The 60,537-nt window shown below is 47.1% G+C and overlaps 1 protein-coding gene and 1 pseudogene across 7 annotated transcripts; one reads left to right on the forward strand and one right to left on the reverse strand.

Moving 5' to 3' along the window:
• Positions 1–9,414: 9,414 nt before the first annotated feature.
• LOC138651124 (uncharacterized) lies at positions 9,415–14,564 on the forward strand. 7 transcript variants are annotated; one of them, XM_069741127.1, is made up of 4 exons: positions 9,415–10,947; positions 11,135–11,200; positions 11,641–11,779; positions 13,391–14,564. In XM_069741127.1, the coding sequence occupies exons 2-4, from the start codon at positions 11,183–11,185 to the stop codon at positions 13,486–13,488; spliced, it is 255 nt and encodes an 84-aa protein (XP_069597228.1). In that variant the 5' UTR covers positions 9,415–10,947; positions 11,135–11,182; the 3' UTR covers positions 13,489–14,564. The 7 variants fall into 7 exon arrangements, 4 of the variants coding, with proteins under 4 accessions (XP_069597228.1, XP_069597226.1, XP_069597224.1 ...); XR_011315438.1 differs by having other exon boundaries at positions 9,415–11,200; XR_011315439.1 differs by lacking the exon at positions 11,641–11,779 and having other exon boundaries at positions 9,416–10,947.
• Positions 14,565–34,771: 20,207 nt separating this feature from the next.
• LOC138651266 (histone H2B 1.1-like) lies at positions 34,772–35,152 on the reverse strand (annotated as a pseudogene).
• Positions 35,153–60,537: the final 25,385 nt, after the last annotated feature.

A 60,537-nucleotide genomic window follows, 5' to 3' on the forward strand; every position in this document is an offset into this window, starting at 1 on the left:
CTCTGTAATAGTCTGAATGCATTCAGTATATTTCAAAATGGACTCAAAATAGTCATTTTTATATTCACATTACAATTGCCCAGCCACGTAGTATATTGCCCAGCCACGTAGCATATTGCCCAGTCACGTAGTATATTGCCCAGTCACGTAGTATATTGCCCAGTTACGTAGTATATTGCCCAGTCACATAGTATATTGCCCAGTCACGTATAATATTGCCCAGTCACGTAGTATGTTGCCCAGTCACGTAGTATATTGTCCAGTGACGTACTATATTGCCCAGTCACGTAGTATATTGCCCAGTCACGTAGTATATTGCCCAGTCACGTAGTATATTGCCCAGTCACATAGTATATTGCCCAGTCACGTAGTATATTGCCCAGTTACGTAGTATGTTGCCCAGTCACGTAGTATATTGTCCAGTGACGTACTATATTGCCCAGTCACGTAGTATATTGCCCAGTCACGTAGTATATTGCCCAGTTACATAGTATATTGCCCAGTCACGTAGTATATTGTCCAGTCACGTAGTATATTGCCCAGTCACGTAGTATATTGCCCAGTCACGTAATATATTGCCCAGTTACGTAGTATATTGCCCAGTCACATAGTATATTGCCCAGTCACGTAGTATATTGCCCAGTTACGTAGTATGTTGCCCAGTCACGTAGTATATTGTCCAGTGACGTACTATATTGCCCAGTCACGTAGTATATTGCCCAGTCACGTAGTATATTGCCCAGTTACATAGTATATTGCCCAGTCACGTAGTATATTGTCCAGTCACGTAGTATATTGCCCAGCGACGTAGTATATTGCCCATCGACTTAGTATATTGCCCAGCGACTTAGTATATTGCCCAGCCACATATTATATTGCCCAGTCACGTAGTATATTGCCAATCGATGTAGTATATTGCCCATCGACGTAGTATATTGCTCAGTCACGTAGTATATTGCCCAGTCACGTAGTATATTGCTCAGCCACGTAGGTATATAACACAGCCCACGCAGTATTTAGCAGTGTGTGCACCATATCTGTTATGAAAGGCAATTCAGTACTATAATGGACATAGCGGTCAGAGCACATACAATGATCTGACAATAACCCAAAATCATAGAACGAGCTCTGAGACGTGGGAACTCTGCAGACCGCAATCCCTAATCCTCTCCAAACAACACTAGAGGCAGCCGTGGATTGCGCCTAACTCTGCCTATGCAACTCGGCACAGCCTGAGAAACTAACTAGCCTGAAGATAGAAAATAAGCCTACCTTGCCTCAGAGAAATACCCCAAAGGAAAAGGCAGCCCCCCACATATAATGACTGAGTTAAGATGAAAAGACAAACGTAGAGATGAAATAGATTCAGCAAAGTGAGGCCCGACTTTCTTAACAGAGCGAGGATAGAAAAGGCAACTTTGCGGTCTACACAAAACCCTAAAGAAAACCACGTAAAAGGGGGCAAAAAGACCCTCCGTACCGAACTAACGGCACGGAGGTACACCATTTGCGTCCCAGAGCTTCCAGCAAAAAATTAGACAAGCTAAACAGGAAAAATAGCAAACAAATAGCAAAGAAGAACTTAGCTATGCAGAGCAGCAGGCCACAGGAATGATCCAGGGAAAAGCAAGTCCAACACTGGAACATTGACAGGAAGCCAGGATCAAAGCATTAGGTGGAGTTAAGTAGAAAAGCACCTAACGACCTCACCAGATCACCTGAGGGAGGAAACTCAGAAACCGCAGTACCACTTCCCTCCACCAACAGAAGCGCACAGAGAGAATCAGCCGAAGTACCACTTGTGACCACAGGAGGGAGCTCTGCCACAGAATTCACAACAGTACCCCCCCTTGAGGAGGGGTCACCGAACCCTCACCAGAGCCCCCAGGCCGACCAGGATGAGCCACATGAAAGGCACGAACAAGATCGGGAGCATGGACATCAGAGGCAAAAACCCAGGAATTATCTTCCTGAGCATAACCCTTCCATTTAACCAGATACTGGAGTTTCCGTCTAGAAACACGAGAATCCAAAATCTTCTCCACAATATACTCCAATTCCCCCTCCACCAAAACCGGGGCAGGAGGATCAACAGATGGAACCATAGGTGCCACGTATCTCCGCAACAATGACCTATGGAATACGTTATGTATGGAAAAAGAATCTGGAAGGGTCAGACGAAAAGACACAGGATTAAGAACCTCAGAAATCCTATACGGACCAATGAAACGAGGTTTAAACTTAGGAGAGGAAACCTTCATAGGAATATGACGAGAAGATAACCAAACCAGATCCCCAACACGAAGTCGGGGACCCACACGGCGTCTGCGATTAGCGAAACATTGAGCCTTCTCCTGGGACAAGGTCAAATTGTCCACTACATGAGTCTAAATCTGCTGCAACCTGTCCACCACAGCATCCACACCAGGACAGTCCGAAGACTCAACCTGTCCTGAAGAGAAACGAGGATGGAACCCAGAATTGCAGAAAAATGGCGAAACCAAGGTAGCCGAGCTGGCCCGATTATTAAGGGCGAACTCAGCCAAAGGCAAAAAGGACACCCAGTCATCCTGATCGGCAGAAACAAAGCATCTCAGATATGTTTCCAAGGTCTGATTGGTTCGCTCGGTCTGGCCATTAGTCTGAGGATGGAAAGCCGAGGAAAAAGACAAGTCAATGCCCATCCTACCACAAAAGGCTCGCCAAAACCTTGAAACAAACTGGGAACCTCTGTCAGAAACGATATTCTCTGGAATGCCATGTAAACGAACCACATGCTGGAAGAACAATGGCACCAAATCAGAGGAGGAAGGCAATTTAGACAAGGGTACCAAATGGACCATCTTAGAAAAGCGATCACAGACCACCCAAATGACTGACATCTTTTGAGAAACGGGAAGATCAGAAATAAAATCCATAGAGATATGTGTCCAAGGCCTCTTCGGGACCGGCAAGGGCAAAAGCAACCCACTGGCACGAGAACAGCAGGGCTTAGCCCGAGCACAAATCCCACAGGACTGCACAAAAGTACGCACATCCCGCGACAGAGACGGCCACCAAAAGGATCTAGCCACTAACTCTCTGGTACCAAAGATTCCAGGATGACCAGCCAACACCGAACAATGAACCTCAGAGATAACTTTATTGGTCCACTTATCAGGGACAAACAGTCTCTCCGCTGGACAACGATCAGGTTTATTAGCCTGAAATTTTTGCAGCACCCGCCGCAAATCAGGGGAGATGGCAGACACAATTACTCCTTCCTTGAGGATACCCGCCGGCTCAGACAAACCCGGAGAGTCGGGCACAAAACTCCTAGACAGAGCATCCGCCTTCACATTTTTAGAGTCCGGAACGTACGAAATCACAAAGTCAAAACGGGCAAAAAACAGCGACCAACGAGCCTGTCTAGGATTCAACCGCTTAGCAGACTCAAGATAAGTCAAGTTCTTATGATCAGTCAATACCACCACGTGATGCTTAGCTCCTTCAAGCCAATGACGACACTCCTCGAATGCCCACTTCATGGCCAGCAACTCTCGGTTGCCCACATCATAATTTCGCTCAGCAGGCGAAAACTTCCTGGAAAAAAAAGCGCATGGTTTCATCACTGAGCAATCAGAACCTCTCTGCGACAAAACAGCCCCTGCTCCAATCTCAGAAGCATCAACCTCGACCTGGAACGGAAGAGAAACATCTTGTTGACACAACACAGGGGCAGAAGAAAAACGACGCTTCAACTCTTGAAAGGCTTCCACAGCAGCAGAAGACCAATTGACCAAATCAGCACCCTTCTTGGTCAAATCGGTCAATGGTTTGGCAATACTAGAAAAATTGCAGATGAAGCGACGATAAAAATTAGCAAAGCCCAGGAACTTTTGCAGACTTTTCAGAGATGTCGGCTGAGTCCAATCATGGATGGCTTGGACCTTAACAGGATCCATCTCGATAGTAGAAGGGGAAAAGATGAACCCCAAAAATGAAACCTTCTGCACACCAAAGAGACACTTTGATCCCTTCACAAACAAAGAATTAGCACGCAGGACCTGAAAAACTGTTCTGAGCTGCTTCACATGAGACTCCCAATCATCCGAGAAGATCAAAATGTCATCCAAGTACACAATCAGGAATTTATCCAGGTACTCTCGGAAGATGTCATGCATAAAGGACTGAAACACTGATGGAGCATTGGCAAGTCCGAATGGCATCACTAGATACTCAAAATGACCCTCGGGCGTATTAAATGCAGTTTTCCATTCATCTCCTCGCCTGATTCCCACCAGATTATACGCACCACGAAGATCTATCTTGGTGAACCAACTAGCCCCCTTAATCCGAGCAAACAAATCAGATAACAATGGCAAGGGGTACTGAAATTTAACCGTGATCTTATTTAGAAGGCGGTAATCTATACAAGGTCTCAGCGAACCATCCTTCTTGGCTACAAAAAAGAACCCTGCTCCTAATGGTGACGATGACGGGCGAATATGCCCCTTCTCCAGGGATTCCTTCACATAACTGCGCATAGCGGCGTGCTCAGGCACGGATAAACAGTCGACCTTTAGGGAATTTACTACCAGGAATCAAATTGATAGCACAATCACAATCCCTATGCGGAGGTAGGGCATCGGACTTGGGCTCAAATACATCCCGGTAATCAGACAAGAACTCTGGAACCTCAGAAGGGGTGGATGACGAAATTGACAGAAATGGAACATCACCATGTACCCCCTGACAACCCCAGTTGGACACCGACATGGATTTCCAATCTAATACTGGATTATGGGCTTGTAGCCATGGCAACCCCAACACGACCACATCATGCAGATTATGCAACACCAGAAAGCGAATAACCTCCTGATGTGCAGGAGCCATGCACATGGTCAGCTGGGTCCAGTATTGAGACTTATTCTTGGCCAAAGGCGTGGCATCAATTCCTCTCAATGGAATAGGACACTGCAAGGGCTCTAAGAGAAACCCACAACGCTTAGCATACTCCAAGCCCATCAAATTCAGGGCAGCGCCTGAATCCAAAAAATGCCATGACAGAATACGATGACAAAGAGCAGATCAAGGTAACAGACAGAAGAAATTTTGACTGTACCGTACCAATGGTGGCAGACCTAGCGAACCGCTTAGTGCGCTTAGGACAATCAGAGATAGCATGAGTGGAATCACCACAGTAGAAACACAGCCAATTCAGACGTCTGTGTTCTTGCCGTTCAACTCTGGTCAAAGTCCTATCGCACTGCATAGGCTCAGGTTTAAGCTCAGGTAATACCGCCAAATGGTGCACAGATTTACGCTCACGCAAGCGTCGACCGATCTGAATGGCCAAAGACATAGACTCATTCAAACCAGCAGGCATAGGAAATCCCACCATGACATCCTTAAGGGCTTCAGAGAGACCCTTTCTGAACATAGCTGCCAGCGCAGATTCATTCCATTGAGTGAGCACGGACCACTTTCTAAATTTCTGACAATATACCTCTATCTCATCCTGACCCTGACAAAGAGCCAGCAAATTTTTCTCTGCCTGATCCACTGAATTAGGTTCATCGTACAGCAATCCGAGCGCCATCGATATTACTCAATGCAGGATCTCCTGGCGCAAGAGAAAATGCCCAGTCCTGAGGGTCGCCGCGCAAAAAAGAAATAACAATCAAAACCTGTTGAACTGGATCACCAGAGGAGCGAGGTTTCAAGGCCAGAAACAATTTACAATTATTTTTGAAACTCAGAAACTTAGTTCTATCTCCAAAAAACAAATCAGGAATAGGAATTCTTGGTTCTAACATAGATTTCTGATCAATAGTGTCTTGAATCTTTTGTACTCTTGCCGAGAGCTGATCTACAGATGAAGACAGACTTCTAATGTCCATCGCTACACCTGTGTACTGAACCACCCAAATGTCTAGGGGAAAAAAAAAGGCAAAACACAGTGCAAAGAAAAAAAACTGGTCTCAGAACTTTTTTTTTCCCTCTATTGAGAATCATTAGTACTTTTGGCTTCCTGTACTGTTATGAAAGGCAATTCAGTACTATAATGGACATAGCGGTCAGAGCACATACAGTGATCTGACAATAACCCAAAATCATAGAACGAGCTCTGAGACGTGGGAACTCTGCAGACCGCAATCCCTAATCCTCTCCAAACAACACTAGAGGCAGCCGTGGATTGCGCCTAACTCTGCCTATGCAACTCGGCACAGCCTGAGAAACTAACTAGCCTGAAGATAGAAAATAAGCCTACCTTGCCTCAGAGAAATACCCCAAAGGAAAAGGCAGCCCCCCACATATAATGACTGTGAGTTAAGATGAAAAGACAAACGTAGAGATGAAATAGATTCAGCAAAGTGAGGCCCGACTTTCTTAACAGAGCGAGGATAGAAAAGGCAACTTTGTGGTCTACACAAAACCCTAAAGAAAACCACGCAAAGGGGGCAAAAAGACCCTCCGTACCGAACTAACGGCACGGAGGTACACCCTTTGCGTCCCAGAGCTTCCAGCAAAAAATTAGACAAGCTGGACAGAAAAAATAGCAAACAAATAGCAAAGAAGAACTTAGCTATGCAGAGCAGCAGGCCACAGGAATGATCCAGGGAAAAGCAAGTCCAACACTGGAACATTGACAGGAAGCCAGGATCAAAGCATTAGGTGGAGTTAAGTAGAAAAGCACCTAACGACCTCACCAGATCACCTGAGGGAGGAAACTCAGAAACTGCAGTACCACTTCCCTCCACCAACAGAAGCTCACAGAGAGAATCAGCCGAAGTACCACTTGTGACCACAGGAGGGTGCTCTGCCACAGAATTCACAACACATATCCTTGTTAAAAGATCCTTATTAAAATAAAAAATAGTTATATACTCACCCCTGGGATCCAGCGAAGCTGTGCGATGCGGCCGCCATCTTCCATTCCCAGGATGCATTGCGAAATTACCCAGATGATTTAGCAGTCTCGCGAGACCGCTAAGTCTTCTGGGTAAGTTCGCAATGCATCTCTGGGAACGGAAGATGGCGGCTGGCGTGAGCGCATCGTCCGACGACGGAAGGTGAGAATAGCATAGGCAGCATCAATACTAAAAACTTGGTCACACAGGGTTAATAGCAGCGGTTATGGAGTTCGTTACCCGCGGCATAATGCGGTCCGTTACCGCTGGCATTAACCCTGTGTGAGCGGTGACCGGAGTTCAGTATGGAGCGGGCGCTGACTGCGGGGAGTATGGAGCGGGGAGTATGGAGCGGCACCGGGACACTGACTGCGCCGCAGGGGGTATGGAGCGGGGAGTATGGAGCGGCGCCGGGGACACTGACTGTGCTGCGGGGAGTATGGAGCAGGGAGTATGGAGGGGGCGCCGGGGACACTGACTGCGCCGCAGGGGGTATGGAGCGGGGAGTATGGAGCGGCGCTGGGACACTGACTGCGCCGCAGGGGGTATGGAGCGGGGAGTATGGAGCGGCGCCGGTGACACTAACTGCGCTGCGGGGAGTATGGAGCAGGGAGTATGGAGGGGGCGCCGGGGACACTGACTGCGCCGCGGGGAGTATGGAGCGGCGCCGGGGACACTGACTGCGCCACGGGGAGTATGGAGCGGGGAGTATGGAGGGGGCGCCGGGGACACTGACTGCGCCGCGGGGAGTATGGAGCGGGGAGTATGGAGTGGCGCCGGGGACACTGACTGCGGGGAGTATAGAGCGGCCATTTTCTTCCGATCTGTGCCCATCGCTGATTGGTCGTGGCTGTTTTGCCGCGACCAATCAGCAACTTGGATTTCCAGGACAGACAGAGGCCACGACCAATGAATATCCGTGACAGACAGACAGACAGAAGCGACCCTTAGACAATTATATAGTAGATTAGCTCCAATATTCTGTCATCCAATAGCATTGGCGCAATTATGCATTATGAAGGTACAAATTTGACACTGTTTCATCCACTTGTCTACTATATTTTATGTTTCTCCAACTATTGCATATTTGTCTGATACTGCCCCCTGAGCTGTGTATCTAATCCTCACCTATGTGATGCTGCCTGCTGAGCCCTGTATCTAATAATTTCCCATGTGGTATGCTATGCTGAGCTGTGTATCTCATCCCCTCTGATGTGGTACTGCCTGCCGAGTCATGTATCTAAGTATCATGTATCTAAATATCTAAGGAAAAGCAAAACTGCACTCTAGAATGTTAGGAATGGTGAATCTAGAAAATTGGAGCTGCATTACAGCCATAGAAAATAGGTAAGTGCTACATTATTTACATATGAACCAAGCAAAAGAAAAAAGATGATTCACGGCCAGAATATTAGCAAAAAATGTATAAACTTTATTTATATAAAAAATACACAAGTGCATGGAAAGTGATATAAAAACATGGCGCCACAAAGCTGGGCGCTGCAAAAAAAGCAACCGGAGGCACGTACACAGAGAAGACCATCCACATAATATACTACTCATATACTGCTTATCATAATAGAAGCCAAAATTCACTAAATCAGGAGAAACTTAATCCATAACAATAATATATACGGCTATACGTGGCAAAAAAAGCCATTGAAGTGGGAGAACAGATTACCAATGGTGATACCTACAGGCTACAGTCACAGAGATACTAATGAAAAGTGCAGAGTAAGAATATAAATATAATGAGACCTAGCACTGCCTATCGGTACAATAATAGTTAAATCAATGATACCACCGATAGCAAGTATCACCGAATAATACCCACCGCAATGTGGACTGGAGTTCCTGGGGACGTGCCTCCGCCCCAACGCGCGTTTCGGTGCTCACACCTTCGTCAGGGGGCAGACAATGGACGTGAACAAATAATTATTATTATTCCCGTGATTAGGATGCCTTCAACATGAGGATCTGCATGGACTTCTGCCATATATGTATCGCATTGGTGGATATACTATGCTTGGGTGGTGTTCCATTGATATGCGGGGGAGGGAATGGTCTGGGGCATATAAACGTATAATATTTATATATGGTCTACCGGGTTTGTTGGCAGCTTTTGATTATTTGTGATCTTCCCTAATATGGTTGGTGTTGAGTTTACAACTCTTTGGGTGACTGTATATTTCTTCCATTTACTTAGTCTCTATGCTTGGGTACGCGATCTTGGTGGTGCTATTCGTATTTGCTATTTAAATGACTTCTGTGTATTTTATGTATGTAGGGGTCCGGGCTATAGCATTGTTATTTGTTACTTTGCATTATTCATGTGTGCCCCGATATATATTGTGCCCAGAGCGGTTTCACTTGCTAAGTTTTTAGTCCGCAAGTGTTGTATTACCTAGTGTGGCTGTCTACTCCGTGCAGGCTGTCTGGTGATGGTGCGCCTGCGCACGTCCGGGTCGGCCGTTGGACGCTTTGGGTCACATGGGGCCCCTGTGATCTTCGGCGTCCTTCGGCTTTTCCCGGTATGTGTCGGCGTCGTGGTTGCCATGACGCTGGGCGGTTACTTCCGGTTCATGCCGCTGTACATTTCCGGGGTTGTCTCTTTTTAAATCCGTTGTTCACGTCCATTGTCTGCCCCCTGACGAAGGTGTGAGCACCGAAACGCGCGTTGGGGCGGAGGCACGTCCCCAGGAACTCCAGTCCACATTGCGGTGGGTATTATTCGGTGATACTTGCTATCGGTGGTATCATTGATTTAACTATTATTGTACCGATAGGCAGTGCTAGGTCTCATTATATTTATATTCTTACTCTGCACTTTTCATTAGTATCTCTGTGACTGTAGCCTGTAGGTATCACCATTGGTAATCTGTTCTCCCACTTCAATGGCTTTTTTGCCACGTATAGCCGTATATATTATTGTTATGGATTAAGTTTCTCCTGATTTAGTGAATTTTGGCTTCTATTATGATAAGCAGTATATGAGTAGTATATTATGTGGATGGTCTTCTCTGTGTACGTGCCTCCGGTTGCTTTTTTTGCAGCGCCCAGCTTTGTGGCGCCATGTTTTTATATCACTTTTCATGCACTTGTGTATTTTTTATATAAATAAAGTTTATACATTTTTTGCTAATATTCTGGCCGTGAATCATCTTTTTTCTTTTGCTTGGTTGGTATGTGTTTGGTGATAGGCCGTTTAGGTCTTGGTGATACTAGTGGTACAGATTTCTGACTTCTATTTTTTGTTACCATGCTAGTTGGCTATATTGTTTGGTATTTAACTTTTGCTGTGTTATGCACAGATCTTCGTATAGGCATGGACTTCAAGGCCAGGGAGACAGCCTGGCGCTCGCATTTTGATCAAGTGTTTGGGAGTGATCCTGCCATCTCCCAGCACACCAGTGATCGTAGATGGGATGACCAAGTGACAACATTACAAAATATGGTGGTGAAGCGGACAAAGTTATGGTGGAACTGTACCTTCTTGGATAATTATATGGTCAGGAAGATGATACCTAGAGGACTACGTGTCCGTGTTATACCGACCTTTCCTGTGGAGGATGCTGGCCTAGTGGCTGGTTGGGAGGAGGCGTGCAACAATTGTTCTTATCAACTGATGAAGCTTTTAAGTGAGTACAATAAGGGATTAGTAGCCCAGTTGGATGTATCCATTAAAACAACAGAAGATGAGTTGAAGTCTAGTGGGACTGTTGAGCAAGTGGATCTGGCTAACAAACAGATTGAGAAAACACTTGAGAACGTTGTCAAAAAAATTCAGGACACTCAATCTACTAAAATCAACCGTGATCGTCAAGATTATGAGGGCAAGAGGGTGTATCTATGGAGAAAAAGCAGACAGTCCGACGGGCAGATTAGACGTGTACCATCTCATTCGTCAATCTCGTCGGCTAGTGACATATCTGATCGTTCAGCCTCGTCTATGACCACTAGGTCAAGAATGGCAACACGGAACCAGAGAGACTTTGTGTTCCATCCGTATAGACGGGATGACTACCCCTCTGAGCCCAGAAAATATAACAACAAGGTAATTAATCTCAGCTCACATTGTTTTACTGATATTGATCTCAAATTATTGGAGAAAGGTCTCTCCTTTTCTCCTGCAGCACCATTTGATGCGTTTGAGGCTGTCAAGGACCTTCATTTGTTCGCCAGATCATTGGTCTTTAAGAAATATTTCTTTAATGGTAACCTGGCTGCATTATTTCCTACAGAGGAAGAACAGATAGCCCTACGCATATTAGAAGAAATGGCTGCCGAACATGACACACCTGAAGGAGGTATGATTCCTTCCTCTATCCGTCCTAAGTCGAAAAAATTTCCTCCCCTTTCCACATGTCCAAATGTGGACTTATTCGTCCAATTGGTGACTAAGGAATTTCTTAAGATTCCCCGCCACATCTATAGGGATAATTTGTTAAGGGAGGAGAGGGAGCGTCTTCGTGTCCTTCAGGACCTTGGGGATGTAGTTTTTAAACCGGCGGACAAGGGGGGCAACGTGGTCATCTGGCCAAATGCCATGTATGAAAAGGAGGCCTTTCGTCAACTTAATAACCGAGAGTGCTATAAGAGGCTAACGTTTAACCCCTTGTCCGCCTATGTACAACAACTTAATGTTATTATTAAGGAGGCGAGGGATTTGGGGACTATTACCAGTGAATTGGCATCAGCATTGATTGTACGTGATCCCACTATCCCTACGTTCTATCTTCTCCCCAAGGTCCACAAGGACATGAGGACGCCCCCTGGTCGGCCTATTATTTCCGGGAGAGGGAACTACCTCGAGAAGGTCAACCAATGGGTTGACTCCAAGATACAACCATTGGTGGAGTGCCTACCTTCGTATCTCAAGGATACTGGTGAGCTTTTGAGACGTGTTGATGGGGTGCACCTTGAGGATGGTGACCTGTTAGTGACGGCTGATGTCGAATCACTTTATACTAGTATACGGCATCAGGACGGTCTTCGAGCCATTAAATTCTTCTTGGATACATCCAATTTTTCGGCTGAAATTAGAGATTTGATTTATAATTTATTGGAGTTTTCCCTGACTCACAATTTTTTTTTTTTTTTGTTTTTTTTTTGTTTTTAAGGGGTCCTTCTTCCTGCAGCTCCAGGGAACAGCTATGGGGGCTCCTTTTGCCCCTGCTTATGCTAACCTGTTCCTGGGGCTGTGGGAGAGGGACCTCCCCCTGCTAGATCGTCCGGAGTCAATGTGCCGCGTCCTGTTATGGACGCGGTACATTGATGATGTCTTGATGATCTGGCAGGGCTCCACGGATGGTCTGCGGGAGTTCATGACATCCCTCAATAATAATTCTTGTAATATAGTTTTGACCTTTAAATTTGACAGTAACACCATCGAATTTCTCGATGTCACGTTGAGACGTGATGATCGTGGATGCCTGCAGACGGTAATTTATAGGAAGCCTACGTCTACTAATCTTTTGTTGCACGCCTCCTCCTCGCATCCTGGCCATGTCATCCAGGCTATTCCTACGGGTCAGTTCCTCCGCCTGCGGAGACTATGTTCGACAGAAGCTGATTTCCTTTGCCAGGCCAATGACCTAAAAAATAGGTTGGTTGCTCGAGGGCATAGCAACCGTAGTATTAAAAGAGCCTTCAATAGAGCGAGGCATACTTCAAGGGAATCACTGCTCTATCAAAATAAGGATAAACAGTCAACTGATATTGTCCGGTACGTCACAACGTTTAATTCCCAGTTCCCAATGATGCAAAGGATCCTCCAGAGATCATGGCATGTCCTACTGGCGGACCCTGTCATTGCTCGTTACTTACCTGAGAGGGCGGGCATCGCGGCTAGACGTTCTAGGAACCTCAGGGATATGCTAGTGCATAGCCATTACACTGGTGAAGGTGTGAGCACGTTCCTGGACGCTATGCCGGTTCGGGTGGGGTGTTCTCCCTGCGGCCGGTGCGTCGCATGCCCAAACATTGAGAGGGCTACGACTTTTTCTAACTCCGATGGCACGCGTGAATATAAAATCAAGAAGAAAATCACCTGTCTTAGTAAGAACGTTATATATATGGTGACATGTCCGTGTGAAAAGATGTATGTTGGTATGACCACTCGCCATCTTAAGACACGTATACGCGAGCATGTTTTGGGCATTGGCGTGGCGGCCGCGGTGGAGGACATCACTACTCTTAAAACATTGCCACGCCATTTTAAAAGGTTCCATGGCTGTGATGCTGGCCTCCTTAGGGCTAGGGGGATTGATACTTTGGAGATGGGTATCCGTGGAGGGGGTACTTTCCAGCGGCTGGCCCGTGTTGAGTCTCGGTGGATTTGGACGCTCAACACGGTCCAGCCGGCAGGTCTCAACGACAACATCAGTTATGCCCCTTTCCTATAGTCATTGGTGTTGCTGAGGTGGCGTCATGATGTGGTCGCTGCTTTTTAGTGTTGTTTTTATTTTTGGTTTTTAACTGCTGTTATTTTCTTTTAGTACTAGCTGACTCCGTATGGATTTGCTTCTGCCCTGATCTGTCCTATCCCCTGGATCAAGTCGTGTTTACCAGCAAAGGAAATTATTCCCGTGATTAGGATGCCTTCAACATGAGGATCTGCATGGACTTCTGCCATATATGTATCGCATTGGTGGATATACTATGCTTGGGTGGTGTTCCATTGATATGCGGGGGAGGGAATGGTCTGGGGCATATAAACGTATAATATTTATATATGGTCTACCGGGTTTGTTGGCAGCTTTTGATTATTTGTGATCTTCCCTAATATGGTTGGTGTTGAGTTTACAACTCTTTGGGTGACTGTATATTTCTTCCATTTACTTAGTCTCTATGCTTGGGTACGCGATCTTGGTGGTGCTATTCGTATTTGCTATTTAAATGACTTCTGTGTATTTTATGTATGTAGGGGTCCGGGCTATAGCATTGTTATTTGTTACTTTGCATTATTCATGTGTGCCCCGATATATATTGTGCCCAGAGCGGTTTCACTTGCTAAGTTTTTAGTCCGCAAGTGTTGTATTACCTAGTGTGGCTGTCTACTCCGTGCAGGCTGTCTGGTGATGGTGCGCCTGCGCACGTCCGGGTCGGCCGTTGGACGCTTTGGGTCACATGGGGCCCCTGTGATCTTCGGCGTCCTTCGGCTTTTCCCGGTATGTGCCGGCGTCGTGGTTGCCATGACGCTGGGCGGTTACTTCCGGTTCATGCCGCTGTACATTTCCGGGGTTGTCTCTTTTTAAATCCGTTGTTCACGTCCATTGTCTGCCCCCTGACGAAGGTGTGAGCACCGAAACGCGCGTTGGGGCGGAGGCACGTCCCCAGGAACTCCAGTCCACATTGCGGTGGGTATTATTCGGTGATACTTGCTATCGGTGGTATCATTGATTTAACTATTATTGTACCGATAGGCAGTGCTAGGTCTCATTATATTTATATTCTTACTCTGCACTTTCCATTAGTATCTCTGTGACTGTAGCCTGTAGGTATCACCATTGGTAATCTGTTCTCCCACTTCAATGGCTTTTTTGCCACGTATAGCCGTATATATTATTGTTATGGATTAAGTTTCTCCTGATTTAGTGAATTTTGGCTTCTATTATGATAAGCAGTATATGAGTAGTATATTATGTGGATGGTCTTCTCTGTGTACGTGCCTCCGGTTGCTTTTTTTGCAGCGCCCAGCTTTGTGGCGCCATGTTTTTATATCACTTTCCATGCACTTGTGTATTTTTTATATAAATAAAGTTTATACATTTTTTGCTAATATTCTGGCCGTGAATCATCTTTTTTCTTTTGCTTGGTTGGTATGTGTTTGGTGATAGGCCGTTTAGGTCTTGGTGCTACTAGTGGTACAGATTTCTGACTTCTATTTTTTGTTACCATGCTAGTTGGCTATATTGTTTGGTATTATTTACATATGGAATTTTGGAAAATTGGAACTGCAATATTAATATAGGAAAATTCCATACTTATATTATGTATCACTTAAAGGGAATCTGTAAACTAATTTTTCGCAGGTAAGATGCGGCCACTTCCATTAGGGGCTTATCTACAGCATGTAGATGTAACCTGAAAGATTAGAAAAACAAGTTACATTATACTCACCCAGGGGCAGTCCGGTCCGAAGGGCGTCGCAGGTCTGGGTCTGGCACCTCCCATCTCCATACGATGACGTCCTCTTCCTTGCTTCTGTCGCGGCTCCGATGCAGGCGGACTGATTTGCCCTGTTGAGGACAGCGTACAGTACTGCAGTGCGCAGGCACCGAGCCTTTCTGAGCTTTCCCGACACCTGCGCACTGCAGGATTTTGCTCTGCTCTCAACAGGGCAGAGAATTACGCCGCGACAGAAGGAAGAGGACATCATTGCATGAAGATCGGAGGCATCGGCCCCGCACCTGAGACGCCCATCAGACCCGGACCGCACCGGACCGCCCCTGGGTGAGTATAATCTAACCTCTTTTTCTCCTCTTTCAGATTACATTGGGGGCTTATCTACAGCATTACAGAATGCGTAGATAAGCCCCTAATGGCGGTGGCCACAGCTTATATGCGAAAAATAAGGTGACAGATTCCCTTTAACAATTTTCTATGGCAGTAATGCAACTCCAATATTCTAGATTTAATTACCGCTCCTATCATTCCAGAGTGCAGCTTTGCTATTTCTTAGAATAGTAATGTTAGCTGGTACATGTTGACACCAGTGTATCTAATCCACTCCTGCACCATAATCTCAGTTGAGCTGTGTATCTAATCTTCTTTCTGATACTGTTTCTTGAACTTTGATTTTCAGAAATGACACTATGTTCATATATTAACTCTAACAATCTGTTGCTTAATATTACTGTTGCAACATTGTAATATGAAGATACAAATATGACACCGTTGTTGTATATTCACTCATGTCTGCTATACTCTTATTTCTCGAATTATTGCACAACTGTGTAGTTTATGCCATTTCATGATTGGCCAGCACTAGTGATGAGCAAGCACTAAAATGCTCAGGTGCTTGTTGCTCGGGTTGAGCAAATTGGAATACTCGGGCACTCGACCCGAGCAACGAGCCCAATGTAAGTCAATGGGAAATCGAGTATTTTTACTGCGATCCCCCGGGGTCCTGTTAAGGTCTAAAAACGTCTGAAAATGATAGAAACACTGTTCAAATGACACGGGAACATCATGAGTATCGCCCCTGGAAGCATTCCTGACTCCAAGGTCCCAGCTGTAACCAATGTTGTCAGAGTTTCACGCCATTTTTACAGGTGCACCAAAACACATACAAAAACGTAACCAAAATGGATTTTACTGGGAAATATGTTAAGGTACATCCTTTCCAGGGTAATGACTTGAATATAAGGCAAAATAATTAACCCCAGACCAAAATGTTCCTCCACCACTTTGGCTATGTTCACACACAGCGTTTTTGATGCATTTTTCAACTTTAACATTGCTTTCAACTAATACAAATGCATTCATTGGGAATAATAATAATACATTTTTATTTATATGGCGCCAACATATTCCGCAGCACTTTACATTATAGAGGGGATTTGTACAGACAATAGACATTACAGCATAACAAAAATCACAGATCAAAACAGATACCAAGAGGAATGAGGGCCCTGCTCGCAAGCTTACAATCTATGAGTAAAAAGGGGAGACACGAGAGGTGGATGGTAACAATTGCTTTAGTTGTTCTGACCAGCCATAGTGTAAGGATCGGGTGTTCATGTAATGCTGCATGGACTAGTTATTAGCCTAAGTATTTAACAGTACAGATACAGGGGGCTATTAAATACATATGAGAAACATGATGCAAGGAACCCGATTATGGTTTGCCTTTTTTGAATGGGCAACACAGGGATAGCTAGGTTAATGCGTTGAGGCGGTAGGCCAATCAGAACAAATGCGTTTTTAGGGCACGCTTAAAACTGTGGGGATTGGGGAATAATCGTATTAACCTGGGTAGTGCATTCCAAAGAATTGGCGCAGCACGTGTAAAGTCTTGGAGATGGGAGTGGGAGGTTCTAATTAATGAGGAAGTTACCTCAGGTCATTAGCAGAAAGGAGGGGACGGGTAGAGTGGTAGACTGAGACCAGAGAGGAGATATAGGGTGGTGCTGAGCCATGGAGTGCTTTGTGGATGAGGGTAATAATTTTGTACTGGATTCTGGAGTGGATAGGTAACCAGTGTAATGACTGGCACAAGGTAGAGGCATCGGTGTAACAGTTAGTGAGGAATATGATCCTGGCAGCAGCATTCAGGACAGATTGGAGATTTTGGTAAGAGGAAAGCCGATTAGTAGAGAGTTGCAATAGTCCGGACGAAAATGAATAAGACAAACAGTAAGAGTTTTTGCAGAGTTGAAAGTAAAGGCCCCTTCACATTAAGCGACGCTGCAGCGATACCGACAACGATGTCAATCGCTGCAGCGTCGCTGTTTGGTCGCTGGAAAGCTGTCACACAGACAGCTCTCCAGCGACCAACGATCCCGAGGTCCCCGGGTAACCAGGATAAACATCGGGTTACTAAGCGCAGGGCCGCGCTTAGTAACCCGATGTTTACCCTGGTTACCAGCGTAAAAGTAAAAAAAACAAACACTACATACTTACCTACCGCTGGCTGTCCCCGGCGCTCTGCTTCTCTGCACTCCTCCTGTACTGGCTGTGAGCACAGCGGCCGGAAAGCAGAGCGGTGACGTCACCGCTCTGCTTTCCGGCTGACCGACGCTCACAGCCAGTACAGGAGGAGTGCAGAGCAAAGCGCCGGGGACAGACAGCGGTAGGTAAGTATGTAGTGTTTTTTTTTTTTTTTTACTTTTACGCTGGTAACCAGGGTAAACATCGGGTTACTAAGCGCGGCCCTGCGCTTAGTTACCCGATGTTTACCCTGGTTACCAGTGAAGACATCGCTGGATCGGTGTCACACACGCCGATCCAGCGATGTCCACGGGAGATCCAGCGACGAAATAAAGTTCTGGACTTTGTTCAGCGACCAACGATCTCCCAGCAGGGGCCTGATCGTTGGTCGCTGTCATACATAACGATTTCCTTAACGATATCGTTGCTACGTCACAAAAAGCAACGATATCGTTAACGATATCGTTATGTGTGAAGGTACCTTAAGAAAAGGTTGAATTCTAAAAATGTTTTTTGAGGTGCAGATAGCAAGAGCGACCCAGTGATCAAATGTGGGGGGTGAATGAAAGCTCGCAATCAAGTATGACCCCAAGGCAGCGGGCATGTTGCTTGGGAGTAATAGTGGAACCACACACGGAGATGGCAATGTCAGGCATAGGCAGGTTAGTAGAGGGAGTAAACACGTGGAGTTCAGTTTTTGACAGGTTCAGTTCAAGATAGAGGGAGGACATGATGTTAGAGACAGCGGTAAGACAATCACTGGTGTTTCCTAAAAAGGCAGGCGAGATATCAGGAGCAGAAGTGTATAATTGGGTGTCATCAGCATAGAGATGGTACTGGAACTCAAATCTACTGATTGTTTGTCCAATAGTGGCGGTATATGAAAAGAGGAGGGGGCCTAGGACTGATCCTTGAGGAACCCCAACAGTAAGGGGAAGATGAGAGGAGGAAGAGCCAGCAAAAGATACAGTGAAAGAGCGGTCAGAGAGATAGGAGGAGAACCAGGAGAGAACAGTGTCCTTAAGGCCAATGGAGCGGAGCATAGTGAGGAGGAGCTGATGATCCACAGTTTAATGCTGCAGAGAAATCAAAGAGAATTAGCATGGAGTAGTGACTATTACATTTCGCTGTTAGTAGGTCATTAGAGACTTGGATAAGGGCAGTTTCAGTAGAGTGTAAAAAGCAGAAACCAGATTGAAGAGGGTCGAGAAGGGAGTTATCTGAGAGACAGCGGATAAGACGGGAGTGGACCAGGCGTTCGAGGAGTTTAGAGATGAAGGGAAGATTAGAGACTTCTCCACCTGCTCTGTTGTCCGATCCTGGGGTATGAGAAAAGTGTAGTCCCCCCACCATATGAAAGAGCAGAAGCAGCGGTGGGGTCTTACTGCTGGATCCAGGTTTCAGTAAGAGCTAAAAGGTTAAGAGAATTAGAAAGGAAGAAGTCATGGATGAAGGGGAGTTTTTTTACACACTGAGCGAGAATTCTGGAGCGCCCCCAGACGCAGGGCCGCGGGTTACTCGGCACCGGTCCGCTTTGTCTCAGTTCTGTGGTTGTCATGGTGGCTGGACCCGGTCCGTGACCCTGCTAAGCGGCGTCCAATAAAAGGGGTGATGAAAGTCAGCTAAGGGTTCGTGACACCACCTGTGGTATTTGGTCAGGTCGACCAACGCTGCTCGGGGTCCACTGGGGTGATGTGATGGCAGCTAAATGGTATACCTTCCCACAGGTGAAGTGAGTCCCCAGGGCTTCCCAGTGGTGTAGGCGGCGATGGTGTGAGGTGCAGTCAATAACGATGACAGGGTTGCAGTCTCTTTACTGGTGACTAGGGTTGAGCGAAACGGATCGGTCATTTTCATAAATCGGCGACTTTTAGGCAAAGTCGGGTTTCATGAAACCCGAACCGATCCTACAGTGGGATCGGCCATGCGGTACACGATCAGAGCGCCAAAGTCGCGTTTCATATGACGCTGTCACCGCCGTTTTTCATCCAATGAAGGAGGACACAGAGTGTGGGCAGCGTGATGACATAGGTCTCGGTCCCCACCATCTTTGAGAAGAGCATGGCAGTGATTGGCTTGCTGTCTGTGGCGTCACAGGGGGCATAAAGGGGCGTGCACGCCAACTGCCATCTTACTTCTGCCGATCTGAGCATAGGGAGATGTGTTGCTGCAGTTAGTCAGAAGCAGGGACAGAGTTAGGGAGGAAATATAAACCCCTAAACCGCTTGTGCTGGAGCGATTTTCACTGTCCCACACCACCTTTTTGTGCAGGGACAGTGGAGGTCGTATTTTAGTGCAGTAGCTGCATAGCTGTGTGCACGGTGCTGTGCAAACCAACTGCTTTTTTTAAAGCAAAATTCCTGTTGCTCCTTCCTGCACAGTTACCTATCTTGTTTATTTGTCCACATTTTTGTGTTAAGCAGTCCTTTTTATTGCTGCCATACTTGTCCTGAGCTCATTGTAGGGAGCTTGTTTTTTTTTTTTTTTTTTAAATAATAACTCCAGCCACTTTCTGCCACGTTCATAGTGTTGTGTTATACCACTGGGCCAGAGTTGTGCTTCTGTGTCTCCCCCCCAAAAAAAAGGGAGATTAAAATTCGCACACAGTGTATAATCTGCTGTACTGCTAGTGTGTCATATATATCAGGCAGCCACTTTCTGCCATGTTCATAGTTTACTGTTATACCACTGGGCCAGAGTTGTGGTTCTGTGTCTCCCCCCCCAAAAAAAAAGGGAGATTAAAATTCGCACACAGTGTATATTCTGCTGTACTGCTAGTGTGTCATATATATCAGGCAGCCACTTTCTGCCACGTTCATAGTGTTGTGTTATACCACTGGGCCAGAGTTGTGGTTCTGTGTCTCCCCCCCAAAAAAAAGGGAGATTAAAATTCGCACACAGTGTATAATCTGCTGTACTGCTAGTGTGTCGTATATATTAGGCAGCCACTTTCTGCCACGTTCATGGTTTACTGTTATACCACTGGGCCAGAGTTGTGCTTCTGTGTCTCCCCCCCCAAAAAAGGGAGATTAAAATTCGCACACAGTGTATATTCAGCTGTACTGCTAGTGCGTCGTATATCAGGCAGACCCTTTCTTCCACGTTCATAGTGTTGTGTTATACCACAGGGCCAGAGTTAAGGTTCAGTGTCTCCCCCCCAAAAATGGAGATTCAAATTCTCACACAGTGTATATTCTGCTGTACTGCTAGTGCGTCGTATATCAGGCAGACACTTTCTGCCACGTTCATAGTGTTGTGTTATCCCACAGGGCCAGAGTTAGGGTTCAGTGTCTCCCCCCCAAAAATGGAGATTCAAATTCTCACACAGTGTATATTCTGCTGTACTGCTAGTGCGTCGTATATCAGGCAGACACTTTCTTCCACATTCATAGTGTTGTGTTATACCACAGGGCCAGAGTTGGGGTTCTGTGTCTCCCCCCAAAAGCAAGTCATCTTTCAGGCAAGCTACGTGTCAGCAGGGGAAGGTGGGGCAAAAGAGTGTGGAATCCATGATTGGTTAATTTAAATGAAGGTTAGATCATCAATATTTTTGGTAGCCAGACGTGTCCTTTTTTCGGTCAATATTGAACCAGCAGCACTGAACACTCTTTCTGAAAGCACACTGACAGCAGGGCAATCGAGGTTCTGTAATCCATATTCTGGCAATTCAGGCCAAGTGTCTAGTTTAGATGCCCAGTAATCAAAGGGGAATGATCTGAGAGGGAGAACTTCGATAAGGGCGGAAAAGTAGTTTGTAACCATACTGCACAAATGCTGTCTCCTGTCACTTTGAATCGATGCAGCTGTCCCTGTCGTGTCAGCGGTCATTGCGAAATCATTCCACAACCTTGTCGTAAAACCCCTCTGTCCAACGCCACTTTGGATTTCTGCACCTCTAGCACCTCTGCCATGTTGCCCCCTGCAGCTCGTGTGAGAACCATCACCGGTGCTGTGTGCTGGGAATGCCTGAACCAAACGGTCTACAAGAGTTGCTTGTTTGGTAGCCAATATTTGACCTAGGTTCTCATGTGGCATGATATTTTGCAGTTTTCCTTTATATCTTGTATCCAGGAGGCAGGCCAAATGGTTGTCGTCATCGGTCATCATTTTAAAAATGCGGGGGTCCCTTTTTAGGATACGCAAGGCATACTCAGCCATGTGGGCCAATGTTCCAGATGTGAATTAACTGTTTCTGCTGGGTTGAGGCCCACTTTCTTGCAAATCAACATCCCAAGTGTCCCGCATTAAACCTTTACCAGACCTTGCAATGCTACCAGTTTCTATTGCCACCTGAGAATCATCCTCCTCCCATACATATTCATCCCCATCATCCTCCTCCTCATCCTCTTCGTCCGCCAATATGTCCTGTACCATTCCCTGAGCAGACAATGGCTGACTGTCATAAAGGCTTCCCTCCTCCTCGGCTGCAGACGCCTGCTCCTTAATGTGCGTCAAACTTTGCATCAGCAGACGCATAAGTGGGATGTTAATGCTTATGATGGCGTCGACCACTGCACACCAGACAACTCCATGTCTGCCATCCAAGTGCCTGCCCGTGTATCCTCCCACAAATTTATAACAGCACGCCTCTGTTCGCACAGCCTCTGAATCATGTGCAGTGTGGAGTTCCACCTTGTTGCAACGTCGATTATTAGGCGGTGCTGGGGAAGATTCAGCGATCGCTGATGGTTCAGCATACGGCTGGAGTGTATGGGCACCTGGTAATTATGCGAGCAAAGTCTTTGCACCTTCAGGAGCAGGGCTGGTAACTTTGGATAATTTTTGAGGAAGCCCTGCACCACCAGGTTAAAGGTGTGAGCCAGGCAAGGTATGTGTTTCAGTTCTGAAAGGGCTATGGCAGCCATAAAATTCCTTCCGTTATCACTGAATACCTTGCTTGCCTCAAGATGTACACTGCCCAGCCATGACTGAGTTTGTTGCTGCAAGTACTCCACCAGTACTTCCGCGGTGTGTCTGTTGTCGCCCAAACACTTCATTTGCAACACAGCCTGCTGACGCTTACCACTAGCTGTTCGATAATGGGACACCCCGTGTGCAACACTGGCAGCTGCGGATGGAGTGGTATTGCGCTCTGTGCACGAGCTTTCAGTTCTGGAGGAGGAGGAGGAGTTGCGAACGCCGTATGCCAACTTTTTCCTGAGACTGTGGGATAGGCTGAACTGTCGCACTATGGCTGCCCCCTGTGGACCCTGCATCCTACACATTAACCCAGTGCGCCGTGATGGACACGTAACATCACCGGCCATGCCTACTGGTCCATGCATCTGTTGTGAGGTGCACCTTTCCACTGACTGATTGCCTCAAGGCATGGACAATGCGGTCTTTGACATGCTGGTGGAGGGCTGGGATGGCTTTTCTCGCAAAGAAATGTCGACGGGGTATGTCATAGCGTGGTACTGCGTGGGCCATCAGGTCTTTGAAAGCTTCGCTTTCAACCAAACGGTAATGCATCATCTGTAATGAGATTAGTATAACAATGTGGGCATTCAAATCCTGTGTACGCGGATGAGAGGATGAGTACTTTCTTTTCCTAACGAGAGTCTCTTGTAGGGTGAGCTGGACTGGAGAGCTGCATATGGCGGAACTAGCGGTGGTGGAGGTGGACATGGCGGATTGAGAGAGAGTTTGTTATGGTATTCTTGTTGTTGCCCAACATAGAGTCTTTCCTACCAATAACCCTGTGATTCCCTGACTGCTTTGGCCTTACGACGATACCTCCACATTTGCTGCTGGTGGTGTCCTAACCGGTGGGCTTACAGTAAGGGAAGCAATGTAGCATTGCTGACTACCTTCACTCCGAGCAGGTGAACCAATGGTATGGGACGTTTCGTAGTTAGTCCAGGCTTGCAAGTGCATGGTGGTTAAATGTCTAAGCATGCACGTTGTATTTAAATTTTGAAGATTCTTCTCTCTGCTAAAGGTATTGGAGCATTTCTTACAGATAACTTTTGACTGATCATTCTGATCTTGGTGAAAAAATTGCTACACTACACTCTTCCTACTATCGAAAACCTTTTCAGGCATTGTGCGCTGTGCTACTTTCGCCGAATGACCACGCTCTCCTAACACTGTTTTTGTTTTTCGCAAACATTTTGGCCTGATACGGGCCTGCCAGATGACAGCTGTTGCAATGTAGATGGCTGATGCGGATCATCCTCCTCCGCTTCTGAGCTAGTGGCAGCGGCACCCTCTTCCCCCAATGGCTGCCAATCTGGGTCAACAACTGGGTCATCTATCACCTCCTCCTCAATGTCATGTGCACCTTCCTCAGTGTCACCGTGTAAGGTGCTATAGCGTTCGGGACAGGGCACCATAGTCTCATCAGGGTCACATTCTGGCTCAGTAAACTACGAGGGCAATGTAGTGATCACAGTCAATAGAACAGCATCACAATCTAGCTGTGGCTGTGCATCAGTGCACTCCATGTCCTATTCTTCTTGTAATTGGCAGTGTACAATTTCCCTTTCGAACCCAGGCATGGTATGTGTAAAGAGCTTCATGGAGTAACCTGTAGTGTCGCCTGCTGCATCCTTCACTTTTGGTTTGGGAGAAGGACACAAGGAAACGTCTTTTTCCTGACCGGGAGCATCCACTGACGACTGGCTGCTCTTACATTTAGAACTTTGGGAAGAGGAGGCGAAAGAGCTAGAGGGTGAGTCAGCAAGGAAAGACAACACTTTTTCCTGCTTCTCCGGCTTTAAAAGCTGTTTTCCTACTCCCAGGTAAGGGAGCCTTCGAGGCCTTGTGTAGCCAGACGATGACGTGTTAAAAATCGTTATTGCGCAAAAATATCTAATCAAGACTTAACCAGGTGCGTTATTCTTACAAGAAAAATGTCATGATATTCTGACGAAAGTATAGTGGTTTATTGAGTTATCCACCATCGCAACAAAAACATAAAAGGTAGATGAAACAATTACAAACAGAGTGTCCATGTGTAAATATCAGCGCTCGTCTTGATACTCATCTTTCCCAAAGTTCTGAAAAGTCATCTGTCTGTGTGAAGTCTGAAGTCATCACGGCATGGAGTAGCTAACAGCTGTTGTTCCTCGTGTCTTGTCCCATGTCCATGGAGAATGATGGTGAAGGAAGGGAGGTGACCGTCCCACGTGACAAAAAGCCCCCCACCCCCTCCTAAGAGACGTTTATATATGGTTTCTACAGATCACGTGTCTTCTGTATATGGAGTTAACTTATACTCTGAGCTACATACACAGAAATAGCTTTTGATAGTGTCAGCAAGAAACCATGTGCTCGGTACAGAATAATTAATATTTAACATGACGCAGGCTGAACACCTCCAGCCTTAGGTGCTACTGTGCTTTTGCCACTACCACGAGATGCAACACCACCAGCACCATCAGTACCAGCTGGTAACCCCCGCCCACGGCCTCTTCCACCAGACTTCCTCATTTTTGGGGGGGAGACACTGAACCACAACTCATTACACCATCGTAATATGAGGGGCCCTGTGCCAGTACCGCCGCCCACAAGAGAGTGTCCCCCCCAGATTGAACTGTGCTCAACCACTTGCAATACTACCTCTCCTAGCTCCACCATTGTGTAGTCTGTGCAGGTAAAACCTGAAATGGCACTGCCAATACGAATTATTTGAAATGATAGATGATAGTTAAAATATACAGGGGCCCTGGACTCCATTTAATACTTTGCGCCTACTACCACTGTCTTTATTATTTGGGCTTAATAACGGTGTCTGCCGCTGCATCTTTTTTTTCCTTCACTGAACAAAGCTGAACTTCAACTGTTGTCCCGTTTCAAATATTAAACTGCATTTGCCCTACTTGTTGGAGTTGGGGCCTACTAACGGTGTCTGACGCTCCTTGGTGTTCTCCTGGTTTATTTTTCTTGCGCTTCAATCTTCAGGCTTTCGTTTAAATATTTTTTATATTAAACTGCATTTGGCCTACTTGTTGGGTTGGGCCTAGTAACATTGTCTGCTGCCGCCTCTTGTTTTCCTCTACTAAACAAAGCGGAGCTTGAAGCTTCAGGCTTTCGACCTGTAACAACAATATGAAACTACATTTGGCCTAGTTCTTGGTTTGGGCCTAGTAACATTGTCTGCTGCTGCCTCTTGTTTTCCTCTATTACACAAAGCTGAGCTTCAATCTTCAGGCTTTCAGCCTATATTTAGAATATGAAACTGCATTTGGCCTACTTGTTTGGTTGGGCCTACTAACGGTGTCTGCCGCTGATTGTTGTTCTCCTCCACTGAACAAACCAATGCCGCCTGTTTACTCCTGTTACCAATTTTTAACAGCTTTTAGCCTACTTTTTTTTATTTTGGGCCTATATCTGTGTTTCCTCCTCATTCCTGCCCATTGCCCAGCCACTGCTAGATGAGTCTGCTGGTACATTGACACAGACCACTACATTCCCCTTGCACTCTACACAGCCTGAATCTGACCCTGCTGAAACTCAGGTTTCCCTTCCCGCATACTATACAACCTTACATGGGGACAAAGAGGAAGGTGCAGATGAAAGTGCAGGTTCCTTCAACAGGTGGGGGGGCATACTCGTTGGCGACGTCACTGGCACAGGGCCCCTCATAATACGCAAAAGTGTCTCTGCCGGTGGGAGGCGCCACCGCCGTCAATCCAGTGGCGTAGGAAGGAGGGTGCGGGGGGGGCGGGCCGCCCCGGGCGGCACAATGTGGGGGCGGGTATCAGCACGGCTGCGCGCACTCATTCTCTGCTCCTTCCTCCCAGCATTATGAGGACTGGAGCAGAGCGCTGGCAGTGCGCGCGGCCGTGCAGAGTTGCTGGCTGCAGTGTAGCAGGGGCACACAGTCACACACGCTGTGACTCACCCCCGCACCTGCAGTCAGCAGCAGAAGCTCCGATCCCGCCCCTCCAGCAGCGTCACAGCTCTCACAATGTGAAGAGCCATGGAGGGGCGGGGCTAAATGTCGGGGGCGGAGCCACGGACAAGCAGGAAGTCGAGGCAGAAGGAAATATGAAAATCAGAGCGGGAGACAGAAAAGATGTGAGAACAGAGACAGAAAACAACAGAGAGGCAAGACACAGGTGAGAAGTATATATGTATATATATATATATATATATATATTACATCATTGTCTAAGGGTCACACTTCCGTCTTTCTGTCTGTCCTTCTGTCTTTCTTTCTTTCACGGATATTCATTGGTCGCGGCCTCTGTCTGTCGTCGCTGATTGGTCTCGGCAGCTGCCTGTCATGGCTGCCGCGACCAATCAGCGACGGGCACAGTCCGATTAGTCCCTCTGCTGCAGTTAGTGCCCGGCGCCTGCTCTATACTCCCCACAATCAGCGCCCGCTCCATAATCCCCTCCAGTCACCACTCACACAGGGTTAATAGCAGCGGTAACGGGCCGCGGTGTAACGCACTCCGTTACCGCTGCTATTAACCCTGTGTGTCCCCAACTATTTACTATTGATGCTGCCTATGCAGCATCAATAGTAAAAATATGTCATGTTAAAAATAATAAAAAAATGAAAAAACCTGCTATACTCACCCTCCATCGCCTTTCCCGCTCCTCGCAATGCTCCAGTGCCCGCTCCATGCAAGCGGCAGCTTCCGGTGCCAAGGATGGTATGTGAGAAGGACCTGCCATGACATCACGGTCATGTGACTGCAACGTCATCACAGGTCCTGCGCTCATACCAACCCTGGGACTGGAAGCTGCCTCGTGCGATACAGGGCCAGAATTCATCGGAGGGTGAGTATATGTTTATTTTTTATTTTAAGTCTGTATACTACGTGGCTCTGTGCTGTATACTCCATCACTGGGCAATATACTACGTAGCTGGGCAATATGCTACGTGGGCTGTGCAATATACTACATGGCTGTGTTATATACTACGTGGCTGGGCAATATGCTACGTGGGCTGTGCAATATACTACATGGCTGTGTTATATACTACGTGGCTGTGCTATACGCTATGTGGACTGTGCTATATACTGCGTGGGCTGTGTTATACACTACGTGGCTGTGCTATATGCTACGTGGGCTGTGTTATATGCTATGTGGCTATGCTATATTTCTCTGCTGTATCTGAATCATGCTATGTGTTAAAGGGGGGGCCCACTGAGACTCTTTCGCCCGGGGCCCTCTAAAACCGCGGCCGGCGCTGCAGCTGTTTAACGCTATTGACGTGCGGGCCCGCGCCCGTACGTCAATAGTTAACAACAGCCACCAGCCATTTGGAGGCTGGCAGCTGAAGTCGGCCGCAGCGCACACGTCGACGGCTTCTGACGTCATTGTCAGTCGCCGGCGAGTGCACGCTTCAGCTGCGTGGAGAGAGCAGGAGCGCGGTCAGGTAAGCAGAATTTTTTTTTTTGCAGACCCTATCATGTGTGTTGCCCTATTTTTGGTAACCTTTGTGTGTATTGAGCCGAGGGGGGGGTGGGGGGCGCCAAACTCGGGAGCAGCCCCGGGCGGCAAAAGCTCTAGCTACGCCCCTGCGTCAATCACAACGCCGTACTCTGAGGGGCCCTGTGCCAGTGGCAATGCGAGCGAGTGTGCCCCCCCTGCTTGCTCAGGATCACAGCACTTGCAAAGTTGAAATACTTACCTCTCCCTGCTCCACCGCCGTGACATATTCCACATTTCCTGGGCCCAAGAAAAAATTAAGCCAGCCCTCCCCCCCCCCCACAACTTTAACCAAATGACCCCCAATTTTCAATACCTAACTATTATTATAAGGTTAATTAAGATTGACAAGCATAAGTAACAAGAATTGATGATTCTGACATTAAAATGGGCTCTGTAGGTGTTTTTCTGTCCTCCACTCACTGCCGACTTTTATTCCCCATTGACTTGCATTGGGTTTCGTGTTTCAGTCGGCCCCCCGACTTTTCGCAATGATCGGCCGATTTCACCAGACCCGACTTTTGACAAAGTCGGGTTTTGCGAAACCCGACTCGATCCTGAAAAAGTAAAAGTCGCTCAACCCTACTGGTGACTACAGGATCCTCAATCCAGAGCACTATCAACCAGGCTGTCTGAAACCAGCCGGTCCGAAGGCACATCCAGAGTTCCCTTTGCAGGTGGAAATCAGTGCCTACCACTAGCGCCTGTGTGTTGTAGTGCTTCCCTGCTGAGCATTCGGGATAGTCCTCACAACTTCTGTTCTCATTCTTTCTAGCTCTTTCTCGTTTCTTGTTCGTTCTTTCTATTCTCCGTCCCCCAAGTTTGTTATGGCTAGGACGCACTCGTTTGACGGGAAGGCTCGGAGCTTTTCTGGGACCCTAGAGACGCCCCTTTACATGGTTGCCCCCTATGTCTGCTTAGGTGATGTAAGGTAGACAGCCAACCTATGATTAACTGTCCTGCGGTATTTGAAGTAAGGCATAGAGTCAGTTACTTACTCGGTGTTCCGGTCACCGGCTACGCGCCTCAGTAGGATGTTGCCGTTCTCGGGGCACGACTCCTACTGGCTCTCCTTTGTGCTTGATCTCGTTTCTCACTGTACACAATATCCTTCGCTTCGTGTACTTTTTTTAGATGCCGCCGCAAGGTAGTGCAGGCGCGGCTCTGTAACCATCTGTCCTTGTCGCTAAGTCACTGCCAGGTTCCCATGCCTGACAGGGACCCCTCTGAATCTTCCCCGCAACACCCCTGCCACGGGATGTTGCCTGGGCAAAACCCAGCCAGCTTCTCTCTAACTTCCTATATATGGGGTATCTAGATAGAGGTAGCACCTCTGGTGGAGTGCTTGCCGTGTCCTCTTTGGACAGCTCTTCCATCTTTGGTCCTCATCTGATGCTCAACTCTCACCTGTACCTCCAAGTAGCTGCTAGCATGCGGCAGCGGGTACACCCCGGAACACCGCCTCGGCAGGCGGGCCAAACCAGGTGAGGGTAGCTGTTGGGTTTCTTTGACACCTACAGTGATTTTCAAGGGTTTGCCTACCCTTGCATGTGAAGACTGGATATGGCAGACTGTGCGGAAGAAACCAAGGTTCAACGGACAGACAAGCGATTTCCAGCACAGTGTTGTGGAGCGCTGAGAGGGCGCAGCAAGGCACATATAGGACACTGCTGGCCATCCACTGCACCCTGACTTATCTCCAGTTGTCTCGCTTAGCTCTTGCCACTGGGGCTCGATAGGTACGGCCGAGAGAGTGAGGTTGACGACTGCGCAAGTCCTCCTCACTTTAATCCAAGTCAAGCGCAAGTCATGACTTCAACCACTGCGTAACAAAAAGTCCTGTGGCGATGGGAGAGTGGCAAAGCAGCAGGTGTGGAGTCACTGGAAGCTGTAGTCACGAACCTGCACACAGGCGGCCCAGGCCATATGGTCGCTCTCTACTGGACCGAAGCAGCAGTGGAGTTCGGCAGCCTCCTGGGTGTCTGAGCAGTCCTGTTCAGGATCACTCTGCTCACCTCAATCGAGGAAGGGGCTAGAAAAGGTGCCTCAAACAGTCTGCTTCATTTCACCTGGCCAGCCTACCGCAGCTGGCGGGTTTCCCATACAGCGGTCAACACACAATAAAGAAAAAGAAAATGATGTTACTCAACCTTGGCACATGGAATGTGAGAACTCTGCTGGATAATACCAAGGCAGACAGACCAGAGAGAAGAACGGCATTGGTTGCTCGGGAGCTAGCTCGTTACAAGGTTGATATAGCAGCTCTGAGCGAAACACGCCTGGCAGACAAGGGTCAATTGACAGAGCATAGTGGTGGATATACATTCTTCTGGAGTGGTCGAGGCAGCACTGAAAAACGAGAAGCAGGCGTGGGATTTGCTATCAAAACTCATCTTGCTCGTAAACTTACCTGGCTTCCGTAGGGCATCAACGACCGTCTGATGACATTTCAGCTCCCACTTACAAACAAGAAACGCGCGACTCTGATCAGTGCCTATGCTCCCACGATGACTAATCCGGATGACATTAAAGATAAGTTCTGTGATTAACTTGACACACTTATTTCAGCAATCCCACAGGCAGACAAGCTCATTATACTTGGAGACTTTAATGCCAGAGTGGGAACAGACCATCAAAACTGGGAAGGGGTCATTGGGAGACACGACACTGGCAAGTGTAACAGTAATGGCCTGCTGCTCCTCAAGATGTGTGCCACACATGACCTTGTCATCACCAACACTTTATTCCGCTTACCCACCCGCAAGAAGACATCATGGATGCACCCACACTCGAGGCATTGGCATCTCATTGATTACATCATTGCCAGGAAAAGGGATGAGATGGACTTTAGAGTGACGAAGGCCATGTGCGGTGCAGACTGCTGGACTGACCATCGCCTCATTTTGTCTAAGTGCAGGCTCCGCATCCTGCCTGCGAAGAGACCCCAAGGGCAGAAAACAACAAAGAGGCTGAATATCTATAAGTAGCAAAATAAAAGAATTGCAAGGGAATTTGCCAATGACCTTGATGGCAGACTGTTAAATATACTACAGGCAGAGGAGATTGGCGTTGAGGAACAGTGGACAATTCTGAGACATGCTGTTTATAATACTGCTCTGGAGCATCTTGGATCAGCAACCAGAAATAATCAAGACTGGTTCGATGAAAACAACGAGGAAATAAAGACACTCCTAGAAGAGAAACATCAGCGGTATAAGGTGTACCAAAATAACCCCACGTCGTTAGCTAAGAAAGGTGCCTTTACCAACATAAAAAGAAAGGTACAAATCAAGCTACGCGAGATGCAGGATATCTGGTTTAGCAAGAAGGCCGACGAAATTCAGGGCTATGCAGATACCCATGACCAGAAACGCTTCTACGATGCGCTCAAAGCTGTATATGGACCCCAGTCATCAAGCTCTTCATCTCTGCTTAACGCAGATGGAACTAAGCTGCTGACAGAAAGGAAACAAATTCTGGAACCGTGGGCTGAGCATTTTAATAATATTCTTAATCGCCCTGCCAATATCAATGATGAGGCTATTGCTCGCCTGCCCCAGGTAGAAATCAACAAGGAGCTTGATGTTCTTCCAAGTGGAGATGAAGTCAGGAAAGCAGTAAAACAACTTTCTTGTGGAAAAGCACCCGGAAATGATGCTATACCTGCTGAGTTATATAAATCTGGCGGCCCTGTTCTGATGCAAACGGTGACCAAACTATTCCAATATATGTGGACAAAGGAACAGGTTCCACAACAGATGAAAGATGCCAGCATAATCCACATATACAAGAGGAAAGGTAATCGCCAATCTTGTGACAACCATCGAGGCATCTCCCTTCTGTCCACTGCAGGCAAGATATTGGCTCGTGTCTTGCTCAACCGCCTTTTACATCACCTTGAGCAAGGACTATTACACGAAAGCCAGTGTGATTTTCGTGCTAAACGTGGAACAGTAGATATGGTCTTTTCAGCACGTCAACTTCAGGAAAAGTGCCAGGAGCAACACCGTGACCTTTATGTAACTTTTGTTGATTTGACCAAGGCTTTTGACACAGTCAGTAGAGACGGCCTGTGGAAGATCATGGCAAAATTTGGCTGCCCGAGCAAGTTCATCTCAGTCATCCGGCAGTTCCATGATGGCATGATGGTGAAGGTTCTTGACGATGGAGACGTATCTGAGGCTTTGCCAGTAACAAATGGCGTAAAACAAGGCTGTGTGCTGGCTCCAACCCTGTTCAGTATGCTGTTCTCTGCAATGTTAAGTGATGCCTTTAACAACTGTGAAGATGGAATCCAGGTTAGGTACAGGACTGATGGCAAGCTATTCAACCCAAAACGCCTGAAGGCGGTTACGAAAAGTGCATGAGACTGTTATCCGTAAATTACTATTTGCTGATGACTGTGCACTGAACGCTAGCACGGAACAGCAGATGCAGCATGAAATGGACAGTTTTTCGCAAGCTTGCGACAGTTTTGGTCTCGAGATCAACATTAGAAAAACCGAAGTTATGTATCAACCGGCTCCAGGAAAACTGTACAAGGAGCCACGTATCACGGTGAAGGAGCAAAACCTCAAAGCAGTCGATAACTTCACCTACTTAGGCAGCACACTTTCCCGTGAAGTAACCATAGACGCTGAGGTTAACAACAGAATCGCCAAAGCCAGTGCCGCCTTCGGGAGACTGCGTAAGAACATCTGGGAACGAAGGGGACTCAGCCTTACCACCAAGGCGCGATGGTCCTCACCACACTTCTCTATGCTAGCGAGACCTGGACAGTGTACAGCCGGCAGGCTAAACAGCTTAATCATTTCCACATGAGTTGCCTCCGCAGACTCCTCCACATCAGGTGGCAAGACAATGTCCCAGACACGGCTATTATGGAACAAACTGGGCTCTGCAGCGTTTACACTCTCCTGCTGAAAGTCCAAGCCAGGTTGGCTGGACTCGTGGTCCGAATGCCGGACAGCCGACTACCGAAGCAACTGCTGTACGGAGAACTGTGCCAAGGAAAGCGAGCAGTTGGGGGGCAGAAGAAGCGCTATAAAGACTGCCTTAAGGTGTCTCTCAAAAACCTGGAAGTCAACACCAATGAATGGGAAGAGCTTGCCCTGGATTGTCCAGGTTGGCGGGGCAGGATCACCTCAGCAGCACGTGCAGCTGAAGATAGGAAAATCTGTGACACAAAAAGAAAGCGTGCTGTACGCAAGGCACAAGCAGAATCTGGTGTACTGACCACATCTGCTTTCGTATGTCAAGTATGTGGGTGAACCTTCAGGGCCTGGATTGGACTCATCAGCCACCTCCGGACCCATAACTATTAATTCTCTTCTAACCCTGAAGTCATGGTCATCTTCGAAAACGAAGGACGAACATCATCATCAATTTCCTATCCAACCCCTAGTTTTACCAGTGTGAAGAGTGGCCTAATAAATAAAACCTTTTGCTCCCCCTAGTGGCCGGAGTGTGAAGTGTAATGTGTGCTTGTGATACCTGGTCAGATGAACTCCTTTAGTGCCATCAGAAATACCATCACTCCCCTTAGGGGCAGAGCGACACTGCTGCAACGACCAGGTCTCTGGGGTGCTGCAATTCCAAAGGGCACAATTGAAAGAGACAGAAGGCATGCAGGGAATATTAATAAGGTTAGAGGGGTTTCTGAGTGTAGCGGTTGGGAAATGTCATTGTAGCATTTAACAACCCTAGCTGGCCATGTGGTGTGTGACACATAAGGAGACACATCTTGTTTTATTTATGAAGGAGGGACTCTTAGGGCTTGTTTCCACTTGCGAGAAACACGTCCGTGTCTCGCATGTGAAAACCAAGCTCTGGCGCCGGAACTCCAGAGTGGAGCGTGCAGCTGCATAGCAACACATGGAGCCGCACGCTCCACTCCCAAGTGCCGGCGCCAGAGCTTGGTTTTCACATGCGTTTACCGTCTATAGCACATGAAAGTAGCTCCTGTTCTTCCTCCTTTTCCTCCTCCCCCTCATTGCCTACCAATCCACACTGGGAAGACATGAGGCTGAACTGAGTGTAATCTCCCTGTATGGTTCCTTTCGCCATGTCCTCATGCTCTGCTTGCAATGCATCCTTTTTAATTGTGAGTAGAAAGGTTTTCAGAATGCTGAGAAGCGGGATGGTGACTTTAATTATGGAATAATCACTGCCCACCATCTTGGTGCAGTCCTCAAAGTTTTTGCAGGATGGTACATATGTCTGACTTCTACATCCACTCCTGAGGTCTTATGTGTGGAGTCTGAACTGAATATCAATGGCCTTTTTGATGCTGATAGTCAACAACTGCCCTCTTCTGCTCACAAATCATTTACAACATATGCAGTGTAGAGTTCCAATGCGTGGGGACTAGTGTTGAGCATTCTGATACCGCACGTATCAGGTATCGGCCGATATTTGTGGTATCGGAATTCCGATACCGAGTTCCGATATTTACCGCCTATGGGATACCGGAATCGGAAGTTCCCAGAATTCAAACTGCATGAATTCAGCCAATGAGGAATGATTACAAGTGTGGGCACATCCTGTTCAGCATGGTGGGCACGTAACTACTGGCAAGGCTGTGATTGGCTGCTGAAATGATGTCATGATGCACTATAAAAAACGCTGCCGCCATTTTGGGCTCACTCTGCTGTGAATTCAGTTAGGGACAGGACGCTGTGTTCTGACTGAGGGCCAGTTGAGATAGCGATTTGCTTCATTGCGCTTTCCCAGGCTAATTTAGCAACCGCTGCGTGAGAACCTTGCTTTTGCCTTGCAGCGCTGTTTTCACAGCGGTCTGCAAGGTCTGCAAGGGTGAGGAGCGGAGCACGAGCCGATCACTTGGCGCTGGTGTACTTGGTGACGGCCTTGGTGCCCTCGGACACGGCGTGCTTGGCCAGCTCTCCGGGCAGCAGCAGGCGCACGGCGGTCTGGATCTCCCGGGAGGTGATGGTGGAGCGCTTGTTGTAGTGAGCCAGGCGGGAGGCTTCCCCTGCGATGCGCTCGAAGATGTCGTTGACGAAGGAGTTCATGATGCCCATGGCCTTGGAGGAGATGCCGGTGTCGGGGTGGACCTGCTTCAGCACCTTTTACACGTAGATGGCGTAGCTCTCCTTCCTGCTCTTCCTCCGCTTCTTGCCGTCCTTCTTCTGAGTCTTAGTCACGGCTTTCTTGGAGCCCTTCTTGGGCGCAGGCGCAGACTTGGCGGGATCAGGCATGATAACAACAGACCGGTCTCAGCACAAGTGAGAAGAATAGGTCTCTGTGTGTGTATGTGTGTGTGTGTGTGTGTGTGTGAGTGCAGCTCACTCTGTAGTCTGTGTGCAGCCACAGCTCAGGGTGGTTCACACTGCCTCATACTGTTCCATCCATTGTCCTTTTTTGCTATTAGTGTAGCCTGCTGCACATTTTTTTTCAAATATTTCCTTTTAGTGGCTTTCCACCCGTATCCAGCTAAATTGTGGAAAAACACTACATAGGATAACATAGAGGAGTGTTTTTGGGCCTTGCAGCACCGTTTACGGCTGTCTGCACGGTCTCCGTGTCAGTGCAACTGGCTCTGTAGTCAGATCTGCCCCCCCAAAAAAATAATAATAATAAAGTTCACTAAACACACCACTTTACAGTTGTGTAGGCCACATTAGCTCATATTAAAGTCTAGTCCACACTTTAGAAAATTAGTGTTTCTTATACCTATTAGGAGGAGCTGTTCAGGAATAAGCACACAAAGCCCTTAGTACTTTTCTGCTTATCTTTATCAGTCAACCAAGATGAAGAGAGCAGGGAGTAAGGCACATGGGCGCGGAGCAGGGAGAGGACATGGTGATTCTGTGCCTGCTGCGGGCACCGGTGACTCATCATTACCCAGTTTCAGCAGGGAACAGTCCTTCATGCGCAGCTTTGTAGGAGAGCGCTGTACACCGCTGCTGCGTGAAGATCAAATTGAAGCCGTTGTCGGATGGATGGCAGCTAACGCATCGACTTCAATTAGTGCTACATCCTCTCAGGCACAGAGCACTGGAGAGCACCCATCTGTCTCTTCACCACCTGCCAAATTGCTAAGGCAGTCAGAGCCCAGGACAGGAGCCGTCTCTACTTCTGTTCTCTGAATCTCTTGGCTTGGAAACAGGGGGCCAGCCAAGTAACATTGGAGAAATGGAAGAAGAGGCAGTGTGCAGTGATGCCCAATAGCTTTGTCTCTCTGACTCTGAAGAGGCGGGTGGGCCAGTGCCTCTGGTCACCACACCGCAGTATGCATCTGGTGATGAGACTCAGGTGCCACTTTATGGTGCGTACTGTGCTGCCGAGACTACCCAGGAGGAGCAGTTGGTGGCAGAGGGTAGTGTAGATGATGAGGTCCTTGACCCATCGTGGCGTGAGGTACAGGAAGGTGGTGGGAGCAGCTCTGAGGAAGAGATTCCCCGAACGGGCCAAAGAGGGAGAGGGAAGGGGAAGACTGCGGAGCCTGTAGCCTCCACTTCGGCACCCGTTAGGAGCATGTCTCTTCCAAAAGCCAAAAAGGGTGCTCCCAAGACTTGCAGTGCCTGGTCCTTTTTTGACACAGTTGCAGATGACATTTGCTTTGTCAAATGCTAGCGGTGTAATCAGAAAGTCAAAAGAGGGAAAAGTGTCAGCAACCTCAATACCACAAATATGTGGAAATATGTGCGGAACAGGCACGCGGTGGAGTTACAAAAACACACTGAAGACCTAGGCCAACCAACTGCGGCAGCTACCACCTCTTCAGCTCGTGTTGCCACTTCCTCCAGCTCACACACAGCTGGTTCGGCTTTCTCCCAGGATCGCCATGGAAGAACTTCTGGCACTGTTGTCCAGAGACCCACTGTAATTCCACCCACAGCTCCACGTTCCCAGTCATCCTCACACTCCCAGCCCAGTCTACGGCCATCGGTACTACAGGCTTGGGAGAAAAGGCGGGCATTCTCGGCAAACCACCCCCGAGCACAGGCTCTGAATGCTGGGATTGCAAAATTACTGTCCCTTGAAATGCTCTCATTCAGGCTGGTGGAGACTGACCGCTTCCGTGACTTGATGGCATTGGCAGTCCCACAGTACAATGTGCCCAGCCGCTTTTATTTCAGCAGGCAAACCGTCCCTGCCCTGCACAAGCATGTGGAGGGACACATAAAACACGCGCTACTGAACGCCGTCAGTAGCAAGGTCCACCTCACCACCGATGCGTGGACCAGTCAACATGGACAGGGGCGATACCTTTCCCTCACTGCCCATTGGGTTAATGTTGTTGAGCCGGGTACAGATCGTGCGAGTGGCACAGGACGTGTCCTGCCCACTCCAAGGATTGCAGGAATCCAGTTTGTACGCATTGACTCCTCCTCATACACAAGTTCATCAGAATCATCGCTGCAGGGGCCGTCACAGTCCACCTCCACATGGACCCGTGAACATTTACCTGATACGACCGACATGAGGCCAGCCGTGGCCAAACGTCAACAGGCCGTCTTGAAATTAATTTCTTTGGGGAATCAAAGCCACACAGCGCAGGAGCTCTGGAATGCCATCAAGCAGGAGAGCAATGTGTGGTTTGTGCCAGCAAATCTCCAGCCAGGCATGGTAGTGTGTGACAATGGCCGAAATCTGGTGGCAGCTTTGGCCCTTGGCAACCTCACTCACATCCCATGTCTGGCACATGTGCTCAGTTTGGTTGTGCAGAGTTTTCTGAGGGACTATTCAGATCTTGATGCACTGCTTCACAAGGTCCGCCTACTGTTTGGAGTGTGCTCACTTGCGGCGTTCCAGCATGGCAAGATCGCGCATTGCAGCTCTGCAGCGCCAATTCCGCCTTCCGGAACATCACATCACATGTGACCTACCTACCAGGTGGAATTCCACGTTACATATGTTGGAGCGGTTGTGTGAGCAGCAGCAAGCAGTAATGGAGTACCAGCTGCATCAGGCGCAAAGAAGTCGCAATTCGCGCCGTTCAGACTTCACAACCACAGAGTGGGCCACTATGAAGGACGTCTGCCAGGTTTTGCGTCCCTTCGATTATTCCACGCGGATGGCGAGTGCAGATGATGCACTGGTCAGCATGACTGTCCCCCTTATCTGCCTGCTTCAACAAACACTGCAAGCGCTAAGAGATGATGTTGTGGAAGAGGTGGAGGATGAGGAGTCACCATTTCCATCAGCTTCTGGACAGTCAGTGGTTCCTCACAAAGGCGTAGGCAGGGGACACTTTGTGAGGAGGATGAGGAGGAGTCAATGGAGGAGGAAGACATCCATCCAGAGGAGGGAGTTACACAATTGTCCAGTAGTCAGTGTGTACAGCGAGGGTGGGGTGATGAAGAGCGGGCAGAGATCGCGCCTCAAGCAGGGGACAGCGTTTCTTGGGCAGTTGGCAGTCTGCAGCACATGGTTGATTACATGCTGCAGTGCCTGAGAAACGACCGCCGCATCGCCCACATTCTCAACATGGCTGATTATTGGGTGTACACCCTCCTCGATCCTCGCTACCGGGACAGCGTACAAAACCTCATCACACCGTTGACCCGGGAGTGTAAAATGCGGGAGTACCAAGACACACTGGTGAATTCCATCATCTTCTCCAGTCCAACTGAGAGCAGTGCTGCTAGTGCTTTACAAAGCAGCTCACTGCGTCGAGGCAGTGGAGGAGGCTCTGCACAAAGAGGGAGCAGAAGCAGTGCCTCTGCCCAAGGCAAGACCAGTATGACCCAACTGTGGCACAGTTTTGTTTTCCCGCCCCAAATGTCTACACCATCACCGGCGGCTCCAGTCAGCAGGAGGCAACGGTTCTGTCAGATGGTGACAGACTACATGGCTTGCCCTCTTACTGTACTCCCAGACGGCTCTTCCCCTTTCAAGTTTTGGGTCTCTAAGCTGGATACATGGCCAGAGCTAAGCCAGTATGCATTGGAGGTGCTGGCTTGCCCTGCGGCTAGTGTATTATCGGAACGTCTCTTTAGTGCCGCAGGTGGTATACTAACAGACCGTCACATGCGACTCTCCTCCGATAACATTGACGGCTTACTTTTCTGAAAATGAACCAGGCCTGGATCTCGCAGGAATTTGCCACTCCTCTTCCTGATTAAATAGTTGAGTGTCTACAGTATCCAGGTCTCCTGTTGTGTTCATCTTTCTACCACCTGAACTGTAATTCCTGGGCTCCAACACCGCCAGTTGAAGCTCAGAAGTGCCGTCTGCACAGTCAAAACATACGACCCAGTGTTATTGGGTTTCAGTAACATCAGCTGATCCCAAGCTGTGTAGCCAGCAATGTGTCCTGCGACCGCCACGCTGACACAACACCTGAAATTTAAAGGAAACAGTCGCCCCCCCAGGCGTTTGTTACTGAAAGAGCCACCTTGTGCAGCAGTAATGCTGCACAAGGAAAAGGTAGCTCTTTTAGTTTAGCTCCTTGCACACGCAGAAGTTAACACTTATAAAATGTGTCCACTGATACCGTAAAACCGTCCCATAGGTGGGACTTTCCTTCGTAATGGGACGCAGCACAGCCATCATTCCTACCCCCTTGGTGCCGCGCGCTGCCTTCTCACCATTGTTTGAATCTGTCCCGGAGCCTGCACTGTTATGTTATCCCTTTCCCATGCACGCTTAGCGCTGCCCGTCTTCTGACATCATTTGGTGTCAGGCTGGCTGCACCTGTGCGGCCACGCTGGCCGAGATCCCACCTCTCAGTGTCTTCTGATTTAATCGCACTGCGTGCCTGGGATCCATGGGCATGCGCAGTGCATATCTTTACCTCAGGCTCTCACTCATCTCCCTCCGCCTTCTTCAGACTGTGCGCCGTCAGCTGATCCCCAATAGCATGCCACAGCCGTGACGCTGCACAGTCTGAAGAAGCCGGAAGGAGGGGAGTGAGAGGCAAGGATATGCACTGCGCATGCCCATGGATCCCAGGCCCGCAGTGTGATTACATTAGACGACACTACGAGGTGGGATCTCGGGCAGCGTGGCCGCACAGGCGCTGCCAGCCTGACACCTAAATGATGTCAGAAGATAGGCAGCGCTAAGTGTGCATGGCCAAGGGATAACATAACAGCGCAGGCTCCAGGACAGATTCAAACAACGGTGAGGAGGCGGCGCATGGCACCATGGGGGTAGGAATTATGGCTGTGCTGCGTCCCATTACAAAGGAAAGTCCCACCTTCGGGACGGTCTCACGGTATCAGGGGACACATTTTATAAGTGTTTAGTTCTGGGTTTGCAAGGAGCATAATTAAAAAGCGCCACTTTTTCCTTTTGCATCCTTAGTGCTGCACAAGATGGCTCTTTCAGCTACAAATGCCTTGGGGGGGGGGGTTAAAGGGAAGGTACCGTGTTTGTAGGTCATTAATAAATCACTGTAATGTAGCATAACATGCTGCTATAAGCAAGTTTGAAATGCATGTGAAACAGATTTCATGTGTTATATGAGTTTAAAGAATGCACTGGGGGTTGACATCTTGGTTTTGCAGCAGTAGCAGGGCCCTATCAGTGTCAGATCACGGCACCCCATGGACATAGGAGATAATAGACCAGCACGGACCCTATCTGTAACATTGCAGCAGCATTAGCAGTGAGCTGGGCACGCCTCTGTGGGCTGCACAACTCACTGCTGTAGGTGTGACTAGCTGCCATTTTATTATAGCCCTGTGCTCTCTATCGCAGGACAGAAGAAGCCCTCACTGCTCCTCTGTACTCCAAGCAGGCACGTCCTCTGCTCTCACATGCTGCCCTGTGTGCTTCTCCTGCCGTGTCTCCCCTCCCCCTCACACACAGTCCCTATGATCTCCAGTAAGCTGCACTCACAGCCTGCAGAGAGGAAGGTGACACCTGGAGAGAGAGAGCAGGAAGGGCAGCTGACAGGGCAGGGATTAAGGTGGGGGAAGGGGGATGGCAAGAATGTTATTCACAAAAAATGCTGCTGAGCCCACTGTGTTCTGCTCCTCTGTAAACAAGCTGTGCCTCTGATGCAGTAACTGCTGGTGATAGCAGGTCACAGGGCAGTCACACACAAAATGGTGCTGCCCTGTGATGCTGCTCTTCATTCTGTTAGAAGCAAAATTGGGGCAGTAACTGCTGGCGTCACCATTTCCCTCCCCTTTTTGGTGGTCTAATATCCCTGGGGCAGAGCTGCTAAATCTTACTATAGCTGCTTGAGGTCTAAAACGGAAAATGCTCCCCCTAGTGGTAAATATGTATATTTGTAGAAAAATATATAATATTTTTCATATAGAAATGTTTGCAAACAGTGCAAACATTGCATTAATACATTTTAATTACTATTTTAAGCTTAATTTCACAAAAAAACAAAATACAAGAAAACTGGTGGCACCTTCCCTTTAAAGGTTCCCTTTCAACTTGCTCCAATCAGGCTTCGGCCTACAATCTAATCCTCTGCTCCTCCTGCTGTCCCTGGGCTTCAACACCGCTAGTTGCTGCCCGGAAGTGCTGTCTGCACAGTCAGTCGCTACTCTGTTATTGGGGTTCAGCAACGCCAGCTGCTCCCCTGCTGTGTTGCGGCAGTACCACCAGCCTGCTCCTCCTGCTGTCCCTGGGCTTCAACACTTCTAGTTGATGCCCGGAAGTGCTGTCTGCACAGTCAACAGTCGCTCCTCTGTTATTGGGGTTCAGCAACGCCAGCTGCTCCCCTGCTGTGTTGTGGCAATACCTCCAGCCTGCTCCTCCTGCTGTCCCTGGGCTTCAACACCGCTAGTTGCTGCCCAGAAGTGCTGTCTGCACAGTCAACAGTCCCTCCTCTGTTATTGGGGTTCAGCAACGCCAGCTGCTCCCCAGCTGTGTAGCCGGCAACGTGTGCTGCAACCGCCACGCTAACACAACAACTGAAATTAAAGGGAAACTGTCCCCCCCCTAGGCGTTTGTTACTGAAAGAGCCACTTTGTGCAGCAGTAATGCTGCACAAGGAAAAGGTAGCTCTTTTAGTTTAGCTCCTTGCACATGCAGAACTAAACACTTATAAAATGTGTCCACTGATACTGTAAAACCGTCCCAGAGGTGGGACTTTCCTTCGTGGTAGGGCGCAGCACAAACGTTATTCCAACCCCTTTGGCGGCGTGCGCCGCTTCCTCAGCATTGTTGGAATCTGTCACCGAGCCGGCGCTGTTATGTTCAACCTTGGCCATGCGCTGTTTGCACTGCCCATATTCTGACATCATTTAGTGTCAGGTGGACTGGGCCTGTGCGGTCACGCTGCCCGTGATTCCACCTCGCTGTGTCATCTAATGTAATCCCACTGCGGGCCTGGGATCCATGGGCATGCGCAGTGCATATCCTCGCCTCACACTCCCCTCCTTCCGGCTTCTTCAGACTGTGCGGCGTCAGCTGATCCTTAATAGCATGCCACGGCCGCCAACACCCGCCAATGTGTCAGTGGGGTTCAGCAACGCCAGCTGTTCCCCTGCTGTGTAGCCGGCAACATGTCCTGCAAATGCGTCATCAGTTTATATTCCCAAACTCTTCTGTCTTTCTGCAATTTGAAGTTACCTTTAAGCACAAGTAATTTCATGTCCATAATGTTATGATTTGGGAGACAGAAATGTATTGCCACAGGTATATCCATTCTTTTTTCTCATATTGTATGGCGGTGTGAAGAGCAGAACAAAAAAGATTACCTCAATGAACAAAAAAAAAAAAAAAAGAATTTGTGATAAATGTTGACCTGTCCATTCAAGGACATTTTAGCTATAGTATGAAATCCTGTTTTTCCTGTCTGTGGAATTGCCTTTGTACTGTTTGTTGTGAAACTGCCGCCCACGAAACTGTTTTCTTTTCTTTTCTTTCTTTCCTGTTTTGTCTCTTTGTTTAAACATGCAAAACTTGTATAACCACTAAACCTACTGAAACAACTATATAAAGAAGGGATAGCACATTGAAGGCAGGCGTGCTTCAGAGACTTCCCAGTGATACACTATACAAGACGTGTCTTGTGTATTATTTCTGGTGAATCCCCACTTCCAAAGGCTGCTCCGACTGAGTGTGATCCCGACATTTCCTGGCGCCTGAACAGGGACCCGAGGTCTGTGTATTCCTACAAGAACACCGGCAGAATACGAACGAAAAGAGAATCTGGGGTAATGGATGGCAGATGAACAAAAACCTGGCCAGGTAAGAGACACTGTTAGATCTCTTATATCTGCCCTGCACTGTCCGTAAGATTTTCTGTGTCGTGTTCTTTAGCGGGTAGTTCTAGTAGAGGAGGATACCTATAGCTCGGGTTCTTGAACTATTTAGGAATTGATCACCTCACGGAGTACGGCATTGAATGAGAGTGAATGTGAATAGAAGGTGTGTGGAAGTTGGGAATAGCCCTATAAGCCGCCCAGGGGTTGAAACAGAAGAAGTGACTGTCCCACTGGGCAACGTGGTTGCGTCCTTTCGGGGAGACCTCCGCGCCTATGTTCAATCTCTGATCCTGTCTTTGACAAAAACCTGGTGACGGATAAGTGTATGATAGTATGAGCCCAGGACAGATAAATTAGCCTGGGACAAGAATACGTTGTATGTGATAGTATAAGCCCAGGACAGATAAATTAGCCTGGGACAAGATACGTTGTATGTTCTTTTTCTGTCTGGTTGCATTTGTGTTGTTTGCTATAGGTGTAGGAATCAGGATTTTCTTACATCAACACAGTTTAAACATCCTAGCTCCTTAGGAAGAAGGTAACGAGGTATTCTCATACCCAAACGCCACCTAGGGCAAGAAAAGGACATCCTAGCTCCTTAGGAAGAAGGTAACGAGGTATTCTCATACCCAAACGCCACCTAGGGCAAGAAAGCTCAGGATAAGAAAATGGGGAATAAGCAAACAAAGTCGGAACCAGAAGAATTAGATATCTATACTATCATAAAGGAGAGAAGTGGTGAAGATGCCACTAAGGGGCTGAAAAAGATTTTTAGTAAGTTTGGAGTTACTAGGGCAGAAGCTTTTAGTAGAAAACTATGGGAAGGAATTCAGGAAAGGAAAAAAGGCATAATCAGAGACAAGAAATGGATAGATCAGATCCAAGCATTGATTGATGTCTCTAGGGTAGCAGAAAATGAGGGATGGACATATAATCAACAGAGTAAAAAGTGGTGTATTAGACCCACAGGCTGTGGAGAAAAACAAAATGTGGAATCTAAAAATACCCCACCCCCATACCTTAACCCACATGCCCCATCTTTTCTCCAAACACCACCTCAAAGTTTAGCCGGACCAGGAGGATGGGTATGTCCGCACTGTGGACAACAAAATCCAGACTGGAGAAATGATTGCCTAGCCTGTGGTACACCTAGACATGGCGCTGTACTTGCCCCTGTTAGGGTAGTACCAAGACCCTTTAGGGAACCTGGTGCTGACGGAGTAATGGGAACTAGATATCACCAAACTCGACAATATTTCCCTTGGTCCCCCGCTGAAGGCATGTCTCTCTTGCATAACGCACCAGATCCCACCCAGTGTCCAGTTAGATTTGCACAATATATACAGCAAATTATGCAGACTCACGCTGGAGTTTGGGCAGATGGAGAAGAATTATGTAGAATGAAAATGACTCCTGGACTCTTCCAGGAGCTATTAGCGAATCTACAGGTACATAGGCCCCAAGCAGGAGATGGTGCCTTACAAACGATAGAATCAGGTACACAATTTGTAGATCACTTAATGGTTCTCATGAGGGAGAGACAGAGGCAGAGAGGAACAACGGGAGTGGTGGCTCAGAAATCTGGACAATCAGTAGACGAATATTATCTAAGTGTAGAAAATAATTTCAGAGATGAAGGCATGGATCTAACCGCTCCAGGAATGATGAGGTTAGTTACAAAAACCTTTATAGATGGATTGTCTCCAAAAGTGAAGGAAAAGCTTAAGGCCGCAACCCCTGATTGGAGAACCTTGGAAGACCCACACCTGGCTAGACAGAAAGCTGTAGGGATAGAAATGGACTTAAGAGAAAATTCTAAGCCAGTAAGAATTGCACAGGCTAATACTGGCTCTGCTAATCAAAAGTTTACTTGTCATTACTGTAAGGGTACCGTCACACAGTGCAATTTTCATCGCTACGACGGTACGATCCGTGACGCTCCAGCGTCGTAACAATATCGCTCCAGCGTCGTAGACTGCTGTCACACTTTGCAATCTACGACGCTGGAGCGATAATTTCATGACGTATGTGCGATGTAGAAGCCGTTGGTTACTATGCACACATCGTATACGATATATGTTACACCATGCAATCATGCCGCCACAGCGGGACACTAGACGACGAAAGAAAGTTTCAAACGATCTGCTACGACGTACGATTCTCAGCGGGGTCCCTGATCGCAGGAGCGTGTCAGACACTGCGATCTCGTAACTATATCGCTCGAACGTCACGAATCGTGCCGTCGTAGCGATCAAAATTGCACTGTGTGACGGTACCCTAAGAAGCCAGGACATTTCCAAAGGGAATGTAGGAAGAGAAAAAGCAGATATAGATTCAGGAACCTTTGTACCCAAAAATAGGATAAATAACCCAGTGCCTGATCAAACAGACAGCTCAGAATGACTGAAAGTTATGCAGGTCTCTCTTCCTTCTAGAAGACCAATAATACAAGTTGAAGTTGAGGGTAAAAATGTACCTTTTCTGATAGATACGGGAGCAACATCCTCCATTTTAAATCAGGACTTTTTACCATATCCTGACAATATATCCTCAAAGGTTACATATGCAGAAGGGTATGATGGTAAAATTCAGGCGTTGCCCTTTACAAAACCTTTAAATGTGAGCTTTGGCCCTAAAACTTTTGTATCCAAATTTTTATTTGCTAAAGGTGCACCTACCTGCTTGTTGGGTACCGATGTCTTAAGTAAAATGCATGCAAACATCCATTTTAGAGAAGATGGCACAGTTATGCTGACCATCCCTGAAGATGCAGAAACTCTGGAACCATATGTTAGAATACAGGCAATGGAGGATTTTCCCGAAATTTACACTCAACAAGCAAAAATTGACTTGTCTCGGGTTCCTGACAGCCTATGGGCAAAAGGAGACACTGATGTAGGATTTTTATCAGTAGCTCCTATACTGTTAGAAACTGCCCCGGGAACCATATTACCTCAGCTTAGGCAATACCCCATCAGCGCCCAGCAAGAACAGGCGATTTCTCAACAAATTCAGGATTATGTGTTACAAGGTGTTTTGGTAGAAATCAGGTCACCCGCCAATACACCCTTATATCCTGTTAAAAAGAAAGTGTCCTCCAAAGAAACTATGGTGAAATATCGCATGGTGCACGACTTACGGGAAATCAATAAGGTTTTGGCACCGGTCACCCCTGTGGTACCGAATCCTCATACCTTACTGTCTCAAATTCCCAGCACTGCTGCATATTTTACGGTAATTGACTTATCAAACGCATTTTTTTCTGTGCCACTACATAAGAACTGTTGGCATTTGTTTGCCTTTACATTCAAGGGTAAACAATTAGCATGGACAAGATTGCCACAAGGTATGGTACACTCACCAACTTTGTACTCTGAAGCAATGCAGACCGTGCTAAAAAAATTCATCCCAGAACCAGGAGTAGTCATTCTACAGTATGTAGATGACTTACTTATTTGTTGCCCTGATGAGCAGATGGCAGTTACCTCAACTGTTAATTTCTTAATTTTCCTAGCGCAAGAAGGCTGTAAAGTAAATAGACAGAAACTCCAGGCTTGTCAACAAACAGTCGTGTTTTTAGGTCACTGCATATCACAGGGCATCAGACACCTCACACCTCAACGTACGGAAGCCATACGTAACATGCTTGAACCCAGGAATCACAAACAGCTGCGTGCTTTCCTAGGTATTGTTTCACACTGTAGACAGTGGATCATACATGCAAGTCAACTCATGCAGCCTTTATATGACTGTATTGCCAACACACCATATTCACTCAGTGAAGAGGCTAAACAGTCATTTTCCTCTTTGAAAACAGCACTGGTATCAGCTCCGGCTTTGGGACTCCCAGACTACACTAAACCTTTTCAATTGATGGCAGCTGAGATATCCTCACATGCTACAGGGGTGCTCACACAAAAACATGGAAACAAACAGAGACCTGTGGCATACATATCAGCTCATCTGGACCCTGTAGCTAGAGCCGCACCTTCTTGTGTAAGAGTAGTAGCCGCAATTTCACTGTCATTAGATAAAGCTTCTGAGATTGTTCTTGATCACCCACTTCTAGTTCAGACCACTCATGATGTACATGGCATTCTTAACCAGGTCCAACCTAAACATATTTCAATGGCCAGACACCTCCGTCTCCAATGTTCCCTACTACTGCCGCCCAACATTTCCTTTGCCAGGATTCAGACTCTTAATCTCGCGTCTTTGCTCCCTTTAGAGTCTGAGGGGGGTACCATACCTGAGGAAACTGCAACTGCACTCTCCAACTCCTTTGACCCATCAAAGTCAATGCATGATTGTGTACAATTAATGGAACAAGAGACTCAGGGCTTATGTAATGTACGTGACAAGCCACTCTGTAATGCTACATTTGAACTTTTCATAGATGGCAGTAGATATGCAGATATGAATGGACAATTTCATACAGGTTATGCGGTAGTAACTCAGCATGAAGTGCTGAAAGCAGAACCTCTCCCTGCTAATCAGTCTGCACAAGAAGCAGAACTTACGGCATCAGTTGAAGCTCTAAAAATAGCCAAAGATCAGACAGCAAACATATACACTGATTCTAGATATGCACATGGCATTATTTTCGATTTTGGCGTAATATGGAGAGCCAGAGGTTATATGACTGCTTCAGGCCAACCTGTTAAACATGCCTCCCTCATTAGACAGATTCTGGAGGCAGCACAAGAAACTAAAGAAATAGCGGTGATAAAGGTAGCTGCACATGTGAGACTCGACACCGAGGAAGCCAGGGGTAACGATAAAGCCGATAAGGCAGCAAAACAGGCAGCACGTAAACCCTTACATCATGCCCACACACTAGATAGCTCTGAAGATGATGAGGAAAGATTGAAGGAAGCTCAGAAACAGGTAGACGACGAAGAACGAGGGCAGTGGCAGAAAAAAGGGGCAGAAGATCAGCAGGGATTATGGAAAAAAGGAACTTTGTTGTGTTTACCCAGAGCCTGGTACCCCGCAGTGGCAAGTGACCTCCACCTACCCACGCATGTGTCGGCAAATGGTATGACGCTCAAGGTAAAAGAAAGGTGGTTGGCTCCAGGTTTTGGTAATTTTGCTCGGAACATGTGTGCTGCATGCGCTATATGCCTGGCACACAATCCAGGTCAGGCCATTAAAACCCCAACCAAGCATCATGTAAGACCACTGTATCCCTTTCAAAGACTCCAGATCGACTACATCCAACTTCCTAGGTACAATGGATACGAATATGTGCTTGTGTGTGTGGACATGTTCTCAGGGTGGCCAGAGGCTTATCCAGTTCGTAGAGCCTCAGCAAAAACTACTGCCATTAAAATAGCACATGAACTGATACCCCGTTACGGCATGCCTGAGGTGATCGAGTCAGATAGAGGTACCCATTTTACTGGGGAAATATTCCAGAATGTTATGAAAATGTTGGGAGTAGAAAACCAGTTTCACACTCCATATCATCCACAGAGTTCAGGTAAAGTGGAAAGATTAAATGGGACAATAAAATTAAAAATCCAGAAGGCCATGGCAGAAACAGGAAAGCCTTGGACCGAGTGTCTACCACTTGCCCTGTATTCCATCCGAAACACCCCAAGGGGGAAGGCTAAGCTGTCACCACATGAGATTCTTTTTGGTAGAGCAGCAAATTTGGGTTGTTATTTTCCACAACAACTGATGTTGAATACTGAGACTTTAACTGCTTATGTACAAGAATTACAAAAACGTTTAACTAAAGTGCATTCGCAAGTTTTTGCTTCCCTTCCAGATCCAGAAAATCTCGAAGGAGGCCACAAGTTGGAACCTGGTGATCAAGTCTACGTGAAAAGACACACCAGAAAGACTCTGGAACCGAGATTTGACGGACCTTTCCAAGTCCTGTTAACAACTCCAACAGCAGTCAAGCTTGAAGGAAAGGCATCATGGATACATGCAAGCCATTGCAAAAAAGCAGTATAAGACTCATGATATTGATGTTAATAATGTTAACCTCAACGGAGGCATGGGAAAGACTGAATTCTCTAGCCCCTTTGAACAATAGATTCGTACAACATCATAGAAAATTAGTGCATGACTTGTTAAATAATACGCAACCCCTGGCAGATTGTTGGATCTGTACCCATTCACCAGTATCAGCCACAAGTATACCTTTTCTAGCAGTTCCCGTGTCAGCTGAAGAAATATTCGCTTGGCCTAATTGTTCAGACAACCTGGCCAACAACCAACCTGGCAATACTAGACTATGGAATACTACAATCGCCATACCAATTGTGGGATGGGTAGAATTTCCTTGGTGGCAGGGCAATCTTACAGGAAAAATAGACAACTTACAATATTTAGCATTCAAGGGAGGAAAATGGGTACCTAGGAATAAGACTGGATTAACTGATTTAGGACAGGTCCCCACTGAAAATCTACAGCTCAGTTTCAGTACAACCACCCCTTCCTCTGATGCTTTCAAACCTACAGTATTGGAAAGATACATACATAATAGAAAATGGGAACATTCTGAGTTGTTCCCCCAAGGTGATGCAGACAGTTGTACAAATAAGCCGGGGAACCTGGTTTGTAATGAATCCAATGAGTATGTCAACGGAATGCATGTATGTGGGAATCCCGCAGCCGGGTACTGTAGCCCCTTGGGACAAAAACCCTCTTGGTGTATGCTTCAGAATGTATCTAGTTTTGTGGATTTGGCTCACAGATTGGTATTGCAGCACTCAGCTTTGTGGGATCTGCCTGAGGGTACATTTTGGATATGCGGAGAAGGAGCATATAAATGGCTTCCCGTAGGTATAAAGGGTACTTGTACATTAGGACGCCTAACCCCGGCTACTTTCATAATTTCAAATAAACAAGTGAATATGCAAGCCGTGCCCAAGCACACACTGTATAAAAGAGCTGCAGATAACTCACCACGTCCCTCGGGGAGGCCGCATATAGTACAAATGGGAATTCCCAACAAAATTGCTAGTACCATTTTTATTTATCCTATGTTAACACAGATGTGGGATAAATTAGTTAGAGCCATGGATTATCTAGATGATCAGATTTGGGATATATTGGACATATTAAATACTAGTATAGCTGTACAGAATCAGCTTATAATAGTCACTAACCAACATACCCTGGTACTGGATTACCTAACTGCCTCACAAGGGGGTATGTGTCAAATCATCGGACCCACCTGCTGTCATTATATAGACCCGAATAGTACTATGAGTATGAGATTTAAATTAAAAGACGTACATCGACTCAGGGATCAGTATGACAAAGACAATGACCAAAATAAGGATAGCTGGTGGTCAGATACCTTTTCTTTTCTTAACCCGGCCAATTGGTTCAGAGGGATCGGTTGGTGGGTTACCGGGATTATGCAAAGCCTAATACATACAGTTATGGTTATTGTAATTATATATGTATTGTTCAAGGTTGTACTCAAGGGTATCTCGGTATGCACAAATAAATTTTGTGTAATGGATGCGAGAATATAAAGTTTTTTTTTGTAATATCACAAAAAGAATGACTAAAATGATCGACAAGGTTTTGAATGGAATATGTCAAAGGGGGGATTGTGAAGAGCAGAACAAAAAAGATTACCTCAATGGACAAAAAAAAAAAAAAAGAATTTGTGATGAATATTGACCTGTCCATTCAAGGACATTTTAGCTATAGTATGAAATCCTGTTTTTCCTGTCTGTGGAATTGCCTTTGTACTGTTTGTTGTGAAACTGCCGCCCACTAAACTGTTTTCTTTTCTTTTCTTTCTTTCCTGTTTTGTCTCTTTGTTTAAACATGCAAAACTTGTATAACCACTAAACCTACTGAAACAACTATATAAAGAAGGGATAGCACATTGAAGGCAGGCGTGCTTCAGAGACTTCCCAGTGATACACTATACAAGACGTGTCTTGTGTATTATTTCTGGTGAATCCCCACTTCCAAAGGCTGCTCCGACTGAGTGTGATCCCGACAGCGTTGAGAGTTCATTCTTGTTCTCAGTTTCTGCCCTGTCTCCCCCACATACAGACCCCCAGTTGGACATTTAGTGCAAATAATTAGGTACACCACATTAGAAGTGACGCAGCTGAAAGTACCTGGTATCTTGTAGTCCTGATGTGAATTGGGGATCTTTATCTTGTCCGTGGTCATTATAAATGGACAGGTTTTACATTTTTTTATGGTTTCAAGGAAAGGTACCTGCAGCTGTTGAAGAGGACAGGGAGCAAGGCTAGCAGACAGAATATGCAAGTTATACCTGTGAAGCTACGATTTTTCCACCACCGATACAACAGTCCTCAGCCGGACATAACAGACTGTATAAATTTTGGGGGGGTTCTTGGTGAATTTTTGAAAAAAATAAAAAATTAGTATAGCAAGGCTAGCACACAGAACTATGATGCGTATGCCTGCAAAACTATGATTTTTCCACCACAGATACACCAGGCCGCAGCCACAGATAACAGACTGTATAAAATATTTATTTTTTGGGTGAATTTTTGAAAAAAAAAAAAAAAAAAAGTAGAACAAGGCTAGCACACAGAACTATGATACGTATGCCTGCAAAACTGCGATTTGTCCACCACAGATACACCAGGCCGCAGCCACAGATAACAGACTGTATAATTTTGTAGGTGAAATTTGCCAAAAAATTAAGAATGAGTACAACAAGACAGAACCATGCTACGTATGCCTGCAAAACTATGATTTTTCCATCACAGATACATCAGGACTCAGCCTGACATAACAGACTGTATAAAATATTTTTTTGTTTTTTGGTGAATTTTTGAAAAAAAAAAAAAAAAAGGAGAACAAAGCTAGCACACAGAACTATGATACATATGCCTGCGAAACTATGATTTTCCCTCCACAGATACACCAGGCCGCAGCCACAGATAACAGAATGTATAAAATATTTTTTGCTCTTTTGGTGAATTTTAGAAAAAAAAAAAAAATGGAGAATAAGGTTAGCACACAGAACTATGATATGTATGCCTGCAAAACTACGATTTTTCCACCACAGATACACCAGGTTGCAGCCACAGATAACAGATTGTATAATTTTTTTTTCTCTTGTATGTGAAATTTGGCAAAAAAATAAAAATGAGTACAACAAGGATAGCAGACAGAACTATGAAACTTATGCCTGCGAAGCTACAATTTTTCCACCACAGATACACCAACGGTCAGCCTCAAATAACAGACTTGATTTTTGGGGGCAGAACTAAATTGTGTCAACGAGTTGGCTATGACAAAAAAAATATATATATTTTTTGGCGCACTCACATCTGGCGCCTGGACAAAAAAAAAAATCGTAGATTTGCACGTTCTTCGATTACAATAACCTGGCTGCAGCAGGCAGTGTGACCAAGCAAATAAATGTTGAAATAAGGGGGCTATGGATTGCTTTAGAATAAAAGGAGGAGGTATAAAGTGAAGTAAAAAAAAAGCCACAGAAATCTCCAGCTGGGTATATATTACATAAGCAGCAGCAGACATTAATGGAGCTTTTGCAGGTATGCAGTGCCTGTAGGCCTTGCACTGATGTGGATATGTGCACATAGACTCCCCTGCCTACCTAGCGCTGCAATCTCTGGACCCACGAATTAGCCCTAAAAAGGACTGTTGGTTTCTCAGGTGTTGTGGACTGAACAGTTGCAGACCTACACTAACTATTAAAAGGACGATTCTGACCCTATCTCAGCAGCAGCTCTCCCTACACTCGCTAAGTCTGGAGCAGAATGCGGTGAGCAGGGCGGTGCCAGGTCTCTTATAGACCTGATGATGCTGTGCGGCCAGCCAATCACTGTAATACCACAACAAAGATGGCTGCGCCATTACAGTGCATGGCTGACAATCCCTGCACTGTCACTGGTGCTCTAAAGAGCGCCAGAATTGCAGACCTGAACTCCTGCCGAATAATCCCAGAAACACTCGGTGCGCACCGAGTACACCGAGCATAGTGATACTCAGCCGAGTACCGAGTAGTGGCGAGCACATTCGCTCATCACTAGTTAGCACTTGTTTTAAATATTTTGTAATGGATTTCTTTAGTATACTCAGTGATCAAGGACAGTTCATGCCTGAAACGCATCTTAGAATTATATAAAACTAGTGCTTGGTGGCGCAAAATATCAGTATGCTAAAAAATCCCTGCAGCGACACCAACAAACCTCCACAAATGGTTTGTAAATATATATATAAACTCTAAAACATCGTATACACCTAAGTGTATACAGGTACGCGCTGGGTGATAGCAATAAGAACGCTACAAGGTGACCTATGTAACAAAATGAGCTGATACAACAAAGGTGATATGCTGTAAGGACAAGCCAGATAAATATCACTGTGACGTGAATAACAGCCCGCTGGAAGGATTAGTAGCGTTCTTATTGCTATCACCCAGCGCGTACCTGTATACACTTAGGTGTATACGATGTTTTAGAGGACCTAGTAGCGTTCTTATTGCTATCACCCAGCACGTACCTGTATACACTTAGGTGTATACGATGTTTTAGAGGTGACTGGTTACGTCACGAAGGTCCTGCGCACCGCTTTCACTCCATGCGGCGGCGTTCGGCTTCACAGGACCACGCTCCCACCCGGAGATCAGCTTAAGGTGGCTGCTACCGGCCGGGGCAGCCACTTGTTTTGGACTCTTCACCTGCCTATTGGGAGCATGTTGGGAGACTTTCTGGAGCTACATCGGCAACACTTCAGCCCTTCTGTCTATCAAGGACCTATCACTGGAGGTAGGAAGACGCATATATACCTTTTGCACTTTATCCTTCCAGCGGGCTGTTATTCACGTCACAGTGATATTTATCTGGCTTGTCCTTACAGCATATCACCTTTGTTGTATCAGCTCATTTTGTTACATAGGTCACCTAGTAGCGTTCTTATTGCTATCACCCAGCGCGTACCTGTATACACTTAGGTGTATACGATGTTTTAGCGTCTGAGAATTAACTTATCTACCACCATGAATTTTAATTTTATGTTTTGAAATAAAGCTTTGAAGATTTTATTCAGTTGCCGACTAGGGATAGGCAAGTATAATCGTGGGTATTCATTACTCGGCGAGTAATGAAGTACTTGCGGTACTCGGAACATAGCAAGTATTTCACTACTAGCCTCACAATATTCGGATCTCCCGCCTAGCATTTGCCAATCACAGTAATGCCGCAGCCTTGATTGGTTGGTTGTGGGCAGCATTACTATGATTGGCTGGCCGCCCAGCATCATAGATGAGTCATACCCTATGACTCATAGCCTGGCTCTATATAAGCCCTGCCACTGCCATTTTCTGCACATTGCATGCAGAACACAGCTAGTGTAGGGAGAGTGTGAGCAGCTGCTAGGGAGAGTTGTGTTTGTTTGTGCAAATCATCCCTAAATCCTCTGTTAAAACCCAAAGCTCTTTTCAGAGCTGAATGTATAAGATCAGAGACTGAGTAGCAACAGTGTTCCCAGCTATTTTTACCGCTGCAAGGCACTTTTTTTTATGTTGTGGTGCTGTGTTCACAGCAAATAGGATGCACGGTACTGCACAACTGACACACAGCCAGTACCGCTGTCTTGTGTGGTGACTGGGGTGCGTAACCTCGCATTAAACCTCAGGGCAATTTTTTAGTGGCAGCACTGCTGTCTTGTGTGGTGACTGGGGTGCGTAATCTCACCTGAAACCTTAGGGCGATTTTTTGTGGCAGCACCGCTGTCTTGTGTGGTTACTGGGGTGCTGTTATGATACGGTGGTCTAGGAGCAACATGGAGCGAGCTCTGAAGGAAGTGGTAACTGTACTGACCGCAGTCCCTAAGCTCAACACAACACTAGAAGTAGCCGTGGAATGCTCCTAACTCTCCCTAGGCATCTCGTCACAGCCTAAGAGCTAACTACCCCTAAAGATAGAAGCAGGAAAGCTATCTTGCCTCAGAGAAAATCCCCAAAGGATAGATTAGCCCCCCACAAATAATGACTGTGAGTGGAGAGGGAAAAGACATACACAGAATTAAACCAGGATGAGCACAGGAGGCCAGTCTAACTAAATAGATAGGACAGGATGGAATACTGTGCGGTCAGTATAAAACACTACAAAAATCCATGCAGAGTTTACAAAAAATCTCCACACCTGACTAAAGGTGTGGAGGGCAAATCTGCCTCCCAGAGCTTCCAGCAAGACAGAATAAATTCACACTGATAAGCTGGACAAACATAGAAAGCACAGAATGGATAAGTCCACAATCTATGGACAGAAAAGGGCAAGCAAAAACTTAGCTTAGCTGAGCTGGTCAGGATAACAGGGAACTCCAAAGAGATGTGAATCCAACCAGGAACCATTTACAAGTGGCACTGGCTGAAGATAGAGACAGACTTAAATAGCCGAGCAGAAGAGACGATAAGTGGAGGCAGCTGATGACAGCTAACTCCAAGGAGCAGCCATACCACTAGAAACCACAAGAGGGAGCCCAAGAGCAGAACTCACAAAAGTGCCACTTACAACCACCGGAGGGAGCCCAAGAGCAGAATTCACAACAGTGTGCGTAATCTCACCTTAATCCTCAGAGCAATTTTTTTGTGCCGTTGCGGTGCTGTTTGTAAAACACAAAGCAGTACTAGGATATAGTGCTACCTTCCACAAAGCTCTAACTGCTCCTTGTTCCCCAATATATGCATCTGAACATCTGCAACTATGGCAGAAAAATCCAAAATTCCTAAAAAGGTTGTTGTGAAGGGACAGGGATGTGGACGTGAGGTTGTCATTGGTGCCCAACAAGGTACAGAGTCTGAGAGACTGAAGAAGGTTGATGCATCTAGGTTCCTGATGAAATTTCCCGGTCAGGAATGTAAACGGGTCTGGAAGACAGAAGAACAAGAGCAAATACTGTTTTGAATGGCTGATAAGGCCTCACTGAAATTTTCTAGCAGCACCCAATCGTCCATGACAAAACAGTCTCCTGTCCATACAGAGAATGCTGGGTCATCCTATTCTCAACCTGTTCCTAGTATATCACCCCGTCAGGAGTCACAGGAAACATTTGACCCCCAAACTTGGCCACTCTGAGGATCTGTTTGGTCCATTTCCTTTCGTTGCCTCTGGCCTTTCACAATGTGACATTGAAGAGGAACGTGAGGAGGTATCGTCTGTTGATGAAGGCCAAATATTTGAAATCCCAAGGCCACAAGAAAGCCACTTTCATCCATGTGATATACCGGCTCAGGTGGTGGAGGCTGATGGTGATGACACACAGTTGACATATGGCCAGTTGACAATATCAACATGAAAGGAGTATGACATGGACGACGAGGTGGTCAATGATGAGACCACTGATCTGACCTGGACTGTTAGCATGCATAGCCAGCACAGCAGCACAGAGGATGAAGGTGGATATGTAGCACCAACAAAGGCACCAAGGGCTACTGGCTTGAGCAGAATGCGAAGTGTGTCAACTGTTGCCAAGAGCAATCCCTCTGTGCCCCAAGTCAATGTAACAATAGAACAACATGGCACTCGTGATAATGTCAAGGCAAGGGTGCGTTCAGCCGATGTTAGGGCTAGCGGAATGCCCAGAGTAATAGGTAGATAGCTACAAGGTTCATTCGCAGCCTGGGATCCACCATGCAGAGATATCTGCTGCTAAGTAAAAGCGGATGGACTCTGAGCTCACACGTGGGTTAGGCTTCACCCCATGTGAACTGGTAGCGAACTCTGTTGCCTCACAGAGTCACGCTGTACACAAAACTAATGCCCTAGCTAGGCTAATTGTCCCCACTGACGCTAGCTGCCTGCCTGAGTGTACAGTCCCAATGCTAACAGCTTAACACCACATAGAACTGAGTGGTATAGTATCCACTGGCATAAGCCAAAACACATTTGATACTAGCGCATGGCCGTGCGGCCATGCGAGCCTTAAATAGTTGCAGCACATACAGGACCCTTCAAAGAAGGACCAATGGAATTGCTGCAGTACCTGAGCATGTGACCCTAGATCTCCACTGAGAGATCTTGCCCTGGGCATGCTCAGTGTGCAAAGCAGAACTTAGTCCTAGCACCTGCAGGACCTTCCGTGAGAAGGACCAATGGAAGTCGCTGCAGTACCTGAGCATGTGACCCTAGATCTCCACTGAGAGATCTTGCCCTGGGCATGCTCAGTGTGTGCAAAGCAGGACTTAGACCCAGAAAAGCCTGCTCGCTGCAGATCAGTGTAGGGTACAATAGCAGAGCCTGGAGGGGCAGTAGTAACCCTTTGCACAGTATCAGTCTCAGTGAGATGCTGGGAGCGACGTCTCCGCTGAGCAGGCTGCACTGCGGCCGATGCAGAATGGGAGACCGCAGCAGACACGGATCGAGATTCCCCCTGTGCAGCAGAGGAAACTCGACTCCTAACAGCTGATGTCTAGAAATTTTTTTCCGATAGTCCTTCTGCACCAAATGTCATCTGTAGCATCTGCCATATGAACTGACCAGAGGCTAGGTGAAGGCAACCAAAGCACCACCAGTATGCAGAAATATGGCAGCCAAGTACCCTAGTTGGTGGGTGGAACAACAGGGTACCAAATCGTTGTCTATGGGTCAAACCACTGCCTCGTCACCTGTGATCCGTCCTTCCCAATCTACTGGGCAGGAAGCAGGTGATCATCATAGCTCTTGCTCACAAGCTTCGATTGCACAGACACAGGACACAACAAGCTCATCCACTTGTTTGTCCCAGCCAAGCGTCCAATTGTTCATGCCCCAGATGTATGAAAGGAGGTGTAAATACCAAGCCACGCACCCACAAGCACAAATACTAAACTTGCACATTACAAAGTTGCTAGCCGTGGACATGTTGCCATTTAGGCTTGTGGGGACACAGTCTTTCCATGATCTGTTCGCTGTGGCTGCCCCACGATACTCGGTTCCCAGCTAGCACTATTTTTCCCGGTGTTACACCAGCACGTCTTAAACAATCTGAAGTGTGATCTCACCAACGCTGTAACCGTCCACCTTACAACAGACACATGGACCAGGGGTGTCAAACTGCATTCCTCGAGGGCCACAAACCATGCGTGTTTTCAAGATTTCCTTAGCTTTGCACAAGGTGCTGTAATCATTATGTGTGTAGGTGATTAAATTATCACCTGTGCAGTACAAGGAAATCCTGAAAACATGACCTGTTTGCAGCCCTTGAGGATTGCAGTTTAACAACCCTGACATGGACAATTACTTGTGGCCAGGGATGATGCATCTCTGTCACGGCTCACTGGCTCAACCTGGTTGAGGATGGGATAAAGTCTCAAACTGGACCATCACATATCCTACCCATGCCATGAATAGCGGGCCCAACCTCAGAGTTTCCACCTCATCATATATATCCTGTCTCCTCTCTTCCTCCTCCTCCACCGCCTTGTCATCCTATGCTGAATTACCCTCCACATCACTCCCAAGTTGGGAGCTGTGCAGCAGCACATCGGCAAAGCGTCAACACGCTCTGCTGAAGCTGATCTGCTTAGGTGAAACACCACACACTGCATCAGAGCTGTGGCAAGGAATAAAACAACAGACCGATCAGTGGCTCTCCCCACTGCAACTCCAACCCGGTCTGGTTGTCTGCGACAATGGGCGTAACCTGGTGGCGGTTTTAAAGCTCGGGAATCTGGTACACGTGCCATGCATGGCTAATGTGCTGAACCTAGTGGTGCAGAAATATATAAAAACATACCCTGACTTGCCGTACATACTTGAGAAGGTGCGCAGTATTTGCGCCCATTTCTGCCATTCCTCAACCACTGTTGCTGCTCTTACAGCGCTTCAAAGGCAATTTAAGTGGCCAAACCACTGACTCATTTGTGAACTGCCAACACAATGGAACTCAACAAATCATATGTTGGCAAGTGAGCAGCATTGGACACTTGCTGAATACCAGCATAAACATGCCGGTCACACTGAGACTCAGCCAAGACACTTAACAACTGTTGAGTGGGTGTGGATCGCTAATATTTCTGAGGTGCTTGATAACTTTGAGTACTGCACCAAGCTTGTGAGCGGTGATCAGGCTATTATCAGCATAACCATCACTATGCTATGTCTGCAGAAAAAAAAAAAAAAAAAAAAAAAAAAAAAATCGCTGTATAATCTAAAAATGGAATCTTTGCGTGCCCAGCAGCTGGGTATGGAGCAAAATTTCACAATGGGAGATCCTACCCAGCCAATATCATCAGGCAAGATTGGGGGATAAAGATGATGATGAAAATGAGGAGGGAGAGGACTTCTTTTTCAGTGGTACTGAGGGAACACCTCATCCTACAGAGGGGAATCCCAACCCCAGCTTCATGTTTGTCCAGGATGGGTGAGCTGGAGAGGAGAAGATAGAAGAGAGTCAGTGTGAGGAGAGGATGGTATTGTTCCTCCTTCTGGGGTCACCGAAGATTTGCCTCTTTGCAGCTTGGCACACTTCATATCTGACTGTGCCAAGACCCTTGCGTAATACACATTTTCAATAGCAACCTATGCTGGTTGGTCACCTTTCTAGACCCACGGTACAAGGACAAATTTCCTTTGCTACTGTTGCAGTCACCAAGGGGTTTCACTATTGAATCCTTCAAGGGGGTCGTTGTCAATCATTTGTTGGCAACAGCACCCTCAGACACAGCTGCTAGTGCAGCACCCCAGGGGACTGGTTGCTGCAGTGATGTTGTTTTTCCTTCGGGGAGGGTAATGTCATGCTCAGAGGCTATAGAGTTCTCTTCACCAGGTAAGGCACACACGTGCAACACATTCTGAATCCAGGCCAGGATGGGTAGCTCAGGACCCGGATTCAGGGGAGCTTCCCTAGGTTTTATGTATCATGACCTGGAGGAGAAGCTAGTTAGTTGTTGAGAGACACTGAAGTAGAAGGAAGTCTGGAACTGAGTGCAGACAGAGAGGTCTGGCAGCCACAAGGGAGCTGCAGCCTCTGGAAGGACAGATAACCTGGAAGGGTTGAATGTGGAGCAGCAGGAAGGGAAGGAGCACCGGAGGGGAACAGAGCTCAGAGGGGAACTGTGGCAGGGTACCCTCAGAGCGGAAGCGCAGTACCGGGAACCGAGAGCCCGAGGCTTTTGTGGGACTCTAGAACACAGAACAGAACTGGAGGGCACGACACTACATGTTAACTGCCCGCACCACGCCTGAGACGCAGCAGCACCTGAGGAGCCCAGGGCATTATATAGTCCCTGTAAAAAGGCTCACGCTGCCCATCATGCAGGTACCTGTCTTAGGACAGGGGGAATAGAAGACTCTGCAGGAAGCTTCAGGCTGCAGGTACCTCACCTTTAATGGCACTAGTTGGAGAGGTTCACGGACCTCTACTGGAACAAGGGATCTCTCCATTGCCTCTGAGCCAGCCAGACCACCATCATCCATGCCTGGCACCTTGGACTGTGGCCTGTAACCTACAGTAAACCAGGTAAAGACTTACAACTTGTCTCCTCCATT

The sequence above is a fragment of the Ranitomeya imitator genome, chromosome 10 (assembly GCF_032444005.1).
Source record: "Ranitomeya imitator isolate aRanImi1 chromosome 10, aRanImi1.pri, whole genome shotgun sequence".
In the NCBI taxonomy this organism is placed as follows: domain Eukaryota; kingdom Metazoa; phylum Chordata; class Amphibia; order Anura; family Dendrobatidae; genus Ranitomeya; species Ranitomeya imitator.

What these genes read in the sequence shown, in the direction of transcription:
- LOC138651124 (XM_069741123.1), top strand. Translation starts at nt 10,153, where the DNA reads ATGCTAGTTGGCTATATTGTTTGGTATTTAACTTTTGCTGTGTTATGC. An exon ending in ACATGACACACCTGAAGGAG is followed by an intron (nt 11,201 to 13,390) that starts GTATGATTCCTT and finishes ATTTTCTTTTAG; the next exon opens with TACTAGCTGACTCCGTATGG.